We start from the raw sequence: 72,089 nt of genomic DNA on the forward strand, positions 1-72,089 counted from the left end.
CGTGCTCAAGACACACACGTTCGAATATGTACGAGTCCGATATCTTTTGGGGAGTCCCCGCCGTCGATATCGCTGTTTTAGTTGCGAATACATCAGCGGAAGCCGTATTAGCCCCCGATGGAGGAGAGACAACAGGGCGGCGGTACCACCTCTTGTATAGACTGGGATCATCCCAAAGTCAGGAACATGCTCAATGACTGGTACCTGCTCTCAAAGAACCGGTACAACGCTATTCACTACATTTCCCCTGTCCTCATAAGACATAGGAACGTCACCTCCATAATCGGGAAGAGTTTTACAATTGCACTCATAAAAGCACAAGTGGACAAAATGCCTTCTGCACTGTCTTAGCAGTATTAAGCCGTAAGCCTTTGGGTCCAGCTACGCCGATCGTTTGTAACACGAGCATCGGACCTAGTACGGAGATTGCATTTGGTCTACAGTATAAGTACCAGCTTTATTTGGACTTTCTTTTGGACAATTAGAACGAAGTAGCGGATGGACGTTGCTATTGATTTGCAGAAGACTGTGCGCAAGCTTTGCTCCAAGCGTATACGCAAAAAAATGTAGCACGAACGAATATTGAGCTTTTGCCTGCACAAAACACACAGGTTCGGAAGAACCCAGAGTGAACTTGTTTGAGTCCCATATCTTTTGGACAGTCCCCGTATGGGAAGGCGTCGAAATCGTGTTTTTTGCGAGTTCGTCGGGGAAGCCGTATCGTCCCCGTCGGCGGTACGGGAAGGCGTCGAAATCGTGTTTTTTGCGAGTTCGTCGGGGAAGCCGTATCGTCCCCGTCGGCGGGGGGAGTATACCGACGTCAAGAACCAGCTCGTTAACCGATAATGGGTTGCAGCTAACCGGTGCAATCCTATTCCTTATACTTACTCTCTCCTCGTCAGAAATTGAAACGTCATCCTCATAATCGGGAAGAGTTTTCACAATTGCGCTCTTACACTTAGAAATATGACCATCGAAAGCAGATTTCAGGTCTTTAGACTAAATAAAGTATTAGCATTCTGTTTAAGCGAATACAACTTCACAGATCTGAGCTACATCAGCTCCAAGCAGGTTGCTCGTACCTCTAAAGAGGAAAGCAGATTGCAACCAACAGAGCCGAAGATGCCTAATGTACTGGGATGCCTAAAAGAACAATCTGAGACGATATATTTGAGAACAGAGAAGGGCTCAACACTTTTAGCAGCATTGAAAGTACATTCGAGATTTCCTGATTACGGAAAGTATTAGCATTCATTATCAGGTTAGGATCACACTTAAACATCGAAGGGCCACTGGACAACGTCTAGTGATGAGAACAATTTAGCAGAATATTATTGAGAAGTGGGAAAGGCTTAACACAACCTACCATTATTACCATTCATTTCCAGCTCATGGTCGCTGTAAAACAACTTTGAGGACAACGTCCAAGGACGAGGCAAGCATGGTATTAATATTCATTCTCAGCTCAGGGTCACAATAAAACATTCACCCACAGGACAACAGTGAATGACGAAGCAATATCCTGGATTCATTTTTCTTCAGCGAATTAACGATTTACGAAACCACAGCCTGCGGATTATACTCGGCATGGCTTCTGGGTGGAAGAAAGAAGACACATTTTATTGGAGTAAATGTTAATTAAGGCGGAATTATACCTGACGAAGTAGAGTATCAAGAAATAATTTTGAGGTAACGCAAATAACTTTGAGGTAACGCAATGCACCATGATGGCCAGAATGGGAAATCTGGATTTTTAATTTCAGGAAGATAGGATGGCGCCATCTCGTGGATTTGAAAAGCAGGAATCATTGGGACAGTCAGCGGTCTACTGCAACAATGCCGTGGGGTAATGGTTAGCATGCCCGCCTTGTATACACAAGCTCGTGGGTTTGATTCCTTCTTCGACCGAACACCAAAAAGCTTTTCAGCGATGGATTATGCCACCTCAGTAATGATGGTGACATTTCTGAGGGTTTCAAAGCTTCTCTAAGTGGTTTCACTGCAATGTGGAACGCCGTTCGGACTCGGCTATAAAAAGGAGGGCCCTTGTCATTGAGTTTAACAAGGAATCGAGCAGCACTCAGCGATAGGAGCGAAGTTCACCACTGGTATCACAATGGACTGAATAGTCTAAGTTAGCCTGATACATCAGGCTGCCACTTAACATAACCTAACAGCGCCGTAATAGGTGCGTGGGCGACCAAACGACTATAACAGGAGTAGCGAGACAACGCAACTTGGCAGTTGGTTGGCGATCGCCAAAGATTTTTTTTCGTCTGACAGGCCTCTCCTCTACTTTCCACAGCGAAGTATAATCTTCGTTTGACCCCTGCCTCCTTCCCATCCATCAGCGAAATATAATGTTCATCTGACACCTTCCTCCTCCCGCTTCAACAGCGAAGTATAATCTTTTTCTGACACCTCTTTCCACGCCCTTCATAGGCGAAGTATAATCTTCGTCTGATACTCTTCTCCACTCCATTTTCGTCAGCGAAGTATTATCTTCGTCTGACACCATCCTTCTCACGCTTCAGCAGCGAAATATAATCTTCGTCTGACAACTTACTCCTCCCGCTTCATCACCGAAGTATAATCTTCTTCTGACACCTTCCTCCTCCCGCTTCATCGGCGGAGCATAATCTTTGTCCGTCACCTCCCTCCAGCACCTTCATCAGCGGAGTATAATCTTCGGCTGATACTCTTCTCCACTCCCTCTTCGTCGGCGAAGTATACTCTTCGTCTGATACTATTTTCCGCTCCATCAGCGAACACCCCTCTTCGTCCCCCTTGATCTCTCCGGAATCCGATATTCCCTGGGTCGCCAACCAAAGGAGACGTACTCCGAGTTCCGTCCTTCCATCCCCAGCGCCGTGAAAAGTCACTTTCGGAGGGTGCCAACTGAACTATTGATTTTATTTACCATTGTAATGTGATTGTTTTATAAAACGTGTGTCAATAAAGAACTATAGTTGTGTATAAGAATAAATAAACAGCATCTCTCTCTGGAAGTCTAAAAATTAAATCGTTTATAACGACCCCGGAACCCACTGTGTCTATCCTGGCTACTAGTGATGAAAACATTTTGTTACAAAGTGTCCAGAATTTTCATTTAGAAGAAACATGACTGCGGTTTATCGTTTCTTTCAGAGAATTAGCGATTTACGGGACTTCAGTCGGCGGAATATATTCGGTTTGGTCAAGGATTCGGCGTGTAAGACGTTAACAAATTTAATGGAGTGAATGCTAATTAAGATGAAATTAATCCTGACAGAGTAGAATATCGAAGAAGTCGAAGAGCAAATAACTTTGAGCAATCGCAATGGACTAAGATGATCTGAATTGGAACTCTGGATGTCAGCAAGGCTTCTTGGTGGAAGAATGCAGACAAGTTTCATTAGAATGAAGGCTAATTAGGTTGGAATTATTTCTGATGGAGTTGAATATCAAGCATATAACTTTGAGGAATCGCAATGGACCAAGATGACCTGCATTTGAACTCTGGATTTTTAATGGCACTGAAGCATCGTCCAGCATTATCATTTAAAAGATAAGATTCCAGATTCCCTTTTCTTGCAGAGAAGTAACGAGTGGAAGAATACAGACAAACTTCATTGGAGGTAATTCTAATTAGGATGGATATAAGCCTGAAGCAGTAGAATATCAAGAAGACAAAGAACAAACAACTCGATCGCAATGGATCAACATGGTCTGAGGGGAACACTGAATTTTTAGATGTTAATTTTTCCATGTCATTATGGATTAGAAGAAATCCACAATCATGGGCTTCCTTGACGATTTAGGGACTTCAGTCCGCAGTAAAGGGTGATACGGTCAAAATTTGGTCAAGGGGAAACGCGTGTAAATCGGTGAAATCGTTTATTTAAAAAATCAAATTAAATTTCTTTTTCAAGTTCAATTAGTATAAAATTCAGGAAAAATATTCAGTTAGGCTTTCGCTTTTCCAAATCCGAATTGACGGGCCTCACGCTTGACACCTGCCATCAGATTTTGTACAGCCACCTTGTCCACCTTCTTCGCCGCTGAAAGCCAGTTTGCCTTGAACTGCTACTCGTCCTTAGCAGTTTTTTTTGGTCTTCTTTAGGTTCCGCTTGACAATAGCCCAGTATTTCTCAATTGGGCGGAGCTCTGGCGTGTTGGGAGGGTTCTTGTCCTTGGGAATCACCTGCACGTTGTTGGCGGCGTACCACTCCATGGCCTTTTTACCGTAATGGCAAGATGCCAAATCCGGCCAAAACAGTACGGAACAACCGTGTTTCTTCAGGAAAGGCAGCAGACGTTTATTCAAACATTCTTTCACGTAAATTTCTTGGTTGACAGTCCCGGAAGCTATGAAAATGCTGCTTTTCAAGCCACAGGTACAGATGGCTTGCCAAACCAGATATTTCTTTGCGAACTTTGACAGTTTTATGTGCTTGAAAATATCTGCTACCTTTCCCCTTCCTTTTGCCGTATAAAACTCCTGTCCCGGAAGCTGCTTGTAGTCGGCTTTGACGTAGGTTTCGTCGTCCATTACCACGCAGTCAAACTTCGCCAGTATCGTCGTGTACAGCCTCCGGGATCGCGCTTTGGCCGTCGTATTTTGTTTATCATCGCGATTTGGAGTCACTACCTTCTTGTAAGTCGATAGTCCGGCTCGTTTTTTTGGCTCGATGCACGGTTGTAGACGATACACCCAGCTTATTTGCGGCATCTCGGAGAGAGAGATTAGGGTTTCGCTTGAAACTACCGCCAACTCTCTTTGTCGTCTCAGCGGCTTCCGGTTTTCGATTTCCCCCCGATCCAGACTTCCTGGCTGTCGACAAACGTTCCCCAAACACTTTAATTACATTTGTAACGTTTGATTTGGCAACTTTTAGCGATTTTGCCAGCTTTGCGTGCGAGTAGCTCGGATTTTCGCGAAATTTTGATACGCTGCTCTTCTTGCTTGGACGGCATTTTGACAACTGAAGAGTGAATTCCAAAATCAAAATAGGAGCAACATTCTACACACACACACATCTTCTTAATGAGGGGTGTTCAGGTTTTTTAAATGCAAAATTGAAAGAAATACGTCAAGTTTATATTGACCAAATTTTGACCGTATCACCCTGTATATACTCCATCAAGGCTTCCAGGTGGAAGAATCGAGTTATTAGAGGGAATGCTAATTAGAGTGGAAATTAATCTAGATAGAGTAGGATATCAAGAAGGCGAATATCAAATAACAGAGGCTACGCATGATTCCTATCAATTTTCTGTGTCAGTGGTCGTAGAGGTAAGTTCCTAGACTTCGTTTGCTTTCAGCGAATTAACGATTTACGAGACTACATACTCGGGTTCGTTAAGGCTTCTGAGTGGAGTTGTCTACGTACTCCAGCCAGAAGCCTCAGAAGCCACAGAACATTCTTGATGGATGTACAATCCTCAAGTGGAAATTAAAATTTAGAGTTACTACCAGTCACTTATGAATTCAACAAAACTTCGGACGACAGTATAAAACTCCTGGAGATAGGAAGATATAAACAAAATTTTTCAAATTCAGGATTCAGTTCATTTAATTGTAATTTCGATTTTATAATAATACAGCTATTTACAACACCATTAACTTATTTCGATGTTCTTCCTTGCATTCGTTCTACATTTTTCTTGTGTTCCTCGGGATGTACTCTTTTGCGATGTGCAGCCAAATTCGAACTGTATTTGTAGACCTTTGAACAAAGATTACATGAATACTTGAGTTTTCCTTCATGGACGGCTTGATGTTCTTGCCAAGCAAATATGGTCTGGTAAACATTTTCACAATTGCTGCATTTGTACACCTTTTTCAAATGGCGTTGTGTGGCCTGCTCCTTCTTCTCACGATCCCACTCTTCAGGATGCAATTTGGTCAAATGGGCATACAAGGCCCTCTTTACTTGAAATTTTCTCGAACAAAAGTGACAATCGTATGAGAAATTTCCCGTATGGGTATTCATGTGATCTCTGAAACTATGAGGAGTTGTAAAGACTTTATCACAAGTCTTACAGACAAATTGTTTCTTATTATGTCTATAACACTTGTGTGCTCTCAACGAAAGTTTATTTTTAAAACGGCATCCACAGTATTCACAGGAAAGGGATGTATTCGTTAATTTGCAAGTTTTTTCCATATGCTTTTCTAAAGAGCTTTGTTTTCCAAATTCTCTTTGACATCTGGGACATTTGACTGGCTTCTCAGCTTTTCGTGTATGAGTCAAGAGATGCATTTGCAAGCAAGGCTTGGACGTATAACATTTAAAACAAATTTCACATTTGTATTTGAATGGTTCCTTGTGATAATGAATATGCTTTTCGATTTCATGGCGTGTATATAAATTAAGTTGGCAACATTGAATGTGACATTTTTCACTGGGATGTTGCTGTTGGAAGTGTTGCTGTAATAGTGAAAAAGTTGATTGGGTGGCATGGCATACCAAGCATTCGAGATTAGGTCTCCATGAAGCTATATAATCATCATATTCTTCGGTAGTGTTGAGACGTTTTAAAAGTCTACGGAAAAATTCTTTTTTCTGACCGGTTGCCACTTGGCCATTGTGTGAAGGCAATTCATTCGGAGTTTCTAGATTACTGTCTGGAATCGTGGAATTGAGATTTTTTTGTTGCATATTTGCTTGAAGGGATGAAGATGGAACTGTGGCTTCTTGCTCTTCATCTCTTTCTAATTCTATGGAGTTTGTATCACCTTCAAATTCTCCACCAGCAAAGAGGCCCACAGGTTCATCAAAATCTTCATATTCCGTATCTGAATGGGAATCTGAGGATCCGGATGAAATATAAGTTGCAGATCTATTGGAGTTCATGGAATTGTTTTGTGGGCTAAAGCTATACTCTTGGGGGTTGCTGGATTCTTGAGATTGATCATCAACGTAAGTTCGTTCAGAGCTATCGTAATAGGTTCTTGGGATACATCGATTTTCTTGATCTTTGTTAGATGCTTGGGATTGATTATGTGCTTGTATGTTGACTGGATTTTCTGTATTTCTTCCGGGAACATAAGTCGAAAAGTTTTCGCAGTTAAAACGAGACTGCTGATCTCTTCTGGATGTAGTCGCTTTTGATATTTGAGATTGTTCTGTAATTTCTGTATCTCTGGCTGGAATAAAAGTTGAAGATCTTTCGGAGTTACTAGAATTGCTTCGTAGGTTGAAGCCAGGCTCTTGATCTCTGGATGCTTGAGATTGATATATATTAGGAGCTTGTGCGGCGGATGGATTTCCTATAATTTCTTTATTTCTTGCTGAAACATACACTGAAGAGCTTGCGGAGTTACCAGGATTGTCTCGTAGGATAAAATTAGACTGTTGATTTCTTCTGGGTGGAATCACATTTGACCGATCTATATTAAATCCTTCCAAATTACCAGGGTTTTCGGTAATTTCTGCATCCCTGGCTGGAATATAAGTTGAAGATCTTTCGGAGTTACTAGAATTGCTTCGTAGGTTGAAGCCAGGCTCTTGATCTCTGGATGCTTGAGATTGATATATATTAGGAGCTTGTGTGGCGGATGGATTTCCTATAATTTCTTTATTTCTTGCTGAAACATACAGTGAAGAGCTTGCGGAGTTAGCAGGATTTTCTCGTAGGATAAAATTAGACTGTTGATCTCCTCTGGATGGAATCACATTTGACCGATCTATATTAAATCCTTCCAAATTACCGGGGTTTTCGGTAATTTCTGCATCCCTGGGTGGAATATAAGTTGAAGATCTTTCGGAGTTACCAGAATTGATACGTAAGTTGAAGCCAGACTCTTGATCTTTGCCAAATGCTTGAGATTGATTTATGTTAGTTGCTAACATCTCGGTTGGATTTCCTATAACTTCTGCATTTCTTGCTGAAACATACGTTGAAGATCTTTCGGAGTTACCAGGATTGCTTCGCAAGTTGAAGCCAGACCCTTGATCTTTGCCAAATGCTTGAGATTGATTTATATTAGGTGCTAATATCTCGGCTGGATTTCCTATAACTTCTGCATTTCTTGCTGAAACATAAGTTGAAGATCTTTCGGAGTTACCAGGATTGCTTCGTAAGTTGAAGCCAGGCTCTTGATCTCTGGATGCTTGAGATTGATATATATTAGGAGCTTGTGTGGCGGATGGATTTCCTATAAATTCTGTACTTCTTATTGAAACATAACTTGAAGAGCTTTCGGAGTTATCAGGATTGCCTCGTAGGTTCAACCCAGACTGTTGATCTCCTCTGGATGGAATCACATTTGATGTTGGGGACCGATCTATATTAAATCCTTCCAAATTACCAGGATTTACTTCTGTATCTCTGGCTTGAAGATAAGTTGAAAATCTTTCGGAATTACCAGAATTGCTTTGTAGATTAAAGCCAGACTCTTGATCGTTGATAGATGTTTGATATTGATTTATATTAAGTGGTAGCATCTCGGATGGATTTCCTATAATTTCTGTGTTTCTTATTGAAACATAAGTTGAAGAACTTTCGGAGTTACCAGAATTTCCCCGTAGGTTTAACCTCGACTGTTGATCTCTTCTGGATGGAATTGCATTTAATGTTGGAGATTGATCTTCAATAATAAATCCTTCCAAATTACCAGGATTTGTTGTAACTTCTGTATCTCTTGTTCGAACACAAGTAGAAGATCTTTCGGAGTTACCAGGATTACCTCGTAGGTTGAATCCAGACCCTGGATCATTACTGAATGTTTCTAAATGAACAGTAACTTCGGTTTCTCTGGTTTGAACATAAGTTGAAGAACTTTTGAATGTAATCGAATTGCTTCGTAGGTTAAATCCCGAATCTTGGACTTTTCTAGATATAGTGGCATGGGATCTTGGAGAATGATATATATTAAATGATTCTGAATTAAATGGATTTCTTGCTACTTCTGTATCTCTGGCTGGGATATAAGTTGAAGAACCTGCAGAGTTTTCAGAATTACTTCGTAGGTTAAGTCCATAACCTTGGTTCTTTCGAGATCGTCTTAAATTTGATATCTGAGATTGATGTGTATTGGATGCTTGAAAGTTAACGGCGTTCCCTGAAAATATGAAGATTTATTTCTTTTATCAGTAAGAAGTAAATGTTAAATATGTTTGGTATGATGCGACCATTGCTTCCAATAAAGGTCTGATATATTAAGGGATTCATGTAAGGGATATACATAATTCAAGAATTCAATGGACGATGATCCAGAGAGCAATCGCCATACAATTTAGATGCAGTGGGTTCAACAGAAATGTAATCTAGAATCTAGAGATTCATCAATGCTGTTTACATGGGGAATTGCTATTACTAACAAGACGATATCTGCTCCTAAAAATAGAGATGATCATAGAGGATATGTTAATGCCAATAATCAAGAACTTGTGACTCAAAACTAAGCAGATAGAATAGTTTATAGGGAAAGCAGCAATGATAACAGCATGACCGAGCGGGTTAATGGGTAACATTGGGTGTAAAATTTGGACATCGATCCATAAAAGTTAACGAGACCGAACAAACTGCTTTCAATGCAAAGAACTGGTTTCCAACAGTTTTAAAGAAAATTGGAGGAGGGCCTTCAATTTTCCATTATCATGAAGCAATTACAACACGAAACAATAGCTCTGAGAGTCACCTCGACGTACTGCACAGTATCGGACGAAAGGATTTTTTTTTTTTTTTAAGGACGAAAGGAATAATTGTAATAATATGAAGAGGCTCAATGCAAACTGCGTCAATCCAAGATACATGCGAAAGTTTGGTTAGACACGCGTGACAATGCAGAAGACCGAACTGCTAGTACTAATAAGACGGCATCTGTATCTAGAAACAGAGATGCACAAAGACGATATGGTAATCCCAAGAAGGCGTCGACCCTACAGAGAAGAATTAGTGAGAACAAGTTTCTTCCAGTTCAGAGAACAGAAGCTCTGAGTTTCTCAAGGTTAGGTTCAGCAGGACTGAACCCAATAGGCCCCTCCAATAGGCAAAAAGTATTCCGAGCTAAACAACATGGTGCGAAAAACTTTATAGCTGCATTTCAGGAAGAGACCAAGGCAAAGAACTATGATGGCAAGACAAAGGGGGCAGAAGGACACACCGACTTAGGTTAGGTTAGGTGGCAGCCCAATGTATTAGGCTCACTTAGACTATTCAGTCCATTGTTATACCACATTGGTGAACTTCTCTCTTATCACTGAGTGCTGCCCGATTCCATGTTAAGCTCAATGACAAGGGACCTCCTTTTTAAAGCCGAGTCCGAACGACGTTCCACATTGCAGTGAAACCACTTAGAGAAGCTTTGAAACCCTCAGAAATGTCACCAGCATTACTGAGGTGGGATCGGTCAAAGCAGGAATCGAACCCACGACCTTGTGTATGCAAGGCGGACATGCTAACCATTGCACCACGGTGGCTCCGACCTATAACTGATAGAAAATTCTGGCAATACAGAAAACTCTACGGACCACAAATACTTTTTTAGAATGTCTCCTTCGCATGGGGAAATGCATCTCAGAAACCTGCATTTATGAAGAAGAATAAATCACACATGGTACCGGACATATCTTCTTTGGATGTAGCTGCAAGTCAAAATGAGAGCTTGAAAATAAAATTGGACGTGACTCTCTGAAATCTGTAGTCAGCCAATTTATACGAATCCTGAGAAACTGGGAGGCTGTATGGTGAGTTGTTGAACATGTTCTTCGTAGAAACAAATTGACATGGATGCGTCGTCATGGGAAATAAAATCTTGACTCATATATGCAGGATATGGTCACGAACACCAAAAGGATTCCCTTCTAAATAATTCGGCAAGAACGATGGAGGAACGACGAAGTGGTCAAATGGATACATCGATCGGGAAAGAAGATATGGCGAAGTAACATAAGGTATGATTCAGATGCTCTCTGACCACGGATACTTGTGGAAGTACCATTGAGGAGATCGACGGAAGGAAAGCTTGAAAACGAAATTTGGCGTGACACAAACAATAACAAGTACATACGGCCGCAAGTTCGGCCAGGCCGAATCTTATGTACCCACCACCATGGATTGCGTAGAAACTTCTACGAAAGACTGTGATTTAGTCCATACATGGTATATATTAGACAAAAAAGTTATGTATAGTTAAGTCTACAAATAATTACGAATCGACTTTTTGTACGTAGAGAGCCAGAAATGAAATATGGGGGTCGCTTATATGGGGGCTATATACAATTATGAACTTGATATGGACCAATTTTTGTGTGATTGGGGATCGATTTATCTGAGGGCCATATATAACTATAGACCGATATGGACCTAGTTAGGCATGGTTGTTAACGACCATATACTAGCACAATGTACCAAATTTCAACTCACTCGGATGAAACTTGCTCCTCCAAGAGGTTCCAAAACCAAATCTCGGGATCGGTTTATATGGGGCTATGTACGATTATGGACTGATATGTACCACTTTTGGCATGGTTGTTAAATATCATATACTACCACCACGTACCAAATTTCAAGCAGATCGGATGAATTTTGCTTATCGAAAAGGCACCGGAGGTCAAATCTGGGGATCGGTTTATATGGGAGCTATATAAAATTATGGACTGATAGGAACCAATTCCTGCATGGTTGTTGGATACCCTATACTCACATCACGTACCAAATTTCAACCGAATGTGAAGAATTTTGCTCTTCCAAGGTGCTCCGGAGGTCAAATCTGGGGATCGGTTTATATGGGGCCTATATATAATTATGGACCGATATCGACCAATTTTTGCATGGGTGTTTGAGGCCATATATTAACACCACATTCCAAATTTCAACTGAATCAGATGAATTTTGGTCTTCCAAGAGGTTCCGGAGGTCAAATCTGGTGATCGGTTTATATGGGGGCTATATATAATTATGAACCGATGTGGACCAATTTTTGCATGGTTGCTATAGACCATATACTAACATCACGTACAAAATTTCAGCCGGATCGGATGAAATTTGCTTCTCATAGCGGCCTCGCAAGCCAAATCGGGGGATCGGTTTATATGGGGGCTATATATAATTATGGACCGATGTCGACCAATTTTTGCATGGTTGTTAGAGACCATATACTAACACCATGTACCAAAATTCAGCCGGATCGGATGAAATTTGCTTCTCTTAGAGGCCTCGCAAGCCAAATCGGGGGATCGGTTTATATGGGGGCTATATATAATTATGGACCGATGTGGACCAATTTTTGCATGGTTGTTAGAGACCATATACTAACACCATGTACCAAATTTCAGCCGGATCGGATGAAATTTGCTTCTCTTAAGGGCCTCGCAAGCCAAATCGGGGGATCGGTTTATATGGGGGCTATATATAATTTTGGACCGATGTGGACCAATTTTTGCATGGTTGTTAGAGACCATACACTGACACCATGTACCAAATTTCAGCCGGATCGGATGAAATTTGCTTCTCTTAAGGGCCTCGCAAACCAAATCGGGGGATCGGTTTATATGGGGGCTATATATAATTATGGACCGATGTGGACCAATTTTTGCATGGTTGTTAGAGACCATATACTAACACCATGTACCAAAATTCAGCCGGATCGGATGAAATTTGCTTCTCTTAGAGGCCTCGCAAGCCAAATCGGGGGATCGGTTTATATGGGGGCTATATATAATTATGGACCGATGTGGACCAATTTCTGCATGGTTGTTAGAGACCATATACTGACACCACGTACCAAATTTCAGTCGGATCGGATGAAATTTGCTTCTCTTAGGGGCCTCGCAAGCCAAATCGGGGGATCGGTTTATATGGGGGCTATATATAATTATGGACCGATGTGGACCAATTTTTGCATGGTTGTTAGAGACCATATACTAACACCATGTACCAAATTTCAGCCGGATCGGATGAAATTTGCTTCTCTTAGAGGCCTCGCAAGCCAAATCGGGGGATCGGTTTATATGGGGGCTATATATAATTTTGGACCGATGTGGACCAATTTTTGCATGGTTGTTAGAGACCATACACTGACACCATGTACCAAATTTCAGCCGGATCGGATGAAATTTGCTTCTCTTAAGGGCCTCGCAAACCAAATCGGGGGATCGGTTTATATGGGGGCTATATATAATTATGGACCGATGTGGACCAATTTTTGCATGGTTGTTAGAGACCATATACTAACACCATGTACCAAAATTCAGCCGGATCGGATGAAATTTGCTTCTCTTAGAGGCCTCGCAAGCCAAATTTTGGGGTCCGTTTATATGGGGGCTATACGTAAAAGTGGACCGATATGGCCCATTTGCAATACCATCCGACCTACAGCAATAACAACTACTTGTGCCAAGTTTCAAGTCGATAGCTTGTTTCGTTCGGAAGTTAGCGTGATTTCAACAGACGGACGGACGGACGGACGGGCGGACATGCTCAGATCGACTCAGAATTTCACCACGACCCAGAATATATATACTTTATGGGGTCTTAGAGCAATATTTCGATGTGTTACAAACGGAATGACAAAGTTAATATACCCCCATCCTATGGTGGTGGGTATAAAAACTGTAGTTTGAATTCAGACTTACAGGAAGTGGCCACGAACCCCAAAGGGATGCTCTTCAAAGTGATGCATCAAGAACGATGGAGGGCAGAACGAAAGATTGATAATAAAATTTAAGGTGACTCCCTGAGATATATAGTCCACAATATGGTATGAATTTAACGTCACGACTTACAGGAAATGGTGGCGAACAAAGGGATCGTAAGTACTCGTATAGGGCAAGAACGATGGAGGAACGGCAAAGTGGTTAAATGGATATGGTGAAGTAACATACTGTGTGACTCAGATGCTCTTTGGCCACTACTACTTGTGGAAGTACCTTTACCGAATGGGGGAATAGATTTACGAAGAAGATGAAATCACAGGTCATGCTGAGCATGCCTTCTTTAGATGTAATCGCTGGGTAGAACGACGAAACGAAAGATTGATAATGAAATTTAAGATGTCTCTCAGAGATCTATAGTCCGCAAGATGATAAGCAGCGAGAGAATCTTGGAGGCTGTGAGGCGATTTCTTGAACATAGAGGCATCGTCATGATAAAAAAAGTTTGAGTCTGGACACAAACTTTCGGGAGAAAAACACGAACCCCGATGGGTACCACATCTAAATAATGCGGCACGAGTGTTGGAGGAACTACAAAGAGGTCAAATGGACACATGGACCGATATACAACTTTGGCGAAAATAAAACGTGGCGAAGTAACATACTACATAACTCAGATGCTCTCTGGCCACGGCTACTTGTGGAAATACCTTATGGGGGACTGTAGCTCAGACAACTGGCTTTACAGAGAAATAAAAATTGCCGATGATGCGGAAAATATCTTCTTTAGATGTAGCCACCGGCCTGAACGGAGGAACGAAAGCTTGAAAAAAATTGAGCGTGCCTTCCTGAGATCTATAGTCTGCAAGATGATAAGAAGCGGCACAATCTGGGAGGATGTGAAGCGATTTTTTGAACATGCTCTTCGAAAGAAAAATGACGACATGGATGCATCGTCATGAGAAATGAAAGTTTGAGTCTGGACATTGACTTTCAGGAAATAGTCCTGAACTTCAAAGGGATTCACGACGATGAGGTTAAATGGACATATCGACCTATAGCCGATATACAATTCTGGCGAGACAGAACAAAGGGCGAAGTAACATATTATATAATTCAAATGCTCTCTGACCACGAACGACGCAATGGAAGTTTGAAACTGAAATTGAGAGAGCCTTAGATCTGTAGCCCATAAAATGAGCGAGAAAATTTGGGAAGCTTTAAGGTAATTTGTTGAACATATTCTTCGTAGGAAAAAGGTTGACACGGATGCATTGTCATGAGAAATTAAGGTTGGAGTCTGGACGCAGACTTACAGGAGATAGTCACGAAACCCGAAGGGTACCATTTCGAAATAATTTATTACGAATGATGGAGGAACGGTGGAAACATCGGCTTATAACATGGGCATGGGTATGGTCTCTCCCAGAGATATAATTCACAAGTGAGTAGATCTAGGAGATTTTAAGACGATTTGTTGAACATCTTCTAAGCAAGAAAAATGGTGACATGGATATATTCTTCTGAGAAATGGAAGCTGGAGCCTGGAAGCCGACATATAGGAGATGGGCACACATCCCAATTGCGGTACGACAAAGAGGGTAGATTGACACACCGACTTATAACCGATATACAATTACGGCGAGACAGAAGACATGACCAAGTAACATACTACATAACTCGGATGCTCTCTGGCCACGGATAACCGATATAAAATTTTTGGAGTCTCTACGCAGACTTATAGGAGCTGGCCACGAACACCGAAAAGATGCCGCTAGAATGTAGGACGCCGATTTATAGGATATGGGCACAAATCCCAATTGCGGTACGACAAAGAGTTTAGATTGACACACAGACTTATAACCGATATACAATTATGGCGAGACAGAAGACATGGCCAAGTAACATACTACATAACTCAGATGCTCTCTGGCCACGGATAACCGATATACAATTTTGCAGTCTCTACGCGGACCTATAGGAGCTGGTCACGAACACCGAAAAGATGCCGCTAGAATGTAGGAGGAATGAGGTCAAATGGACACATCCCTTAAAATCTAGAGTCTGCACCCAGACCTACAGGAGATGGTCATGAAGAAGTCGACTTCGAAGTAATGCGAAAACGGTTCCCAGGTGGGATGAAATTTTAACCGGTATCGTCGATTGCGATACAGTTCGGCGGCAGATCGATTTCCACGACAGAATATGCAATAACATGTAGCTCTGACGACTGATCTAACATATATTCCAAAAAATTATAGAAAGCTAGAGAAAATGGGACACTGTAAGGCGATCTGTTGATAAAGTTCTACGCAAGAAAACTGTCAACATGGATGCATCGTTATGGGAAGTAAAAGCTGGGTTCTGTACACAGACTTATACTGGGTATGGTCACAAACCCCGAAGAGGCCCACTACGAATTAATGTAGTACGAAATATGGAAGAACGGTAAAGAGGACAAGACGGACAAACCGATATATAAGCGATATTTAATTCAGACGAGACAGAGGACGCAATCTGAGAATGTGGAATATTGTTAGGTTAGGTTAGGTGGCAGCCCGATGTATCAGGCTCACTTAGACTATTCAGTCCATTGTGATACCACATTGGTGAACTTCTCTCTTATCACTGAGTGCTGTCCGATTCCATGTTAAGCTCAATGACAAGGGATCTCCTTTTTATAGCCGAGTCCGAACGGCGTTCCACATTGCAGTGAAACTACTTAGAGAAGCTTTGAAACCCTCAGAAATGTCACCAGCATTACTGAGGTGGGATAATCCACCGCCGAAAAACTTTTTGGTGTTCGGTCGAAGCTGGAATCGAACCCACGACCTTGTGTATGCAAGGCGGGCATGCTAACCATTGAACCACGGTGGCTCCCAATATTGTGTGTTGAACATGTTCTTCTCAAGAAAAACGGATGTTCCGGTTGTGGAAATACAGCTCAGACTCTGGTATTTACGAAGAAGAATATATCACAGATGAAGCTGAGCATACATTCTTTAGATGTAACCCCTGATCAGAACTATGGAACGAGAGTTTGAAGATGGTCTCACAAGATTGTACAAAGTGAGAGGAACCGTATGATGGAATGGAACCGTACGATGGATGGAAAATTTAATTGATTCAACAAATCTTTTAATTGAAACAAAAATCAGTCACAACAAGTATATACGGCCGTAAGTTCGGCCAGGCCGAATCTTATGTACCCTCCATCATGGATTGCGTAGAAACTTCTACGAAAGACTGTCATCCACAAATTTCAACTCACATGGTTGTTAAATATCATATACTACCACCACGTACCGAATTTCAACCAGATCGGATGAATTTTGCTTCTCGAAAAGGCACCGGAGGTCAAATCTGGGGATCGGTTTATATGGGAGCTATATATTATAATGGACTGATAGGAACCAATTCCTGCATGGTTGTTGGATACCCTATACTCACATCACGTACCAAATTTCAACCGAATGTGAAGAATTTTGCTCTTCCAAGGTGCTCCGGAGGTCAGGGCTGTGGAGTCGAGCCAATTTTGCTCGACTCCGACTCCGACTCCAGCATTTTTCATCAGCTCGACTCCGACTCCGACTGCGGAGTCGACTCCGGGTAATATAACTAAATCTCATTTTAATACCACTAATTTGTAGTTCTATTGTGGGGGTACCGTAAGTGGATCGATATAAAGTATCGTATTTATTTATGTGTTCAAAAAAAGGTCTTAATTTCACATTATATGCCAATTGAACTCTATATTTCAAATTTAGGGCAATGTTTAATAAATAAAATAATGATATAAATACCCATCATAATATGAGAAGATACCAACCGTATATTTATTTGTGGACTTTAAATTTGTTGCGAGCTATATAAAGGTTTATATTCCCATATGCATGAATTTGAATTTGAATCGATTTAGACGAAATTGTATATACTTCTACAAAACCTATGTACTTTAAATTTAAATCTAACGTTATGGAACGTAACACAATTTTAACAAAAAATAAAAAAGCAAAAAAAGTCTAAAGTCGGGCGGGCCGATAATAATATACTCTGCACAACTTTGTATTTAGATCTACATTTTGATACAATCTCAAATCAGACTTCTACAAAATCTCAGGCAATATTTGGGAAATATTTATAATTGTTTAGACAATTTCGCAAAAATGCATTTATTATTCATTCATTGAAAAATTTGAAAATTTGAGTCATTTGTACAAGTTTTCGACTTAGCAGTGAGCCTACAATTTTGGAAAAAATTTTGTCTAGTAAATAAAATTTTGCAAAATTTTCTCTAGAAATAAACTTTTGGCAAAATTTTCTATAGAAATCAAATTTTGACCAAATATATAGAAATAAAATTTTGAATAAAATTTTTATAGAAATAAAATTTGGCAAAATTTTTTATAGAAATAAAAGTTTGAAAAAATTATCAATAGAAATAAAATTTAAAAAAAAAATGTGTAGCAACGAAAATTTTGCAAAAATTTCTATAGAAATAAAATTTTGCAAAATATTCTATAGAAACAAAATTTTGACTAAATTTTCTATGGAAATAAAATTTTGACTAAATATTATATAGAAAATAATATTTCTATAGTAATAAAATTTTGAATATATTTTTTTATAGCAGTGAGTATCAGTGAGCATCAGTAAGAAAAAAAATTTTGAGAAAATTTGCTATAGATAAATGAAATGAAATAAAATTTTGAAAAAATTATCAATAAAAATACAATTTAAGAAACATTTTTGTGTAGTAAATAAAATTCTGCAAAATATTCTACAGAAACAAAATTTTGACTGAATTTTCTGTAGAAATAAAATTTTGACCAAATTTTCTAATGAAAAAATCTATTACTATAAAATTTTTGCAAAATTTTCTATAGAAATAAAATTTTGACTTAAATTTTTATAGAAATAAAATTATCAATAGAAATAAAATTTTGAAAAAAAATTATGTAACAAACAAAATTTTGCAAAATTTTCTATAGAAATAAAATTTTGCAAAATATCCTATAGAAACAAAATTTTGACTCAATTTTCTACAGAAAAAAATATTTCTATAGTAATAACATTTTGAATAAATTTTTTATAGAAATAAAATTTTGACAAAATTTGCTATAGAAATAAAAATAAAACTCTTTATAGAAATAATATTTTGACAAAATTTTCTTTGAAAAAACAGCTTTGAAAAAATTTTCTGTCAATATTCCACATATGTATATGGCCTATATTACCTGTTTATTTTCACAATTCATTATGATTGTAAATATATAAATAAATAAATAAATTAAATTAAAAATAAATAATTTCGATTGTTCGAAATATTTCAAATAAATTGATATGGGCATTAAAATGGATTGATCCAGCCCATCTGCTAGTCTAACATTCTAGGAAACATAAAAAAATAGCCGTAATTGGAAGTTGATTTTCAAATGTTAAGTGTTTTAAAAAATTTGGTTTAGCCGGAGTCGGAGTCGAGCAAAATTTTTACGACTCCGACTCCAGCAAAATCTTCAAACTCCGACTCCAAGACTCCGACTCCGGCTCCACAGCCCTGGGACCGATATCGACCAATTTTTTGTATGGGTGTTTGAGGCCATATATGAACATTACGTACCAAATTTCAACTGAATCAGATGAATTTTGGTCTTCCAAGAGGCCCCGGAGGTCAAATCTTGTGATCGGTTTATATGGGGGCTATATATAATTATGGGCCGATGTGGACCAATTTTTGCATGGTTGTTAGAGACCATATACTAACACCATGTACCAAATTTCAGCCGGATCGGATGAAATTTGGTTCTCTTAGAGGCTCCGCAAGCCAAATCGGGGGATCGGTTTATATGGGGGCTATATGTAATTATGGACCGATATGGACCAATTTTTCATTGTTGTTAGAGACCTTATACTAATACCATGTACCAAATTTCAGCCGGATCGGATGAAATTTGCTTCTCTTAGAGGCCTCGCAAGCCAAATTTGGGGGTCCGTTTATATGGGGCTATACGTAAAAGTGGACCGATATGGCCCATTTGCAATACCATCCGACCTACGTCAATAACAACTACTTGTGCCAAGTTTCAAGTCGATATCTTGTTTCGTTCGGAGGTTAGCGTGATTTCAACAGACGGACGGACGGACGGACGGACATGCTCAGATCGACTCAGAATTTCACCACGACCCAGAATATATATACTTTATGGGGTCTTACAGCAATATTTCGATGTGTTACAAACGGAATGACAAAGTTAATATACCCCCCATCCTATGGTGGAGGGTATAAAAATTAATAGTATCAATTATTTTTTTAATTTGATCAATTAAATTTTAAATAGTTTCCGGCCCTTACACGACAAAAAAGTACAAGGCATCTAATAGATCCAAATCATTTGCAATACACGTAATATTTCCTGGAAATATCGCCTACCGCCTATCGCTATAGTTATATTATATACTATATACTTATTAACTGGAAATATATTCATAATACGCAATATTGTAAAAAAAATTATCTTAAATCTTGGTCTATCTTTGCTGAGTATAGCTACAAGTTTTGATGTGGATTTTTTTTTAGATTTTTACCTTGTAGTTCCTTTGTAGGAATGGGACTGGAACAGGACTGATCCGTATCTGAATCCGATATGTGAATAAAATCAATTACTCTACAATCTTCATTTCGATTTTTTGATGTATTAGAATTTGGTGTTATTCCTTGAGCATCCCGTGCTTCTTGACATTTTTGTCGATTTTCCATCAGAGTAGGGTCTTCATTTTCTTTAGCTGTCTCCAAATTTACAATCTCTGGAACATTTTGGTAATTTCTTAGCTCCCTGTTTGAAGCTGCTGAGGCTTCCAAATTTACTGGATTTTTATTTTTCCATAATTCAAGTTTTTCCTTAAGTCTCCTCTGAGCTTCCATGATGGAATCTTGAAAAATATTAAATTCGGCCATTTTATTCCAACATGTTATACATATATTCTTTAAAGTATCAATCTCTTTTATCTGCAATAGCTAAATAAATAAAGAATATAATTGTGATAAAATTCCAATACAAAATGTGATCATTTTATTTCGAGAAACTTACCACATTAGTAAAATATTTTCTAGTCAAATTATAAACCTCCGTAACCTCGTTATTACCACCGTAAAGATTTTTGATGTAATCAGAAGGACGTAAACATAGACAACAACAATTTGGGGGAAACATTTTTGTTTACTATATTTCAAAAACAAAAATATAGGAAAAAAATATATTTGCAAAGAAAAAAAATGCTACAACTATTACGACGGTTTATAGATGTACATTCTCTTGACTTCTATTTCGTTCTAAGCTAAGATTTTTAATCCCTTTCTTCACGATAACTTATTTTGGTGGACTAATTGGAACAGGTAGAATAATCGAAAACAGGTACCGTCATAAATATAAACGACATAGGTTCCTATAGGATACACGATTGCCCTAGTTGTTAGAATTCACCAAAAATGGTAGATTTTTATGTATGGTAGATTGGTAGAATTCTAGATATTTTGGTAGATTTTTCAAAATATTCCTCTTCACAAATTTTCACAAAAATTTCTATAGGAATAACATTTTCACAAAATTATCTATAGTAATAAAAATTTGGCAAAATTTTCTATAGAAATACAATTTTGCCAAAATTTTCTATAGGAATAAAATTTTCACAAAAATTTCTAGAGAATTTTCTATAGAAATAAAATTTTCACAAAAAATTCTAGAGAAATAAAATTTTGAATAAGATTTTCACAAAAATTTCTATAGCAATAAAATATTCACAAAATTTTCTATAGTAATAACATTTTGACAACATTTTTTATAGGAATAAAATTTTTGCAGCATTTTTTATAGGAATAAAAATTTTCGCAAAACTTTCTACAGGAATAAAATTATGACAAAATTTTCAATAGAAATAAAATTTTGACAAAATTTTCGATTGAAATAAAACTTTAACAAAATTTTCTATAAAAATAAAATTTTCTACAGTAATAAAATTTTCTATAGTTATAAATCTTTCATATAATTTTCTATAGAAATAAAATTTTGACAAAATTTTCTACAGAAATAAAATATTGACAAAATTTCCTATAGAAATAAAATGTTGACAAAATTTTCTATAGACATAAAATTTTCACAAAATTTCCTATATAGATAAGATGTTCACAAAATTTTCTATAGGAATAAAATTCACAACATTTTCTAGAGAAATAAAATTTTGACAAAATTTTCTATAGAAATAAAATTTTGCCATAATTTTCTATAGAAATAAATTATGACAAAATTTTCTATAAAATTGTGACAAAATTTTCTATAGAAATAAAATTTTGGCAAAATTTGCTATAGAAATAAAATGTTGACAAAATTTTCTATAGACATAAAATTTTCAATAGTAATAAATTTTCACAAAATTTGCTATAGAAATAAAATGTTGACAAAATTTTCTATAGAAATAAAATTTGGAGAAAATTTTCTTTTGAAATAAAATGTTGACAAAATTTTCTATAGACATAAAATTTTCACAAAATTTTCAACAGTAATAAATTTTCACAAAATTTTCTATACAAATAAAATGTTGACAAAATTTTCTACTGAAATAAAATTTCTATAGTATTAACAAAATTTTCTATGGAAATAAAATTTTTGCAAAAATTTCTTTAGAAATAATTTTTGTGCAAAATTTTCTAGAGAAATACTCGTAAAATTTTGAAACATTTTTTATAGTAATAAAATTTTCACAAAATTTTCTATAGAAATAAAATTTTCACAAACATTTCTATAGGAATTAAATTTTCACACAAATATCTATAAAAATAAAATGTTCACGAAATTTTCTTTAGGAATAAAATGTTCTATAGGAATAATATTTTAGAAAGTTTGATTTTATTCGACACGGAAAGCACGGAATAAAATGTGCACAAAATTTTAATAGAAATAAAATTTTCACAATTTTTTTTTTTAAATTCGATTGTTTGTTTGATAGTTTTTTGGTAATTTTTTTCTAAATTTTTGCTAGATTTTTTTTTGGCTCGTGTGGCAACCGTGATAGGATAGCAGATAGATAATGTTACCAAAACAAGTGCTTGAATTTTTTTTGGGTGAAAATTTTCACGAAAATGTCTACACGAATAACATTTTGACAGAATTTTCTATAGAAATAAAACTTTGACAAAATTTTCTATAAAAATAAAAGTTTGACAAAATTTTCTATAAAAATAAAAGTTTGACAAAATTTTCTATGGTAATAAAATTTTCACAAAATTTTCTATAGAAATAAAATTTTCACAAAATTTTCTACAGAAATAAAATGTTGACAAAATTGTCTATAGAAACAAAATTTTGGCAAATTTTTTTATAGGAATGAAATGTTGACAACATTTTTTATAGGAATAAAAATTTTCACAAATTTTTCTATAGATATAAAATTTTCACAAAATTTTTCTAGAGAAATTTTGACAACATTTTTTATAGGAATAAAATTTTGACAAAATTGTTTATGGAAATAAAATTTTCACAAAAATTTCTATATGAATAAAATTTTTACAAAATTTTGTGAAAAGAGAAATAAAATTTTGACAACTCTTTCTAGTAAAATAAAATTTTCACAAGATTTTCCATAAAAATAAAATTTTCACAAAAATTTCTATAGAAATAAAATTTTGCCAACATTTTTTATAGGAATAAAATTTTTGCAGTATTTTTTATAGAAATACAACTTTTCACAAAATTTTCTATTTCTTTAGTTTATTTCTAATTTTGTGCAAAATTTTCTAGAAAAATACTCGTAAAATTTTTAAACATTTTCTATAGTAATAAAATTTTCACAAAATTTTCTATAGAAATAAAATGTTCACACAAATATCTATAAAAATAAAATGTTCACAAAATTTTCTTTAGGAATAAAATATTCTATAGGAATAAAATTTTAGAAAGTTTGATTCTATTCGACACGGGAAGCACGGAATAAAATTTTCACCAAATTTTTATAGAAATAAAATTTTCACAATTTTTTTAAAAATTCGATTTTTTGTTTGGTAGTTTTTTTGGTAATTTTTTTTCTAAATTTTTGTTAGTTTTTTTTTGGCTCGAGTGGCAACCGTGATAGAATAGCTGATAGAAAATGTTACCAAAACAAGCGCTCATATTTTTGTGGGTGAAAATAGTTCAGATGACAAACGATGCAGTCTTAATGAGTGTCTTTTAGGACTAAAATCAAAACCTCCATAACAATAATCTGATATGCGCAGGTATATGAACATATTTCTTAAAGCAGCCCATTTCTTGCCAATAGCATAATTATCAAATTTTAAAATATTTTTCGATTTGTTCGGATTGGCAGTTTTAACTCTTTAAAATTTTCTAGTCGCAAAAATCCAACAAATTGAGAATCCGAAATTTTGGGGAACCTCTTTTAAAGCCATTCTAGGGAGAAATATTTGTCTGTCCAGGGCTTCAATACTGTCTTTATTTTATTTTGGGGCAAATTTTCAAGCCTCAGTTACATTTTGTTAGGGCCCATTTCCATGGGACTAATAATCATACTAATGAAACGGCGCACCACATTTGGGGCCTTATTTCATTAAGATTGTGGGGCTTATTTTCAGGGGTAGATTTTCATACCACCTTATAAAATTATTTCAAACCAAAAACAATGGTCGTTTGAATTGGACACATTTCGTGTCATGTGCCCTGTTTAATGTCACGTTCCTCATATGTGTGAAATCATCACTTTATAATTGAAAATAAATCATTTAGATATTCTCGAATTTTGAAAATAAAATTTTATTACGCATGCCTGCCTTAATAACATAGTGATGATAATCTTATTTGGCAAAACACACACACACACTTCCCAGAAGAGATAAGATATCCTTTTTTATCTCATCTTCGAAAATCAGGTAAATTTTCCCGATATACATGGATAGTTGTCACGTACATATGAGGTAATCTTAACTATGTTCATATCGTCTTGATTTAAATACCTGTGTAGTTTTAAAAATAATTTCAATTATGGTACCTGTAAATAATGTTGTTTATTCAATGTGTATGACGTTGGGAGAAAATTTTATCAGTTTGAAATAAACACTCGAGTTAATAACTTCATTTTCTTAAATTTTAAATAAAAGTTTAAATACAAATTAAAATCATAATTTTTGTAAAATAAAAGTTAAATTTTTAAATAATTATTAAAAAAAACATTAAAATCGTTAATTTTTTAAATAAAAATTGAGGCATTTAATTTTTTAATTAAACTTTAAAATATTTAAATATCCAAATAAAATTGTTTTTTTTTAATTCAATTTAAAAATTTAATAAATTACACTTTTACATAAATATTACTATAATTACAAATTTAGATAAAAATTAAAATAAGTAAATTGTTATATAAAGACTAAAATAATTAATTTTTTAATAAAAAAATAAAATAATTAAAATTGTAAAAATATAAATTAAATAAAAAAAAATAAATTTTTAGAATATTTATTTTTTTTAATGAAATAATAAAATAATTAATTTTTTTAATTAAAAATTAAAATAATTAAATTTTTGAATAAAAATTGAAGCAATTATTTTTTTTTATTAAAAATTAAATTATTTTTAAATAAAAATAAAATTATTTAAATTTAATTTTATTATTTAAAAATTACATTTTTAAATAAAAATTTAGACAATTATTTTTTTAATTAAAAATTTAAATAATTAAATATTTACATAAAAATCAAAATAATTATTTTTTTAATAAAAATCAAAATAATTAATTTTTTAATAAAAAATTAAAATAATTAAAATTGTAAAAATATAAATTAAATAATTAAATAAAAAAATAAATTTTTAGAATATTTAATTTTTTTAATGAAATATTAAAATAATTAATTTTTTAATTAAAAATTAAAATAATTAAATTTTTGAATAAAAATTGAAGCAATTAATTTTTTTTATTAAAAATTAAATTATTTTTAAATAAAAATAAAACTATTTAAATTTAATTTTATTATTTAAAAATTAAATTTTTAAATAAAAATTTAGACAATTAATTTTTTAATTAAAATTTTAAATAATTAAATAAAAATCTAAATAATTATTTTTTTTTTTAATAAAAGTCAAAATAATTATTTTTTTTAATAAAAATACAAAATAATTAATTTTTTTTAAATTGAATGTTACAATAATTTTAGACTTTTAAAGAAATGTTACAATCGAACGAATCGAAATGCCGCCTATGTTTAAATCAATGTCCATATCCTCAAAATCTCTATGATGCAACTGGACAGGCGAATGAAGTTTATGTATTGGCCAGAAAATATTTTTCAACAAAGGTGAGTGAATGTAGCCAAAAAATTTAATAGGGAAGATTTTTATTTTTTTTTCTATTTATTTTTAGTTATTAAATTCCGTATGGGGTAAACATTTAAAGAATATTTGCATGGATTGTTGGAGTCGAATGTATGAATTTCATGCATATCAACAATCTGTACTAGTTGCCCAATGGAAACTCTCAGAGGCATATCAGTCATCAATACCTCCATTGTATAAAAGTAAGGCAAATGGGAGCGAAACCATAGATTTAACAGAAGAATCACCAAAGAAGAATTCAGTAAATATTCCAAGAAATTCAAGAATTGAAGCTCAATTACCAAATAATATTGATCAAAGGAATATAAACTCTATGCAAATATCGTCTATATCAAATACCAATGAAAGGAGGTCTAATCAACATAACCATCAAAGTGAAGTCTCCCAAACTGTCCCTAATTCAACTACGACTCAAACATGTGCTGGAAAACTCACCCCATCATCACAAACCCTGCATACCGTAGCTGCTACGAGTCAAACATGTGCTGGAAAACTCACCCCATCATCACAAACCCTGAATACCGTAGCTGCTATAAATATCGACACCTCTCCCAGCTCTCAAGATCAAAGTTCTAATACACCAAACAAACGAGCCCGATTAATGGAACTTTCAAACGAACAAGATTCCTTAAATACCAACATTTCTCAAGATCAAACCTCCACTCCATCAGCTAAAAGGCCAAAATTAAATGAATCCTGCATAGAACAAGACATCATTGGTAAAAATAAGGACATTTCAGTAAACCTTCAAACTTCTAGCTCCTCATCTAATACTCCATTTCCGAATAAAATATTTGAACCACAACAGCAACAAAAAGAATCGAATCTCTCTAAAGATTCAACATTGCAGATTTCCAATATTAAGTCAATCTCTGCTAGTCAGGTTGTGAAAAAGGAAGAAGATAATTCATGTGACGAAATGGATGAATTCGATGAACCTGTTGGAATTTTTAATGGAGGAGATTTTTAAATGTTTCATAATATTAACGAAATCATTGTCATTAAAAGTGAACCAATTAAACAATTTCGTAAATACAATGAAATGTTTCATTATTAGTTTTTTATTTAATTACGAAAGATTTCATACTAATATTGAACATCGTCAAAGTCTTAATGATAAATATCAGTGTAAAATAAAATTTTGATAATGTTTCCTATAGAAGTGAAATTTTGAAAAAAAAAATCGAGAACATTTTTTATAGAAATAATATGTTATCAAAATTTTTTATAAAATAAGATCTTTGAAAAAAAAATCTTATGAAAATGAAGCAAAATTTTCTGTAGAAATAAAATTTTCAGAACATTTTCCGTTGAAATAAAATTTTCAGAAAATTTTATATAAAAATAAAAATTTCAGAAAATTTTCTATAAAAATAAAATTGTCAGAAAAAACTAAAATTTTCAGACAATTTTCTATACAAATAAAAATTTCAGAAAATTTTCTATAGAAATATAATTTTTAGAAAATGGGCTGTAGAAATAAAATATTCAGAAAATTTTCTGTAGGAATACAATTTTCAGAAAATTTTCTATAGAAATACAATTTTTAGAAAATTTTCTGTAGAAATAAAATTTTCAGAAAATTTTCTGTAGGAATACAATTTTCAGAAAATTTTCTATAGAAATAACATTTTCGGAAAATTTTCTATAGAAATTAATATTTCTATAGAAATAAATTTTTGATAGAAATAAAATTTTCATAAAAAATTCTATAGATATAAAATTTTTTAAAAAATTATATAGAAATAAAATTTTGCAGAGTATTTGTTAAAGAAATAAAATTTTCAGAAAATTTTCTAAAGAAATTATATTTTTCAAACATTTTGTAGAGAAATCATTTTTTTAGAATTTTCTTACAGAAATGACATTTTGTAAACTTGCTTATAGAAATAATTTTTTAAAATAAAATTTTGACAGAATTTTCTTTAAAAAAATAGAGATATGGCAAAATTTTCTATAAAAATAAAGATTTCCTATTCTTATGAAAATGAAATGAAGCAAAATTTTCTGTAGAAATAAAATTTTCAGAACATTTTCTGTTGAAATAAAATTTTCAGAACATTTTCTGTTGAAATATAATTTTCAGAAAATTTTCTATAAAAATAAAATTGTCAGAAAAAACTAAAATTATCAGACAGTTTTCTATACAAATAAAATGTTCAGAAAATTTTCTATACAAATAAAATTTTCAGAAAATTTTCTGTAGAAATAAAATTTTCAGAAAATTTTCTACAGAAATACAATTTTTGAAAAATTTTCTATAGAAATTAATATTTTCTATAGAAATAAATTTTTGATAGAAATAAAATTTTCATAAAAAATTCTATAGATATAAAATTTTTTAAAAAAATTATATAGAAATAAAATTTGCAGAGTATTTGTTAAAGATATAAAATTTTCAGAAAATTTTCTAAATAAATAATATTTTTCAAACATTTTGTAGAGAAATCATTTTTTTAGAATTTTCTTATAGCAATGACATTTTGTAAACTTGCTTATAGAAATAATTTTTTAAAATAAAATTTTGACAGAATTTTCTTTAAAAAAATAGAGATATTGCAAAATGTTCTATAAAAATAAAGATTTCCTATGGTAATAAAATTTTGACAACATTTTAACATAACATAACATATTATCAAAATTTCTTATAAAATAAGATCTTTGAACAAAAAAAAAATCTTATGAAAATGAAATGAAGCAAAATTTTCTGTAGAAATAAAATGTTCAGAACATTTTCCGTTGAAATAAATTTTTCAGAAAATTTTATATAAAAATATAATTTTCAGAAAATTTTCTATAAAAATAAAATTGTCAGAAAAAACTAACATTTTCTGACAATTTTCTATACAAATAAAAATTTCAGAAAATGTTCTATAGAAATATAATTTTTAGAAAATGGGCTGTAGAAATAAAATTTTCTGTAGGAATACAATTTTCAGAAAATTTTCTATAGAAATAAAATTTTCGGAAAATATTCTATAGAAATAATAAATAATAAATTTTTGATAGAAATAAAATTTTCATAAAAAATTCTATAGATATACAATTTTTTAAAAAAATATATAGAAATAAAATTTGCAGATAATTTTTTAAAGAAATAAGATTTTCAGAAAATTTTGTGCAGAAATAATATTTTTCAAACATTTTGTAGAGAAATCATTTTTTTAGAATTTTCTTACAGAAATGACATTTTGTAAACTTGCTTATAGAAATATTTTTTTTAAATAAAATTTTGACAGAATTTACTTTAAAAAATAGAGATATGGAAAGATAGAGAAATTTTCTACAAAAATAAAGATTTCCTATGGAAATAAAATTTAAAAAAAAAATTTAAAATAACATAACATATTATCAAAATTTCTTATAAAATAAGATCTTTGAAAAAAAAAAATCTTATGAAAATGAAATGAAGCAACATTTTCTGTTGAAATAAAATTTTCAGAAAATTTTCTATAAAAATAAAATTTTCATTTTCATTTTGTAAACTTGCTTATAGAAATAATTTTTTTAAATAAAATTTTGAAAGAATTTTCTTTAAAAAATGGAGATATGGCAAAATTTTCTATAAAAATAAAGATTTCCTATGGAAATAAAATTTTAAAAAAATTTTAACATAACATAACATATTATCAAAATTTCTTATAAAATAAGATCTTTGAAAAAAAATTCTTATGAAAATGAAATGAAGCAAAATTTTCTGTAGAAATAAAATTTTCAGAACATTTTCTGTTGAAATGCAATTTTCAGAAAATTTTCTATATAAATAAAATTTTCAGAAAATTTTCTATAAAAATAAAATTTTCAGGCAATTTTCTATACAAATAAAATTATCAGAAAATTTTCTATAGAAATACAATTTTTAGAAAAATTGTATTGTATTTGTATTGTATAGAAATAATTTTTTTAAATAAAATTTTGACAGAATTTTCTTTAAAAAATGGAGATATGGCAAAATTTTCTATAAAAATAAAGATTTCCTATGGAAATAAAATTTTAAAAAAATTTTAGCATAACATAACATATTATCAAAATTTCTTATAAAATAAGATCTTTGCAAAAAAAAAATCTTATGAAAATGAAATGAAGCAAAATTTTCTGTTGAAATAAAATTTTCAGAAAATTTTCTATAAAAATAAAATTTTTATTTTCAGTTTGTAAACTTGCTTATAGAAATAATTTTTTTAAATAAAATTTTGACAGAATTTTCTTTAAAAAATGGAGATATGGCAAAATTTTCTATAAAAATAAAGATTTCCTATGGAAATAAAATTAAAAAAAAATTTTAACATAATTATCAAATATTTAACATATTATCAAAATTTCTTATAAAATAAGATCTTTGAAAAAAAAAATTCTTATGAAAATGAAATGAAGCAAAATTTTCTGTAGAAATAAAATTTTCAGAACATTTTCTGTTGAAATAAAATTTTCAGAAAATTTTCTATATATATAAAATTTTGAGAAAATTTTCTATAAAAATAAAATTTTCAGAAAAAAATAAAATTTTCAGGCAATTTTCTATACAAATAAAATTTTTTTTTTTTTTTTTTTTTTTTTTTTTTAACTTTATTAACAAATAATATGAAATTATTAGTTAATTAATGTTAGCTATAGCTACATAGGCCTTAAGCTTAACATATAGTTAGGTACATAGTTGGTAAGTTAGATTTTAGTTTTGGTTATGTCTTAGATGTATCTATACAGGTTTGATTCTTTTAAAAATTTTAATAAAATGGATACGTTATGTGTAGTAGGATTGGATATAAATGAAATAGGGTTTTCCCCTTTAAATGCATTATGTTGTATGGTTCGCGTGTCATTGCATTCACGCATAATATGATCAAGAGTTCTATTAGGCACATTACAATTACAACTTGGGAGGTTTGGGGCATTGATGAGGTGACCGTGTGAAAGTAAAGTATGGCCTAATCTTAATCTAAAAATCTTTATTAGGTCTAATCTTGAAAGTTTTGATAGGTCAGAGTTTAGATAATCCTTGATTGAAATTCTGCTAGGATTTATTGATCTATACCAAGGACTCGGATGTAAAAAGGGGATATCATTGGCTTTTAAATGCTCTTGAACGAACCTGTATGAATCTCTTAAATTAAAATTCTCTGTTCCTATCAAAGGAGATTTTAAGCCCTGCTTTGCTACATTATCTGCGAATTCATTACCTGTTATATTGCAGTGACCAGGGGTCCAAATAAGTACAATTTTAGGATGTTTATCTATCAATTTACTTCTTATGTAATCTGTGTAGAAGTCGTTCGCAGTAATATTCCTGATCCTTTTAAGGGCGGACAGTGAATCAGAACAAATTGCAAATTTCCCTCTCTTGGTGGAGACTATCTTAATTGCTTCGAATATTGCTATTAATTCAGCGGTAAATGTTGAAGTGTGGTTAGGAAGAATTGATGTTTTCCAAATACTTTGGTTCCCTACTACGCTGTATGACACACAATCCTGTGATTTCGAAGCATCTGTGTAAAGAAATTCGTGGCTAGGCATATCCTCTTGGCTTTTCTTATGTAAAGTTTCAAATAAAATTGGATTATGTTGAAGTTTGTTATATCTACTAAGGGTCAAATCTACGCATCCTGACATTAGAAACCATGGAGGGAAGCGTTTCAGACGGTTAGTTTTGGGTAGTACTGAAAATAGACCTAGTTTTTTACATTCTTCAGTAACCCTATAAATCACTGATGGTATTCTAGGTACTTTTTTCCTATTAAGGCATTTCCGAAGAACTATTCTTAAAGGATCATTGGGTTCATATAAGTAGATTCTGGCTTGCTTATATAACGATAATCTAAATTGTGCAGTCAAAGGCAATATATTGGACTCAATATATAGATTACTAGTAGGAGTTGTTCTAAACGCTCCGAAGCAGAGTCTAAGAGCAGAATTAATTACTGTGTTGATTTTATTAAGATAAGACTTAGGGGAGGAACCGTAGAAGGGAAGCGTAAACCGTATACGAGATAGAATCAATGCATTCACAATGGATATGAGTGTGTCTGTACTGCAATTGTAGGACTTGCAAGCTAAACACTTTATAATGTTCAAATGTTTTTGAAGGGAGCCAATGAGTTTGTCAATATGAGTACTCCAAGAGTACCTCTTATTTATGTGCAAGCCAAGAATCCGTAAGGAATTTGCTTCATTTAGTATGTAATCGGAAGATTCTAGTAGGCATACGCAAGATTGTTTGCGGCAGATGTGAATAAATTTACATTTTGTAGAGGATAAGGAAGCTCCCGAAGTAACACTCCACCGTTGGATATTATTGAACGTTTCGTTTAGGTTAATCCGCGGATTTTTCTGTTTATTGGAAGAAACAATAATGTTAAAGTCGTCAGCAAAAGCGGTAAAATCAATTGATTTGTTCATGCGGAAGATTTTGCAAAGTTTATCATATGCAATAAGGAATAAAATAACTGATATCGGAGATCCCTGTGGTATTCCGTTATAAATTGAGTGAACATGAGAGTAGAACTTATGGATCCTTACGGTAAATCTTCTGTTCGACATAAAGCTGATGATATAGTTAATTATCTTAGGCCCAATTTTCCAATCTACCAGCTGTTGAATTATTGCATGTATGCCTATCTTATCGAAAGCTTTCTCGAAATCCAAGGATATTATAGTAGTATGCTTCCTCTGTGAAAGATTTTGGGAGACAATACTGTCAATGTATAGCAAGTTATCGATTGTAGATTTCCCCTTCTTGAATCCAAATTGTCTGTTATCGATTAAATTCTGGGTGGAAACAAACCACCAGAGGCGATTGGCAATCATTTTGTCCAGGGTTTTAGCAATAGTAGAATTTAAAGAAATTGGTCTATATGAATTTAGGGAAGTCTTATTTGAATTGGGTTTTAATATTGGAACGACAATACTGGTCTTGTATTGTTGTGGAATATAAGTTTCGAAAATATTGTTAAAAAATTTAAGCATTCGATCCTTCATAGAATGGGGTAAGTTCTTCAGCATGGGGTATGAGATCCTGTCTAGACCAGGAGTTTTACCTTTAGCTTTTTTCAAAACTGAACAAAGTTCATTTTCGTTAAAATTATCCTCCATTATCATTGCTTGAGGGCTAGGAGTGTAGGTAACCTTGTATTGTAACATATTCTGTTTCGATTGCTGAAAAGCCTGGGAGAATTTGGAATCTGTGGAGTTCTCGGACCAAAATCGCGCAAATTCGTTTGCGATATCAACGGCTTCCGTAAGATTGTTCAGAGGATCAGTATGGGAAGCAATGCAGTGTATGGAATGGCTGGTTTTATAACCAGTAAATTTTCGAATATTGTCCCAGATCGTTTGGGGATTAGTGGTCGGTGTTATTCTTGATGTAAAGTTATAAATTGATTGGCGTTTTGAATTTTTTATTGCTCTTTTTAGTTTTGAATTAGCTTTCTTATAATTCAATAAATTATCTGTAGACATGTTTCTCCTAAAGCAATACCAAAGTCTGTTTTTATCTTTTTTGAGAGATTCAAGTTCCTTGTTCCACCAAGGTACTTTATGGTGACCTCGAATGTGAACTTGGGGAATTGAATTATTAGCTGCCTCAACTATGATTTTCTTTATATTTGCCGCCTCCTTGTTAATATTGGAGCTGTGGATATGCTTTCGTTCATATTTAGCACATAGTTCCTTAAAATTGGGCCAGTTAGCTTTCATAGTTAGAAAATGGGGTTTGGCTCTCTTTGAATTTGGAATAGTATGATTTGAGTCTTGGCAAAACAAATTCATGACGATGGGGAAGTGGTCACTACCGTAGAGGGTATCTTCCACTCTCCAGACTATATGAGGTAAAAGGAGCGGTGTACAAAGTGAAAGATCGACTGCAGATAATGTGGAATGAGAGTTTAAGAGGGTTGGAGAGCGGTCATTCAAGAGTATGAAGTTGGATTTGTTAACAAATTTTGCAATGATATCTCCTTTTTTGTTGCTCTTTAACGAGCCCCATGACGTATGCCAACTATTAAAATCACCGGTGACTAATGTATGGGAATAGGAAGTGTTCAAAACATTCGATAAGTTATTTTCCGAGAACATGTATTGGGGGGGTAAATAGGTAGATATTACCCTAAATTTAACTTTTGAATTGATTTCAACACAAATAGCATCAAAATCATTGGCTAAATGTATTTGGGAATGCTGTAGAGAGTTATGAATTAATAATGCAACTCCCCCATACCGTGTCAAAGACGAGTTTAACGCGTATAGAGAGAAGTTAATTGGTATTGGAAACACTGAGTTATCGTGTATGTGGGTTTCTTGGAGAGATATAATCTTAGGGTTGTATTTTTTAATTAGTATTTGTAGTTCATTGTAGTTGTTGTTGTATCCATTAATATTCCATTGAATGATATTTAAAGACATATTAGAGTAAATGGTTAGTATGGGTTAGCTTAAATTCTTGTATATAAATACTGTGTTTAACTGTTCTACTTTTTAATTTTCTTATTAGTAATAGCTTTGTAGTTTCTTTCTATAGTTTTCCTTATTCTCTTAGAAGTGTTCCTGGGTAATATTTTTGGGCCATTTTTTGTAGGAGCCTGGGCTGATGCTTCTGTTTCGGACATATCATGCTCACTTATAATATCAGAGTATTCTGTTAGAGAGCGAGAAGAATGAGGTTGTTGCGATGTTGTTGGGTGGTGAGATATGATTGAGCTAGAAGGTTGACATGGATTGTTATTGTTATGAGATTGGCTGTTTTTTGTAGTTGTAGATGAGGTGTTTTGTGATTTTGCTACATTGGCATAAGATGTTGAAGGGTGACGATCATTATACTTTTTAATTGCAATTTTTCTACTGACTTTTTCGAGCGTAATGATGGTTTGAATTTCTTTTTCTTTTAAAAATATTGGACATATTTTGCTTGAAGGAGGGTGGTTGGTACTCTCATTATTGTTCTCAATACAATTTATGCATGAAGCCGATGCATCGCAGCTTGCGTTTCCTTCTGTGTGAGATGTCTTAGAACAAGTTGTGCAGAGTTGTACGTTGTTACAGTTGTTGAAGTGATGACCAAAGCGAAGACATTTTTTGCATTTAAGTGGGAGGGGAATGTATGGGTTGACAAAAGTGTTTTCATATCCAACTTTAATTTCTTCTGGTATAGAACTTGTGTTGAACGTTAATACAATTAATCCTGTTTCCCTTAAGTTTTCGCCTTCTTTCTTTTTTATTTTGTCAACTTTACATACTTGTTTTGGTTTTAGCTCGTTGAGAATCTCGTCTTCGGGAGTTCCGAAGAGGTCGCGAGCATATATAACACCACGAGAGTAATTTAGAGTTGTATGCTCAGTGACTTCCACGTCAATATCGTGGCTGAGTGAGCATAATTGAATAAGCTTGGTAGCTTGCGTATAATTCTTTGTTTTTATTAGAATTGTACCGTTTAACAATTTCTTGCACATTTCAACCTCTCCCCCGCAGGTTCCGTCTATTACCCTCTTTATTAAGAAGGGGGATACATTTGAGAGAGTAGATTCACTATTTACTCTTTTCATCATTAAGTATTTGGCGCCTGGGGAAATGATTGACATTCTTTTATTTTTGTCATATTTTATTGGCTGATTATTTTCGTCTGGAGGGTCTTTCATTTTTCGTTTTTGATATTTCAATTTGATAATAGGAAAACAATAATATTTAACAGATTTTTATTTGTCTAAAGGAAACTTTTATAATTTGGATTTTTTAATGCTTATGGTAATATGCACAACAAAACTTCTTTAAGTCTCAACGATTTTAAACGTGTTTACTCTTTGGGAGAAAACCTCAGACTGCAAAATAAATAAAATAAAATAAAATTATCAGAAAATTTTCTATAGAAAAACAATTTTTAGAAAATTTTCTGTAGGAATACGATTTTGAGAAAATTTTCTATAGAAATAAAAATTTCGGAAAATTTTCTATAGAAATTAATATTTTCTATAGAAATAAATTTTTGATAGAAATAAAATTTTCATAAAAAATTCTATAGATATACAATTTTTTAAAAAATTATATAGAAATAAAATTTGCAGATAATATTTCAAACATATTTTTCAAACATTTTGTAGAGGAGTCATTTTTTAGAATTTTCTTACAGAAATGACATTTTGTAAACTTGCTTATAGAAATATTTTTTTTTAAATAAAATTTTGACACAATTTTCTTAAAAAAAATAGAGTTATGGCAAAATTTTCTATAAAAATAAAAATTTCCTACGGAAAGAAAATTTTGACAAAATTTTCTGTAAAAATAAATCTACTTACAAAATTTTTTATAAAAATACATTTTTCTGCAGCAATGGTTAGCATGCCTGCTTTGCATACCTTGCATAGGGTTGTGGGTTGAACCCCAGTTTCGACCGAACACCAAAAAGTTTTTCAGTGGTGGATTATCCCCTCTCAGCAATGCTGCTGACACTTCTGAGTGTTTCATAGCTTCTCTAAGTGGTTTCACCTCAATGTGGAATGCCGTTCGGACTCGGCTATAAAAAGTGGGTCATTCGACTAAATATTGAATCGGGTAGCACTCACTGATAAAAGAGAAGTTCACCACTGTGGTGTCGCAATGGAATGAATAGTCTTAGTGGGCCTGAACATCGGCCCACTAAGACTATACCTAACCTACAGCAATAAAATTTTCAAAAATATTTCTATTTTCTATAGAAATAAAATTTTCTATAGTAATAAAATTTTGGGAAAATATTCTTTAGAAATAAAATTTTCAAAAAATTTCAAAAGTATTTCTATAGAAATAAAATAAGCAGAAAATTTTCTATAGAAATAAAATTAGCAGAAAATTTTCTATAGAAATAAAATTGTGAGAAAATTTCCTATAGAAATAACATTTTTTTGAAAATTTTTTTAAGAAATAGAATTTCCAGAAAAAAATTTAAATAGAAAGAAAATTTTGAGAAAAATTTTCTGTAGAAAGAAAATTTTTAAAAAAAATGTATATAGGAATAAAATTTTCAGAAATTTTTCTGCAGAAAATTTTCTATAGAAATAAAACTTTCGGAAAATTTTCAATAGCTCGACATTCTAGTAAGGGGAATAACTCTTCTCGTGGGTATCAACTACCAACATGGCATTATTTAGACGATGCGAATGTCGCACACAGTGTTGTCAGTATTTTTCTGGCTCTTATCCCCAAATTATGATGTTTTCGTCTCCAAAAACTCCCAATTTAAATTTAAATTCCTCACAAAAATCCCCAATACATTTTCGTCATTTTTTTTTTTTTTGAAAAAAGAAAGAAAAAAACTCTGCGGTAAGAAATCAGTAATTATTTAAAAATTAAAATTTTGTCAAATCCAGCAAGCTGCAATAAGATCAAGATTTCGAACCACAACACCAAGAGACTGGTGATCGTCTTCCAAATGCTGTAGATATGAAATTGTGAGTTCGGTCACCTTTTATTTATACACGAAAATTTACTTTTAAATATTCAAATAGTAAAATTGGGTGGTAGACATGTTGCTAAAATTGGTAGGATTCTACCAGAAATTGTAGATTTTTTATTGTTTTGTAAATGGGTAGAATTTTAGATTGAGAAATAAATTTTTGACAAAATTTACTATGGAAATACATTTTTGACAAAATTTTCATAGAAATAAAATTTTGATAAAATTTTCTATAGAAATAAAATTTTTACAAACTTTCCTACAGAAATGAAATTTTCACAAAAAATTCTATAGAATTAAAATTTTCACAAAATTTTCTATAGAAATAAAATTTTGTTAAAAAATATTAAACCGATTTTTTGAAAAAAAACCCACAAAAATTCCCAAATTTATGGAAATTCCCCACCAAATCTCCAAGTCCCCAACTCAGAAATCGTCCCCATTCACGAAAAAATATATCCAATTTGGGGGAAAACCCCCAATAGTGGCAACACTGGTCGCACACAAACGCTTTTGTACCTGAGTTACACGGAGGACTGTTGCATGCAACAGATGCTTCACGAGTAGAGCTAGAATTAGGGAATGAGGGTATAAAAATTTACTGTATTTTTATACCCTCCATGGGGGGTATATTAACTTTGTCATTCCGTTTGTAACACATCGAAATATTGATCTAAGACCCCATAAAGTATATATATTCTGGGTCGTGGTGAAATTCTGAGTCGATCTGAGCATGTCCGTCCGTCCGTCTGTTGAAATCACGCTAACTTCCTAACGAAACAAGCTATCGACTTGAAACTTGGCACAAGTAGTTGTTATTGAAGTAGGTCGGACGATATTGCAAATGGGCCATATCGGTCCACTTTTACGTATAGCCCCCATATAAAAGGACCCCCCAAATTTGGCTTGCCGATCCTCTAAGAGAAGCAAATTCCATCCGAACCGACTGAAATTTTGTACATGGTGTTAGTATATGGTCTCTAATAACCATGCAAAAACTGGTCCACATCGGTCCATAATTATATATAGCCCCCATATAAACCGATCCCCCGATTTGGCTTGCGGAGCCTCTAAGAGAAGCAAATTTCATCCGATCCGGGTGAAATTTTGTACATGGTGTTAGTATATGGTCTCTAACAACCGTGCAAAAAATTGGTCCACATCGGTCCATAATTATATATAGCCCCCATATAAAAACCGATCCCCCGAATTGGCTTGCGAAGCCTCTAAGAGAACCAAATTTCATCCGATCCGTCTGAAATTAGGTACATGGTGTCGGCATATGATCTATAACAAGCATGCAAAAATTGGTCCACATCGGTCCATAATTATATATAGCCCCCATATAAACCGATCCCCCGATTTGGCTTGCGGAGCCCCTTGGAAGAGCAAAATTCATCCGATTCGGTTGAAATTTGGTACGTGATGTTAGTATATGGTATCCAACAACCATGCAGGAATTGGTTCATATCAGTCCATAATTATATATAACCCCCATATAAACCGATCCCCAGATTTGACCTTCGGTGCCTTTCGGAGAAGCAAAATTCATCCGATCTGGTTGAAAATTGGTACGTGGTGGTAGTATACGATATTTAACAACCATGCAAAAACCATGTTGAAGTTATAGAAACAAATTTCGGATTTCTGCAAAAGCTCATTCCACTGATTTGGAATGATGAGAGTGCATAGAAAAATTGGAAATTACTCATATATGGGCATAAATATGTAAATTTTTCGAGAATTACTCATTTCTAAAACTGGACGTATTAAAGAAAAAATCGAAATTTTGTAAAAGTTTCAGAAAAAAATTTGGGACTTCTGCAAAAAATCACGCCAACGATTTGGAAAAGCGATGTCTAATGGTTTTGAAGTTCGAAATCTATGCCAAAATCATTAAACCAGGGACAGGGTCTTTATTTTTAATATTATAATTTGACTGTTTTAACATTGAAAATAACTACAATGTAAAAATGGAAAAATAAAATAACAATTAATCGAAAAATATAACCTTGTACTTGTATTAAAATGTCCAAAAAATAGACAAAACAAAAGGAAGTCATGTAAGGAAGTTGTAACTCTTTTCCAACAAAAATCAGCATCCCTCCTCAAGTGATATAAGGGGATGAAGATGAGCACCCATAAAAAATACAAAAAAAAGAAAAAAAATAAATAAATGAAATTCCAAGAATCACCCTTGAAATGGAATTTTACTTAGAAAGTTTAATTTCGCCGAGAAATTAAGCTGACCAGTGGATACTTATGGTACACACGCACACTAATACAAGTCTACGTATATATGTACCAAAAATACATACAGACATACTTACACATATACACTTTATATTTCAAAGCAGAAAATAAAATAAAAGGCTTAAGCTGGGAAAAAATGCTTGTGCACCCACAATAAGGACTCGACCGTATGCCACCATCTCTCTTTACTCTTCCCCTGCATTGGTGTTTTTTTTATCAAAAAAAGTTCTTGTCGTGTCCTCCTTATTCAATTCCTGGTCCATTCTTTAACATTTTGGTACTCTCAACAACTTTTTTATAAAAGTTTTTTTTTTTATTTTATTTTGTTCTTTCGTTTTTTGGCAACGATTTCTCTTAACATGGCCATGTTTTTGCACAATAACAAGAATAACAGCCTTGGAAAAAAATATCAAAAAAAAAATGTATAGAAAAAGTGGTAAAAAGGGTTACAATGACGATAGGCCAGCGATGAGAAAATACAACGAGAAAAATTTTTTTCTTTGTGGATGGAAGCTAGAGACAGTTAAATTGAAATAGATTAGATTTTGGAAAATATTCCTCTCCAACTAAGAGGTATTTACTTTTTTTCTCTAGAAATAAAATTTTGACAAAATTTTCTATAGAAATAAAATTTTGACAAAATTTTCTAAAGAAATAAAAAAATGAGAAAATTTTCTATAGAAATACAATTTTGACAAAATTTTCTGGAGAAATAAAATTTTGACAAAATTTTCTATAGAAATAAAATTTTGACAAAATTTTCTATTGAAATAAAATTTTGACAAAATTTTCTATAGAAATAAAATTTTGACAAAATTTTCTATAGAAATAAAATTTTGACAAAATTTTCTATAGAAATAAAATTTTGACAAAATTTTCTAACCATCTTGCAGTCTATAGGGCTTTGCCCAAATAAATTTGACAAACATTCTTTTCCTCTGTTGGTTAAGCTACAATTGTGGTTTAGTCAATGTATGGTTTTAAGCTGAAATAAAAAACAACAACAATGCTTAAAGAACAAAACCAACAATAACAAAACAAAACAAATGGAAAAAGAAGAGGAGGCACGCTCAAAATAAACCCAGCCATGTGAATTCAAATCGATGATTTGACAGTGGCATAGGAAAAGAGATATGTTTGTTTCGAATTTATTTCGGCATAAGCCGGCTATCAATGTAAAACCTTTTTTCGGAGGGTTCAAGAGTAGTTTTTGTTGGGTTTAATAAACTGCCTGAATTTATTCTGATAATTGGTTGATAGTTTTGCTGCAAGTAGAGGATGCTGATGAGGAATGTGGTAATTCCGAAACGTGCGTCCATCCAACCATCTTGCAGTCTATAGGGCTTTGCCCAAATAAATTTGACAAACATTCTTTTCCTCTGTTGGTTAAGCTACAATTGTGGTTTAGTCAATGTATGGTTTTAAGCTGAAATAAAAAACAACAACAATGCTTAAAGAACAAAACCAACAATAACAAAACAAAACAGAAATAAAATTTTGACAAAATTTTCTAAAGAAATAATATGTTCACAAAATTTTCTATAGAAATAAAATTTTGACAAAAATGTCTAAAGGAATAAGATTTCGACAAAATTTTCTATAGAAATAAAATTGTGGCAAAATTTTCTATAGAAATAAAATTTTGACAAAATTTTCTATAGAAATAAAATTTTGACAACATTTTCTATAGAAATAAAATTTTGATAAAATTTTCTATAGAAATAAAATTTTGACAAAATTTTCTATAGAAATAAAATTTTGACAAAATTTTTTATAGAAATAAATTTTTGACAAAATTTTCTAAAGAAATAAAATTTTGACAAAATTTTCTATAGAAATAAAATTTTGACAAAATATTTTAGAGAAATAAAATTTTGACAAAATTTTCTATAGAAATAATATGTTGACAAAATTTTCTATTGAAATAAAATTTTGACAAAATATTTTAGAGAAATAAAATTTTGACAAAATTTTCTATAGAAATAAATCGTTGAAACAATTTTCTATTGAAATAACATTTTGACAAAAATTTTCTATAGAAATAAAATTTTGACAAAATATTCTAGAGAAATAAAATTTTGACAAATTTTCTATAGTAATAAAATTTTGACAAAATTTTCTAAAGAAATAAAAAATGAGAAATTTTTTATAGAAATAAAATTTTGACAAAATTTTCTATAGAAAAAAAATGTCGGCAAAATGTACTATAGAAATAAAATTTTGACAAAATTTTCTATACAAATAAAATTTTGACAAAATTTTCTATACAAATAAAATTTTGACAAAATTTTCTATAGAAATAAAATTTTGACAAAATTTTCTATAGAAATAAAATTTTGACACAATTTTCTATAGAAATAAAATTTTGACAAAATTTTCTATGGAAATAATATGTTGACAAAATTTTCTATAGAAATAAAATTTTGACAAAATTTTCTATGGAAATAAAATTTTGACAAAAATTTCTAAAGAAATAAGATTTTTACAAAATTTTCTATAGAAATAAAATTTTACCAAAATTTTCTAGAGAAAATTTTTCTGAAAAAAATTTCTATAGATATAGAATTGTGAGAAAATCTTCTATAGAATAAAAAAAAAAAATAAAATTTTGACAAAATATTTAATTTAATTTCTATTGAAATTTTTAATATTATGAATAAAAGTTTTAGTAGTTTTTATTAAAAAAAATTGAATAAATTTTCTATGGAATGAAAATTTTTAGAAGTGTTTCTATAGAAATAAAATTTTGAGAAAATTTTGGTAAAATTTTCTACACAAATAAAAATTTCGGAAAATTATGTAGAAATAAAATTTTGAGAAAAATTTCTATAGAAGTAGAATTTTGAGTAAATTTTCTACAGAAATAAAATTTTGGAAAATTTTAAAATTTAAAAATTAAAAAAAATGTATAGAAATAAAATTTGAAGAAAATTTTCTATAGAAATAAAATCTTGACAAAGTTTTCGATAGAAGTAAAATTTTTAAAAAATCTTCTCTAGATAAAAATTTCAGAAAATTTATTGTGAGAAAATTTTCTATAAATTTTTATTTTTGTGCATACTTCAAAACATTACTAACCAAAAAATGTGATCAAACACATCAAAATAAGATTTTGGTGTAAATTTGGTAGATTTGTGGTAAAATTGTCTTTAAAGTTTGGTATATTATTTTTGGCACAAGTGGCAACCGGTGTCCACAGCAAGGCTCTGCAAGAGGAGCACTTTCGAAATGTGTGAGTTCTTGTTCACCCGATTTATTTGAGAAAATTAGTATGAGTTGGGACAAGGAAGAAGACAAACCGTCAGAACCATATGGGTGATCATTCTGAATGGCCAGATATCCGAGAAAACTTTAATTGTCCAGTTTAATTTACTAACACGTGATAAAAAGTCCAGAGCAGAGATTTTATTAAGTTTGAAAAAATGTTTGCAATACATTGTCCATTTTAAAACCAAATTTATCGGTCAACACCACGTTGCTACAACAATTAAAAAAAATTAAATTAAAAAAAAATCAAAAAGTTTGCTCACCAAATATGAATAAAATATAAATTCAGTTGCATGATTTGTTGCATCATTAATCTTATATCCATTCTAATATCCTTAATTTGATTTTTAATGAATAATTTCAATAAAAGGACTCATGAGATTTCATTCAAATTTTGATGTTCAGACTAAACTGAGATAAAATTCATAATTTTTATTTGTGATCCATTGTATAGATAATATTGAATAAAAGTTATTCCCATGGATCCATTGTATAGATAAAATTAAATAAAAATTATTCCCACAGCTGACTTTGTAACAATTGATCTGAAAAATTTTCTTAGTGCATTTGGCCAACAACATCGATGCCATCAGCATCTCATAGACCAAACAAACGCTCAAGTTTACATTTTTTAAATGGACCAAAGAAAAGCAGCATCATTAATTCGCCAACATACACTCACACTCACCAGAAGGCCAGAACACACGCACACCAATCAAGCATACGCACTTTCCAAAGGACACACACAGCAACGGCTATTGTTGTCGAAGGACGAGTGTGGTTAAATAATGAATGGACAAAAAAGAAAAACAAACTGGAATAGGAAGGAGTTGCAATAAATCTTCCAGTTATAACCTTAGATGGCTGGTCAAGATTTTTTTATAGAAACAATTTTGTTTCTATAAAAAAATTGGTCAAAATTTATTTCTTTAGAAAATTTCGTCAAAATGTTATTTCTAAAAAAAATTTTGTAGAAATTTTTTTTCTATAGAAAATTTTGTAAAAATTTTATTTCTATAGAAAATTTTGTAAAAATTTTATTTCTATAGAAAATTTTGTCAAAATTTTATTTCTATGGAAAATTTTGTCAAAATTTTATTTCTATAGAAAATTTTGTCAACATTTTTCCTACATTTCATTTCATTCCCTTAGAGTACCTCGTTTTGCAAACATTTCATAAGATGTTATACCTTAAGCCCCTAAAAGTATGTGTCGATGGTAAACATTAGAATCGTGTAAATGTGTGCGTGTGTATGTGTGTTTGGTGTTCCCATCAAGCCCATGAAAGTGCGTAGTATATGGGTGTATTTGTATAGATGGCAGCAGACTTTTAAATTGGCTTCGTTTTGCTGTTGATGGTCGTTTGCAAAAAAAAAAACTACTACTCCCACCATTAGCAATGTGAGTGAGTGGCGGGTGCAAAATACCCCCATGCCACTTTATCCTTTCCTTCTGCATGCAGTCTTGGTAACTATGTGTGTTGATTTTGCTTAAGTTACGCAAAAAAAATTGCTATGTGCGTAACTCTTTCCCATAGCATGTAGAAAATCAAAATCTCACACCATTGTGAAGCAAAGACTTTCACTGTCGAAGACACACACACGTAGCTCTACATATACTCTCTCTCATATAAGTTGAGAGATTCTAACAAATGTAACTGCTTTTTTTATATTACTGTCCAGTTTCATTTGCTGTTTAAATTTGATGTTATTCTCTCTCTCATCAAAAGGCTGTGTGTTGAGCGAGAGAGTCCAAGAGTATAATTTATACATGTTTTTCCCCCCAAAAAAAGGGTTCAATTCAAATGCCCGGTTTTTTGTTGGTCTGCTACCACTTTCCTAACCAAAAAACGAAGAGAATTAAAATCGAGTATGGGTAGGAATGCTTTTTACAGAGGGTGGCTAGTAGATCTTGCTTACACTCTATTTTTTTTTTGTCCAGCAATGGTGTTTTGTTCTGATTGTTGTTGCTTAATATTATCAGAAGACCCCTTTCTCATTGTTGTTGTTTTTGGCAAGTGTACATTGTCCTCTGAGGTTCTGTGTGTGATGAGTGACAATGGCAAATATTGTCCACCACCACCACCAGCATCATCACAAAGGCTGCTGTTGCAATTTCACCTTATTCCCTTCATGTTGTTGTTGTTGTTTTAGTATTCTTTGACTTGTTGTTGTATAATATTTAATTTATATTGTATTTCTTTTGACAATTTCTCTGTTTTTAACATTTTGTTTCGCATTATTTGTGATTCAAAGTGTTTTCCATGTGTGCGTGCCTGTGTGTGTATCTTTGTGTGAGGGCGAGTGCGTATGTTTTATGAAAAAGTTGTCTTTTAATTGAATTTTTTATTGAAAATGTTTTAGGTCTTTGTTATTGTTCGTGTTTTTCTCGAATATCAACAAAACATTTGACCAAAGGAGAACCAACAAAAAAGGGTTACATGTTCTCTAAAAACAAATTTATGTTTAAAAATCCAACAACAATGGAATACCCTAAAAAAATCGCTAATTGAAATGTTAGGTACCATGTCCATTGCCATCGGCCCAGTTCAACCCTTTTTAATTGTAACTTTTGAACAAGACAAAAATCAAATGTTTTTAATTAGTTGACAATCTAAATAAGTCATTAAGCAGTTTTGTTTTTTTGCTCAACTCATTAGAAAGTGATCAAGAGGAAAAATACATAATTTTAGGATTTTTCTAAGATTTTTTTTGGGAGATTTATTATCTCGCACTTAGAGGAAATGTAATTATCCTGCATATGAGAATTATATGTTTTTATATCCTCCACCATAGGATTGGGGTATACTACTAGCATTGTCATCTCAGATTTCAAATCCCATGGTCGTGGGGAAATTCTGTCGATTTATTGATGTCCCTCCGTCCGAAGTAAATTTCATAAGATCCGCTTGAAATTTTGTACGTGATGGCAGTGTTGTATCGCGCCCAAAAAGTGGACGAAAACAAATAACAATACTAACAATACCCGAATTGATCGGAAAATTGAAGCTCTAGATCCAAATCCAAGCCGTAGGTATAGAAAACTTGCTCATGAGCTGAACATTTCGGGACAGCGGATATTGAAAAATGGGATTGGTAAATTCATCGCTTCTCCGCCAATTTTGCATCACTTCTGGGGGGGGGGGGGGGGGGGGTATAAGCCCCCTCCCCAGAGGCCTTCCTACGCTTATGCTTGGTTTTGATATAGCCCTCATATACCACCATCTCCTGGGAGGGAGACATCACAATTATCCAATTTGTCTGAAATTATATAGACATATACATTATTAATTTATACATTAAAATCAAATGTCTTAGTATTTAGTCCATATTCCTTCATTTCTTTTGGAATATCCGACTAATTGTGCTGAACTTGGCTCTAGATCTCATCGCTATTTTTTGGTTCTCGTTGGTGTAATCTCAAACACCTGTTAGCCAGAGACCAGAAATTCTCAATGGGATTGAAATCGGGTAGCCTTTGGACATTTGAGAACTGTGCTCCGATAACCATTTCCTTACTATTTTGTAAGTATACTTGGGTTTTTAGGGTAGGCACATTTTTTTGGCTGATAAAAGTTATTATACCCTGACCACTATGTGGTTTAGGGTATAATTAATTTCGTGATTGAATTAAAAAAAATCTGTGCAGGTCCATAAATAGGTGTCCCGAATATGGTGTGTCTATGTTTTGATATAGTCCCTATATAAATCAATTTCCCAATTTGAATTTTTTTTCCAAAATTCGAGTAATGAAGATAACAATCTATATAATTTAGTCTATGAATTCATTTCATCCCAATGCCCAATACTTTAGGCGGGCTTCATTAAATCAGCAAGCTTTTAGTAAAGCTTGGGTAAACTAAAAAAAATAACAAGTATATACGGCCGTAAGTTCGGCCAGGCCGAAGCTTATGTACCCTCCATCATGGATTGCTTTGAAACTTCTTCTAAACACTGCCATCCACAATCGAATGACCTAAGTTGCGGTAACGCTTGCCGATGGCAAGGTATCTTAAAAACTCCTAACACCATCTTCTAAATTGTATGTAAGTCCATACGTGGTATATATTAAATCAAAAAAGATCGATCCAATACGTATATAATTCAGTTTGAAAAAGTAGAAATAAAATTTTAACAAAATTTTCTATAGAAATAAAATTTTTACAAAATTTTCTATAGAAATAAAAATTTGGACAAAATTTTTTATAGAAAGAAAATTTTGACAAAAATTTCTACAGAAATAAAATTAAAAAAAAAAAAAAAATCTATAGAAATAAAATCTTGGTAGATTATTTTTGGCTCGAGTGGCAACCATGATTATGAACCGAATAAAATTTGAACAAAATTTTCTATAGAAATAAAATTTTGACAAAATTTTCTATAGAAATAAAATTCTGACAATGATGAACATTTTATTATGAACCGAATAAAATTTTAACAAAATTTTCTCTAGAAATAAAATTTTGACAAAATTTTCTATAGAAATAAAATTTTGGTAGATTATTTTTGGCTCTAGTGGCAACCATGATTATGAACAGATATGGACCAATTGTTGTGTGATTGGACCAATTTTGGTATGGTTGTTAGCGACCATATACTAACACCACGTTCCTAATTTGAACCGGATCGGATGAATTTTGCTCCTCCAAGAGGCTCCGGAGGTCAAATTTGGAGAACGTTTTATATGGGGGCTATATATAATTATGGACCGATATAGACCAATTGTGGCACGGTTGTTAAAGATCATATACTAACACCATGTTCCAAATAACAACCGGATTGGATGAAATTTGCTTCTCTTGGAGACTTCGCAAGCCAAATCTGGGGATCGGTTTATATGGGGGCTATATATAATTATGAACCGATGTGGACCATTTTTTGCATGGTTGTTAGAGACCATATACCAATATAATGTACCAAATTTCAGGCGGATCGGATGAAATTTGCTTCTCTTTGAGGCTCCGCAAGCCAAATCTGGGGATCGGTTTATATGGGCGCTATATATAATTATGGACCGATGTGGACCAATTTTTGCATGGTTGTTATAGACCATATACCAACATCATGTACCAAATTTCAGCCGGATGGGATGAAATTTGCTTCTCTTTCAGGCTCCGCAAGCCAAATCTGGGGATCGGTTTATATGGGGGCTATATATAATTATGGACCGATGTGGACCAATTTTTGCATGATTGTTAGAGACCATATACCAACATCATGTACCAAATTTCAGCCGGATCGGATGAAATATGCTTCTCTTAGAGGCTCCACAAGCCAAATCTGGGGATCGGTTTATATGGAGGCTATATATAATTAAGGACCGATATGGACCAATTTTTGCATGGTTGTTAGAGACCATATACCAACACCATGTACCAAATTTCAGCCGGATCGGATGAAATTTGCTTCTGTTTTAGGCTCCGCAAGCCAAATCTGGGGATCGGTTTATATGGGCGCTATATATAATTATGGACCGATGTGGACCAATTTTTGCATGGTTGTTAGAGACCATATACCAACACCATGTACCAAATTTCAGCCGGATCGGATGAAATTTGCTTCTCTTTTAGGCTCCGCAAGCCAAATCTGGGGATCGGTTTATATGGGGGCTATATATAATTATGGACCGATGTGGACCAATTTTTGCATGGTTGTTAGAGACCATATACCAAATTTCAGCCGGATCGGATGAAATATGCTTCTTTTAGAGGCTCCACAAGCCAAATCTGAGGGTCCCTTTATATGGGCGCTATACGTAAAAGTGGACCGATATGGCCCATTTTCAATACCATCCGACCTACATCGATAACAACTACTTGTGCCAAGTTTCAAGTCGATAGCTTGTTTCGTTCGGAAGTTAGCGTGATTTCAACAGACGGACGGACGGACATGCTTAGATCGACTCAGAATTTCACCACGACCCAGAATATACATACTTTATGGGGTCTTAGAGCAATATTTCGATGTGTTACAAACGGAATGACAAAGTTAATATACCCCCATCCTACACTGAAAAAACAATGAACCCACCAGGAAAGATAACTTTCGATTAATTTTAGAAAATTTTGAACTTTTTTAGAAAATTTTAACTAAACGGTATTACAAGCGCTGGCATCACTCCGATATGGCAAAAATAAGTAAATATTTTTCGACAAATTCAAGAAAATTTATTAGACATAACTAAATTTTTTCAGTAGTTAAAGAAAATTTTGTAGTTTTAAGAGAAATCTTGGAGTTCAAAATTGCAAGAATGTCTTTAGTGACATACGAAGTTCATGATGGACACATTTTTGGTAAAATGTACAAATTTAAAGAAATAATGAACTATTTTGTAAGAAATACGAAATTAGGAAATGTTTATGCTTTATTTGTGTATAACTTTTTCCCGTTTTTTAGTTCATTTAACTAACATACGCAAAAAATTATCTGACTAAAATAAACTTTTTCCAAACATAATGATTCTATGAACTAATATAAAGTTAATATGGCTTTAGTGAAATAGAGAGTTCACTTTTTTTGAGTGTATGATGGAGGGTATAAAAAGAAAACTTAGGCTTTACAGCATATACTGAATTTTACCGTACAATTTTTATACCCTCCACCATAGGATAGGTAACACATCGATATATTGCTCTATGACCCTATAAAGTATATATATTCTAGGTCGTGGTGAAATTCTGAGTCGATCTAAGCATGTCCGTCCGTCTGTCTGTTGAAATCACGCTAACTTCCGAACGAAACAAGCTATTGCCTTCAAACTTGGCACAAGTAGTTCTTATTGATGTAGGTCGGATGTTATTGAAAATGGCCCATACCGGTCCACTTTTACGTATAGCCCCCATATAAACGGACCTCCAAATTTGGATTGCAGACCCTCTAAGAGAAGCAAATTTCATCCGATCCAGCTGAAATTTGGTACATGGTCTCTAACAACCATGAAAAAATTGGTCCATATCGGTCCATAATTATATATAGCCCCCATATAAACCGATCTCCAGATTTGACCTCCGGAGCCTCTTAAAGGAGCACAATTCATCCGATCCGGTTTAAATTTGGTACGTGGTATTAGTATATAGTTTCTAACAACCATGCAAGAATTGGTCCATATCGGTCCATAATTATATATAGCCCCCATATAAATCGAGCCCCAGATTTGACCTCCGGAACCTCATGGAGGAGCAAAATTCATCCGATTCGGTTGAAATTTGGTACATGGTGTTACATGGCCTCTAACAACCATACCAAAATTGGTCAATATCGGTCCGTAATTATATATAGCCCCCATATAAACTGTTCCCAAATTTGATCGTCGGAGCGTTTTGGAGGAGCAAAATTCATCCGATTCGGTTGAAATTTGGTACATGGTGTTACATGGCCTCTAACAACCATACCAAAATTGGTCCATATCGGCCTATAGTTCTATACAGCCGATTTCCAATCACACAAAAATTGGTCCATATCGGTTCATAATCATGGTTGCCACTCGAGCCAAATATAATCTACCAACATTTTATTTGTATAGAAAATTTTGTCAAAATGTTATTTCTTTAGAAAATTTTGTTAAAATTTTATTTCTATAGAAAATTTTGTCAAAATTTTATTTCTATAGAAAATTTTTTCCAAATTTAACTTCTGTAGAAAATGTTGTCAAAATTTTATTTAGTCAAAATTTTATTTCTATAGAAACTTTAAACTTAATTATATACGTATTTAATCGGCCTTTTTATACCCACCACCATAGAATGGTGACGGGGGTATAATAAGTTTGTCATTCCGTTTGTAACACATCGAAATATCGATTTCGGACTATATAAATTATATATATTCTTGATCAGGGAGAAATTCTAAGACGATATAACGATGTCCGTCTGTCTGTCTGTCTGTCTGTCTGTCTGTTGTAATCACGCTACAGTCTTCAATAATGAAGCAATCGTGCTGAAATTTTGCACAAACACGTATTTTGTCTGCAGGCAGGTCAAGTTCGAAGATGGGCTATATCGGTCAAGGTTTTGATATAGTCCCCATATAAACCGAACTCCCGATTTGGGGTCTTGGGCTTATAGAAATCGTAGATTTTATCCAATTTGCCTGAAATTTGAAATCGAGAGGTATTTTATGACCGTAAAGAGGTGTGCCAAAAATGGTGAGTATCAGTCCATGTTTTGGTTAGAGGTGTGCGCGTGAGGGATTTTTCACGCACGCTCACGCACGCTCACAAATTCAAAATGTCATTCACGCACGATCACGCACGCCTTTTTTAGAATTGCTCACGCTCACGCACGCTCACGAACGAATTCGTAACATTCACGCACGATCACGCACGCCCGTTTTTTAATTGCTCACACTCACGCACGCTCACGAATGAATTCGTAATATTCACGCACGATCACGCACGCCCGTTTTTGAATTGCTCACACTCACGCACGCTCACGAATAAATTCTTAACATTCACGCACGAAGGTTTTTATTGATTCACGCTCACGCACGTTCACGAACCAAAAACCTGCAAAGATAAACACTCACGATTGCAGAATAGTGACTACCGCACGCTCACGACGGGAAATATCAACTCACGAACAACAAACTTATTCACGCACACTCACGATTCGAAAAAACTACTCACGCACGTTCACGAACAACAAACTTATTCACGCACACTCACGATTCGAAAAAAAACTACTCACGCACGTTCACGAACAATGAAACGTACTTCCACACACCCACGATTCATAAAAAAAACTATTCACGCACGCTCACGATGTAAAATACAACTCACGCACGTTCACGACATACGAAACTTACTCACGCATACCCACGATTCATAAAAACTATTCACGCACGCTCACGATGTAAAATGCAACTCACGCACATTCACGATTCATAAAAACTATTCACGCACGCTCACGATGTAAAATCAACTCACGCTCGTTCACGACTATTATACTTACAAAACTTAACAACTTACTCACTCTCGCTTGTGATACAAATGACCTACCCACACAAATTCGCCAAAATATTTCTAATTAAAAATCTGAAGTTGAAAACGTACTCAATTAAAAAATTAACAGATACAATTAACATTTTAATCAAATCAAAATATAAACTCAATTAAAATTTGAATTGATTTTGTCCGAAAAACTTAATTAATTTTTAATTGAGGCAATCAATGATTTATAGTGTTATTGTTTACTTATTTTATTTTTTATTATATTATAATTACATATATTGTAATTATACTATATAGAATTATTTTTTCAGATCTAAGCCAAAATTTAATGAACCAATGAAACCAATTATTTCCGAAAATTGTTAATTTTATATTTGGAAGTATGTTTTCAATTTAAAAATGTAAAAATGTTCAATCATTATCTTAGTTGGCTTTATTATTTATTTTGATTAACAAGTTAATTTTATAAGTTAATTAATTAATTGATTACGTTTTCAATTCCAATCAACTTTTCAATTGGAAATATTTTACTGATATTTTTTCGTGTAAAGAAAAAATCCAACTATAATATAATCAGAAAGCACATAAGAAAGTGTAAACTCTTGTAAAGTTACCTTCATCGAAGAAACCAATAATTATAAATAAATAAAAATACAATAAATAATTATTGCCTCAATTAAAAAATTAAGTTTCGACCACAACCAATTAAGTAATTCATTGAAAGTGCTGGAAGAAATCAATTATTGTTTAATCAAATAAGGCTTCTTGTTTCTTATTAATTCTGTTATTGATATCTAATCTGTGGCAATATCTAAAAATAAAATGCTGCTTATGTTTAAAAATGTAGTCAAAGATCATATAATACATGAAATTATAATACTATGAAACAATTGACTTCGTTATAAAGAATAGCGATAGATATGGCTTTTTTTGCTGCAGAAAATGTCTTGAATGCATAGAAAACTATCTTTCGTCCGAATGGTTGTCCTCGACATATCTAGCAAGTAAACCAGGCCCAAAATTACGTTAAATTGTGTGTGTTGTTGTATTTTCCCTAAATCATACCATTCAAAGAAGATCATATTACTAGTGCGGTTAAAATGGGAGCTATATATAACTAAGGACCCATATGGAAATTTGCTCTTCCGGAAGCCAAATATGGGGGACCATTTGTAATACCATCCACCTACATAAATAACAACTACTTATACCAAGTTTTATATCGATAGCTTGTTTCGTTCGGAAATTTGGTTTCAACATGCGGACCGGCATCGCTAGATCAAGTTTCACCACGACCCAGAATATTATTCTGTATGAGAGCAGTATTTCAATGTGTTACTACCGGAATGACGACGTCCGTTATACCCCAACACATTATTCAGAATTTTTTTAGTGTGGTTTATAAAAAACAACAAGAAAGATGTTTGGTTAGTAGGTTAAAAACTCAGGGGTATGTAAACTTGTGTAAGACTGTACATGTTTAAAAATTTTAGTAAAATATACTTGAGTAAATCTTACTTTTTAAAGCTAATTATTAAAAAATAAATGTTAGCTGCGAAACATGAATAATGAAAATGTTGTTTTTAATAAAATCTAGTATGAAGTCCAATACAATTTCTAATTTTTAGTATTTCAGATATTCCATACATACTTTTTATCGTGAGCAAGACATTTTTGTAAATATAAAATTTGTCGTGAGCTTAAATAGGTTCGTGAACGTGTCATTTCTCGTGAGGCTGAATTAATTCGTGAATGTGAATTTTTTCGTGAACGTGAATTTCATCGTGAGCGTGAATTTTTCGTGAATGTGAGTTTCTTCGTGAACGTGAATTTTCTCGTGAGAGTGAATTTTTCGTGAACGTGAATGTCATCGTGAGTGTGAAGTTTTCGTGAATGTGAATTTCTTCGTGAACGTGAATTTCTTCGTGAGCGTGAATTTTGTCGTGAGCGTGAATTTTTCGTGAATGTGAATTTTTTCGTGAACGTGAATTTTGTCGTGAGCGTGATTTTGAAAAAAATTTACTCACGCACATTCACGAACAGAATTTGATGTTCACGCACGATCACGCACGACACATTTTTGTTCAGTCCCATTCACGCACATTCACGAGATTTGGTCAAAATTTCATTCACGAATCACGTGACTCACGCGTTAATCACGCGTGTCACGAAAACTTCGTGTCACGCGCACACCTCTAGTTTTGGTATAGCCCCCATATAGACCGATCTCCCAAATTTACTTCTTGGGCTTATAGAAACCGCAGTTTTTATTCAATTTACCTGAAATTGGAAATCTAGAGGTATTGTAGGGCCACAAATACGTCTGCCAAAAATTGTGAGTATCAGACCATGTTTTGGTATAGCCCCCATATAGACCGATCTCCCGATTTTACTTCTTGGGCTTATAGAAACCGCAGTTTTTATTCAATTCACCTGAATTTGGAAATCTAGAGGTATTGTAGGACCACAAATACGTGTGCCTAAAATTGTGAGTATCGGTCCATGTTTTGGTATGGTCCCCATATAAAACGACCTCCCGATTAGGGGTCTTGGTCTTATAGAAACTGTAGTTTTTATCCAATTTGTCTGAAATTGGAAATCTAGAGGTATTTGAGAACCATAAAGAGATGTGCCGAAAATGGTGAGTATCGGTCCATATTTTGGTATAGCCCCCATATAGACAGATTTCCCGATTTTACTTCTTGCGCTTCTAGAATCCGAAGTTTTTATCCTATTTGCCTGAAATTGGAAATCTAGAGGTATTTTCGGGTCATAAAGAGGTGTGCCGAAAACGGTGAGTATCGGTCCATATTTTAGTATAGCCCCCATAAGAACGATCTCCCGATTTAACTCCTTAGGTTTCTAGAAACCGTAGTTTTTATCTGATTTGCCTGAAATATTCTGGTATATCTGGTATTATCGGTTCATTTGGTAATGCCTCCATATAGACCGACTTCACTTCTTGAGGGTATAGAAGGCGCACTGATCATGAAAATTGTTTGAAACTCAATGTAAAATTTCCAGATTTTACTTCTACAGATTTAAGATTTCAAATCAAGACGTTATTTTATAATTTTCTTGCACACTTACAAGAGATGTTAATGATTCCTCTAAAACTCAAACAAAAATGGTTCTTATAAATCCAGAATCTGATATAGTCCTCATAGGTGAAATCTTTAAATTTATCTTCGGGAAGTGTCCTCAAGCCCTCCTGAAATTTCAAAGGAAACCCTAGTATTTGGTTCATGGTGGTGGGTATTTAAGATTCGGCCCGACCGAACTTAGTGCTGTATATACTTGTTTAAGTTTTTATTTCCTCTTCTTTTGTTTGTATTATTTTCATATGAAATAATTCAAAACAAATCAACTAAAAGTATCTTAAACCACAATATTTACATTTGTAAATAGTGGCAGATTTTGAAGAGAAATACAAAAATGTATTGCAAAATTGCTATATTGTAAAAAATAATTTTTAATCTGTACATATTATGAAAGAGCACGGAAAATTAGCCACTGAGTCCAAATTTCATAAAAATCGGATAAATATTGCTGAAATGGCAAGAGTGTCAAAAATGAAATATTTACATGTGTATATAGTGCCAAAGCTAGGGATATACCACGTATGAACTATGTGGTATATATTACGGTGTTTGGAAGTGTTCAGATACCTTGCCATAATTCGATTGTGAATGACAGTCTTCAGTAGAAGTTTCTACACAATCCATGGTGGAGGGTACATAAGCTTCGGCCTGGCCGAACTTACGGCCGTATATACTTGTTTCTTGTTTAGTTTTCTTCTTTTTATGTTGTTAACATTGAATATTTGATACGCTGGCAAAAAAAAGTGGGGCATTAGATTGTTAAAAGAAAATTTTATGATCCTTCTAAAACCCAAATAAACATGGTTCTTTTAAATTCAGAATCTGATGTAGTCGCCACATGTAGAAATTTTAAATTTAATTTCGAGAACCGTATCATTTGAATTGATCTTCTTGAGGGAGTATGTTACACCAAATCTATTTGTAATTATTTATATTATCAAGTGACTTGCCGCTTGGCCTGACCAAATTTACAGACGTATTTACATATTCCTCATTTAAATTGCTCTTTATGCGGTTTCTCTTATAATTTTTTTCTCTAAATATTTCCTTTGCTCTTCTCTTTTAAAAATGCATTGAAAAATAAAACAAATTCTACAACAGTCATTAAACTATCCTTTAAATTTTTTTTTAGTTTTTCCATTGATAAATAAAATTTATTCTCTTTTTCATATAGACATTTAAAATTTATAAATCCCACAACATCTTTGTATGTTATTTACCTCTATGCTTCCTCTTCTTCTATAGTTGACTGATTGTGATATATCCAAAAGGAAGGGGAGTAAACTTATCATCATTATCTTGTCATTGTTTGCATATTTCTAGGCGGTCCTATGATGTTTTCACTTTCATTAGATTGAACAACATGGCTTATATGCGAGAGAAGGAGTGGGAGAGAAAGAGAGAGAGAGAGTGGGTGAGTGTGAGTGAGTGAGTATAACATAACTTTCTAGTTTTCAAATGACAATTATGTTGATCACCAACAACATGTGAGGATGTGTTGTAAGCTATTGTTTGTCTTCAGCATGCTATGGCTGTATTTTTAACTACATCGTCCTAGTCAAAAACTATGTATGTCCTGAGTCCTTTGGTATTTTTGAAAATATCTAAGATATTCACATGCACACAGCCATATATACACATATCTATCTACAAAATGTTCATCTATCTACAAAATACTGTACAATACATTTTACAGAAAGGACATTAATGGTGTTGTGCTGCCAATGCCAATGTATTTTGCCCAAATCCCCAACTGCCTTTATGCCTTTTTGGCCCTAACGGTAAGGAGTTGTTTGCCTGATTGCTGCTGTGTATAGAGCGAGAGAGAGTAAACTTGTGTGTGTCCATGTTTGCTGTGAGTAGGGGGGAGACTGTTTAGAAATAATGTGGTCGGGGGTATTGTTAGCGGCCAATACACATATGCAAATTTTCGTTAAGACCATCATTCTCACCATTCTGTTTAAGTTTTTATTGAATGGGTGGTTGTGTTAGTGTTGTTGGCATATGTGTGTTTATGTGCAAGAGGGTTTGTGTTGTTCATGTGGAGCAGGCCACTAATGGTCATGAGTTAGCATATCGTATGGGTATATGTGAGTGCGTTTGAATGTTTACATACATACATCACCACACACACACACCCATACATAATTGTTGTTTGGGTTGTTTTGTTAGTGCCGGAGTATTTATTATTGTTGTCGTTGTTGTTGTTGTTGCCTTTAGCTGGACTCTTATTTTGGAGCTTATATTTTACACTCCTGTCTCTGAGTGTTCACGTTTTGCTATTTGCCTATGTCCGGGTGTATGTTTGTAACTCTTAACTAACTGTATTGTTATTTATGTTGGTCCTTTTTCTACACTACATTTGTGTATATAGTGATGTGTGTGTGTTTGTGTATTTTTGACTATAGTATAGGTGTAGCTATAAACATACATTCATTGACATTAGTTATGCAAAATACTTTTCGAATACTTGAAAAAAGAGTTGCCAATTAAAGAAAAATTAAAACGCAACAACTTCAGGAAAAACTACCTAAAGATCTTGGGTATGGAGAAAATTCTCCCTTAACTTAAGACTTTTTGGGCAAAGGAAAATTAAAATTAAATTTAATATACTTCAAAGCTTTCTTGGACTTGAACATAAGAAAGGCTCAACACAAATCCAAGAGGCAGAATTAGGAAATGGTTAGCATGCTCGCCTTGCATGCAAATGGTCGTGGGTTCAATCCCAGTTTTTACCAAACACCAGAAAGTTTTTCATTTCTGAGTGTTTTAAAGCTTCTCTAAGTGGTTTCACTGCGATGTGTAATGTCGTTTGGGCTATAAAAAAGAGATTCGTTGTCAATGAATAGCCTAAGTGAGACTAAAATGACGGGCTGCCACTAAACCTAACCTTTTTTCCATGACCTTCAAATGTTACCTCTTTAAAAAATGTGATATTTTTGGTGGGTTAATTTAAAAATACAAATGAAGATTTCAGGTTTTCAAAAGCAATTTTTATATCCTACTCGAATACGTGAATTTGGTGTAAAACATTGAAATTTAATGGTCTAGGACATAGACATTTTTTCAAGGCAACTGAAGCCCATGTTTTGGGCTTCGACAGTACATAATGGGTTAATTGAAAAAAAAAAAATAGAAGATTTTAGGTTTCCAAAACCAAATTTGTTTTTATTTTAATCGAATACGTGAATATGGACGAGGACATTGAACATTTTTCAAGACCACTGACCATATTTTGGGGCTTCCACCTTAGTCCACCATGGGTTAATTTAAAAATACAAAATTAAGATTTGAAATTTTCAAAAGGAACTTTTTGTCCTAATTGAATACCTGAATATGGTCTAGGACATTGAACAATTTTCTAGACTACTGACCCTGTTTCGTAGCTTCGACCTTAGTCCACCATGGGTTAATTTAAAAATTCAAAATGAAGATTTTAGATTTTCACAAGGAAATTTTTTTATCTTATTGAATACGTGAATATCGTCGAGGACATTGACAATTTTTCCAGATCAATGACCATGAAGATTTTAGATTTTCAAAAGCAAGTTTTATATCCTAATCGTATAACTGAATATGGTCTTGGGCATTGACAATTTTTCCATAACAATGACCATGTTGTGGGGCTTCGACCCTAGTCCATCATGGGTTAATTTAAAAATACAAAATGAAGATTTGAAATTTTCAAAAGGAACTTTTTGTCCTAATTGAATACCTGAATATGGTCTAGGACATTGAACAATTTTCTAGACTACTGACCCTGTTTCGTAGCTTCGACCTTAGTCCACCATGGGCTAATTTAAAAATTCAAAATGAAGATTTTAGATTTTCATAAGGATTTTTTTATCTTATTGAATACGTGAATATGGTCTAGCACGTTATCAATTTTTTCAGACCAATGACCATGTTTTGGGTCTTCCAACTTAGTCCACCATGGGTTAATTTAAAAATACAAAATGAAGATTTTAGATTTTCAAAAGGAAATATTTTATCCTAATCAAATACGTGAATATGGTCCAGGACATTGACAATTTTTCCAGAATAATGACCATGTTTTGAGTCTTCCAACTTAGTCCACTATGGGTTAATTTAAAAATACAAAATGAAGGTTTTAGATTTTCCAAAGCAAATCGAAACATTTTCACCATCGAGAATTTTTCAAGACCAATGGTTATGTTTTGGGTCTTCCACCTTAGCCCACCATGGGTTAATTTAAAAATTCTAAATGAAGATTTTAGATTTTCATAAGGATTTTTTTTTATCTTATTGAATACGTGAATATGGTCTAGGACGTTAACAATTTTTCCAGACCAATGACTATGTTTTGGGTCTTCCAACTTAGTCCACCATGGGTTAATTTAAAAATACAAAATGAAAATTTTCGATTTTCAAAAGCAAATTTTTTTATCCTAATCAAATACGTGAATATGGTCCATGACATTGACAATTTTTCCAGACCAACGACCATGTTTTGGGTCTTCCACCTTAGCCCACTATGGGTTAATTTAAAAATACAAACTGAAGGTTTTAGATTTTCGAAGGCAAATCGACAATTTTTCAACATCGACAATTTTTCATGACCAATGGCCATGTTTTGGGTCTTCCACCTTAGCCTACCATGGGTTAATTTAAAAATTCAAAATGAAGATTTTAGATTTTCATAAGGAATTTTTTTATCTTATTGAATACGGGAATATTGTCTAGGACGTTAACAATTTTTCCAGACCAATGACCATGTTTTGGGTCTTCCACCTTAGTTCGCCATGGGTTAATTTAAAAATACAAAATGAAGATTTTAGATTTTCAAAAGCAATTTTTATATCCTAATCGTATAACTGAATATGGTCTTGGGCATTGACAATTTTTCCATAACAATGACCATGTTGTGGGGCTTCGACCCTAGTCCATCATGGGTTAATTTAAAAATACAAAATGAAGATTTGAAATTTTCAAAAGGAACTTTTTGTCCTAATTGAATACCTGAATATGGTCTAGGACATTGAACAATTTTCTAGACTACTGACCCTGTTTCGTAGCTTCGACCTTAGTCCACCATGGGTTAATTTAAAAATTCAAAATGAAGATTTTAGATATTCATAAGGAACTTTTTTATCTTATTGAATACGAGAATATGGTCTAGGACGTTAACAATTTTTCCAGACCAATGACCATGTTTTGGGTCTTCCAACTTAGTCCACCATGGGTTAATTTAAAAATACAAAATGAAGATTTTAGATTTTCAAAAGGAAATATTTTATCCTAATCAAATACGTGAATATGGTCTAGGACATTGACAATTTTTCCAGACCAATGACCATGTTTTTGGTCTTCCACCTTAGCCCACTATGGGTTAATTTAAAAATACAAAATGAAGATTTGAAATTTTCAAAGGAACTTTTTGTCCTAATTGAATACCTGAATATGGTCTAGGACATTGAACAATTTTCTAGACTACTGACCCTGTTTCGTAGCTTCGACCTTAGTCCACCATGGGTTAATTTAAAAATTCAAAATGAAGATTTTAGATTTTCATAAGGAATTTTTTTATCTTATTGAATACGTGAATATGGTCTAGGACGTTAACAATTTTTCCAGACCAATGACCATGTTTTGGGTCTTCCAACTTAGTCCACCATGGGTTAATTTAAAAATACAAAATGAAGATTTTAGATTTTCAAAAGGAAATATTTTATCCTAATCAAATACGTGAATATGGTCGAGGACATTGACAATTTTTCCAGATCAATGACCATGTTTTGGGTCTTTCACCTTATCCCACTATGGGTTAATTTAAAAATACAAAAATTAAGATTTTCGATTTTCAAAAGCAAATTTTTTATCCTAATCGTAAACTGAATATGGTCTTGGGCATTGACAATTTTTCCATAACAATGACCATGTTGTGGGGCTTCGACCCTAGTCCATCATGGGTTAATTTAAAAATACAAAATGAAGATTTGAAATTTTCAAAAGGAACTTTTTGTCCTAATTGAATAACTGAATATGGTCTAGGACATTGAACAATTTTCTAGACTACTGACCCTGTTTCGTAGCTTCGACCTTAGTCCACCATGGGTTAATTTAAAAATTCAAAATGAAGATTTTAGATTTTCATAAGTAACTTTTTTATCTTATTGAATACGAGAATATGGTCTAGGACGTTAACAATTTTTCCTGACCAATGACCATGTTTTGGGTCTTCCAACTTAGTCCACCAAGGGTTAATTTAAAAATACAAAATGAAGATTTTAGATTTTCAAAAGGAAATATTTTATCCTAATCAAATACGTGAATATGGTCCAGGACATTGACAATTTTTCCAGACCAATGACCATGTTTTGGGTCTTCCACCTTAGCCCACTATGGGTTAATTTAAAAATACAAAATGAAGGTTTTAGATTTTCCAAAGCAAATCGAAAAATTTTCACCATCGAGAATTTTTCAAGACCAATGGTTATGGTTTGGGTCTTCCACCTTAGCCCACCATGGGTTAATTTAAAAATTCTAAATGAAGATTTTAGATTTTCATAAGGAATTTTTTTTATCTTATTGAATCCGAGAATATGGTCTAGGACGTTAACAATTTTTCCAGACCAATGACTATGTTTTGGGTCTTCCAACTTAGTCCACCATGGGTTAATTTAAAAATACAAAATGAAAATTTTCGATTTTCAAAAGGAAATATTTCATCCTAATCAAATACGTGAATATGGTCCATGACATTGACAATTTTTCCAGGCCAACGACCATGTTTTGGGTCTTCCACCTTAGCCCACTATGGGTTAATTTAAAAATACAAACTGAAGGTTTTAGATTTTCGAAGGCAAATCGACAATTTTTCAACATCGACAATTTTTCATGACCAATGGCCATGTTTTGGGTCTTCCACCTTAGCCTACCATGGGTTAATTTAAAAATTCAAAATGAAGATTTTAGATTTTCATAAGGAATTTTTTTTATCTTATTGAATACGGGAATATTGTCTAGGACGTTAACAATTTTTCCAGACCAATGACCATGTTTTCGGTCTTCCACCTTAGTTCGCCATGGGTTAATTTAAAAATACAAAATGAAGATTTTAGATTTTCAAAAGGAAATATTTTATCCTAATGAATATGGTCTAGGACATTGAACATTTTTCAAAGCCACTGATAATGTTTTGGAGCTTCGACCTTAGTCCACCATGGGTTAATTTAAAAACACAAAATGAAGATTTTAGATTTTCAAAGGCAAATATTTTTTCCCAATCGAATACGTGAATTTGGTCTAAAACATTGAAATGTAATGGTCTATAACATAGACATTTTTTTAAGGCAACATTGACAATTGGCTAGAACATTGGCAATTTCTCCAGACCAATGACCATGTTTTGGGGCTTCCACCTTAATCCATGCATTAATTTAAAAAATTCAAAATTAAGATTTAAGATTTTCAACGGCAAATATTTTATTCTAATCGAATATGTGAATATTGTCTAGGACATTGGAAAATTTTCCAGAACAATGGACTATATTTTGGGACATTGACCGTATTTTAAGTCCACCATGGATTAATTTCTAAACGAAAGTGAATATTTTAAATTTTCAAAAGCAATATTTATATCCTAATCGAATACGTGAATATGATCTAGGACATTAAAAAATTTTTCCAGACCAATGACCATGTTTGGGCTTCAACCACCATGTCCACCATGGGTTAATTGAAAAAAAGAGAAGATTTTAGTTTTTCAAAAGCAATTTTATATAGTAATCGAACATGTTAATGGCCAAGGACTTTAAAAGTTTTTCAAGACCACTAACCATATTTTGGGGCTTCCACCTTAGTCCACCATGGGTTAATTTAAAAATACAAAATGAAGATTTTAGATTTTCAAAAGCAAATATTTTATTCTAATCGAATACGTGAATATGGTCTAGGACATTGACAATTTTTCCAGAACAATGACTATGTTTTGGGACTTCCACCTTAGTCCAACATGGGTTAATTTTTTAATTTAAAATTGAAAATGTTAGATTTTCACAAGGAAATTGTTTATCTTCATGAATACGTAAATATGGTCGAGGATATTGAAACTTTTCAAGACCATTGACCATGTTTTAGGGCTTTGACCTTAGTCCACCATGGGTTAATTTAAAATACAAAATAAGGATTCTAGATTTTAACAAGTATATACGGCCGTAAGTTCGGCCAGGCCGAAGCTTATGTACCCTCCATCATGGATTGCGTAGAAACTTCTTCTAAACACTGCCACCCACAAGTGGCAGTTAAGTTGCGGTAACGCTTGCCGATGGCAAGGTATCTTAAAACCTCCTAACACCATCTTCTAAATTGTATGTAAGTCCATACGTGGTATATATTAAATCGAAAAAGATCGATCCAATACGTATATAATTCAGTTTGACAAAGTAGACATAAAATTTTGACAAAATTTTCTACAGAAATAAAATTTTAACAAAATTTTCTATAGAAATAAAATTTTCACAAAATTTTCTATAGAAATAAAAATTTTGACAAAATTTTCTATAGAAAGAAAATTTTGACAAAAATTTCTACAGAAATAAAATTTTAACAAAATTTTCTATAGAAATAAACTTTTGACTAAATTTTCTATAGAAATAAAATCTTGGTAGATTATTTTTGGCTCGAGTGGCAACCATGATTATGAACCGAATAAAATTTGAACAAAATTTTCTATAGAAATAAAATTTTGACAATGATGAAAATTTTATTATAAACCGAATAAAATTTTAACAAAATTTTCTCTAGAAATAAAATTTTGACAAAATTTTCTATAGAAATAAAATTTTGACAAAATTTTCTATAGAAATAAAATTTTGGTAGATTATTTTTGGCTCTAGTTTAAAGTTTTGTGTGATTGGACCAATTTCGGTATGGTTGCTAGCGACCATATACTAACACCACGTTCCTAATTTGAACCGGATCGGATGAATTTTGCTCCTCCAAGAGGCTCCGGAGGTCAAATCTGGAGAACGTTTTATATGGGGACTATATATAATTATGGACCAATTTTTGCACGGTTGCTAGAGACCATATACCAATACCATGTACCAAATTTCAGCCGGATCGGATGCAATTTGCTTCTCTTTGAGGCTTCGCAAGCCAAATCTGGAGATCGGTTTATATGGGGGCTATATATAATTATGGACCGATGTGGACCAATTTTTGCATGATTGTTACAGACCATATATCAACACCATGTACCAAATTTCAGCCGGATCGGATGCAATTTGCTTCTGTTTGAGGCTCCACAAGCCAAATCTGCGGATCGGTTTATATGGGGGCTATATATAATTATGAACCGATATGGACCAATTTTTGCATGGTTGTTAGAGACCATATACCAACACCATGTACCAAATTTCAGCCGGATCGGATGAAATATGCTTCTCGTAGAGGCTCCACAAGCCAAATCTGGGGATCGGTTTATATGGGGGCAATATATAATTATGGACCGATGTGGACCAATTTTTGCATGGTTGTTAGAGACCATATACCAACACCATGTACCAACTTTCAGCCAGATCGGATGAAATTTGCTTCTCTTTGAGGCTCCGTAAGCCAAATCTGGGGATCGGTTTATATGGGGGCTATATATAATCATGGACCGATGTGGACCAATTTTTCATGATTGTTAGAGACCATATACCAGCATCATGTACCAAATTTCAGCCGGATCGGATGAAATATGCTTCTCTTAGAGGCTCCACAAGCCAAATCTGGGGATCGGTTTATATGGGGGCTATATATAATTATGGACCGATATGGACCAATTTTTGCATGGTTGTTAGAGACCATATACCAACACCATGTACCAAATTTCAGCCGGATCGGATGAAATATGCTTCTGTTAGAGGCTCCACAAGCCAAATCTGAGGGTCCCTTTATATGGGGGCTATACGTAAAAGTGGACCGATATTTTCAATACCATCCGACCTACATCGATAACAACTACTTGTGCCAAGTTTCAAGTCGATAGCTTGTTTCGTTCGGAATTTAGCGTGATTTCAACAGACGGACGGACGGACGGACATGCTTAGATCGACTCAGAATTTCACCACGACCCAGAATATATATACTTTATGGGGTCTTAGAGCAATATTTCGATGTGTTACAAACGGAATGACAAAGTCCTATGATGGAGGGTATAAAAAGAAAATTTTGTATCCTAATCGCATAACTGAATATAGTCTAGGACTTCGATCTTAGTCCACCATGGGTTAATTAAAATAAAGAGAGTATTTTCGATTTTCCACAACATTTTTCTTATTTTAATTGAATCCTTTTTTTCAAATAACTCTCTAATTAAGATACCTTGGTAACTCCTATCCTACCAACAAGTCCTAGTCCTAGCCTAATGCCTCAGGTTCATTCGATAGTTTACCTATACACTAACCCAAGTAGACATTCTCTGTACTATGTTTGTGCGCTATAGACAAAACTTTAAAATTATGTCCCTTGGGGGAAGGCAGAGATGAACGTCTAACTTGCTGAATAATAATAACCCGAAATGGAGGGTGGGTGGGGGGAGTCAAGCGAGTTGTATGTATGGCTGTATGGAGTAAATCAAGGACATCTATGGTAACATGGAAATTGGAATAAGAGAAAATCTCCTTAACTAAGCTGCCAGGCGGGCAGGCTGGCAGGACATCCTTAGGCCACATGACCGGACGCAAAGCATAAAGATCTAAGGTGGAATGGAAGGGGGGGAGAAAACGCGAATAGTATTTTATGTGTTAGTGAAATCTACCCATATGCATATGAGTTTCATATATGTATGTGGGCATTTGTATATGTGGACATTTGAAGAATTGCTATGAGTGGTGTGTGTGTGTGTGAGCGAGTGTCTGTGTAAGCCGGAAACTACCACCTAAAATTTTTCAATGCTGCCATAGTAATTTAAAAAAGCCCCAGAACAAAAGGAAACCACACACGTTTAGATGTTAACGATGACTGGCTCTTGGTCTTGTGCCACAACGTCTGGCAAGGAATGTATGACCATTAAAGTGTTCCACTTGATGGTCTGGTTTGTAGTTCTGTATATGATGTCTGCTCGCAAAGTCCTTTCCTGAATACTCAATTACAAGTGAGTGTATGCATGTGTGGGGGTGTGTGTGTGTATGGGTAAGCATCAAAGTGGACACACATATGGACATTTTGCAAATTTTAGAATTTTATGAAAATTTTCATTTTCGGCCCCCCGGGGTTAAGCAACAAAAAAGAAGAAATGGAAATTTGGCAACGTGGCCAAAAAATTGCCAAAAAAACGGAAGGGAATTTTAAAAAGATGGACATACTCACACTCCTAAATACAAACATACACAAACACACACACACACACTTGCTCTCTCTTACGTGAATCCTTAAAAAAAGAGAATTGAATGGTCAAGCATTTTATTGAATAAGGCAAGACAGCCAGTGCACTGGCAGTGTCTGAATGGATCTGGGTCTATTCCAAAGGTTTGTTAACCAAGGACTTAACAAACGAAGGCCAAGGAAGTCCAAACCAAACCAAGGATGTGGTAGTTAGAGCTAAGGTGTCACTATGGATATTGGCCAACATAGGCAGAATTTTGGCCATATAAGAACATCAACGTCTACCACTACTAGTATGTGACCAGTGTATGTGTTTGTGTGCGAGTGACAGTGTTATTTATGTTACATGCGCACTGCACACATACAAACATATTAAGATTCAAATTTTAAGCCCTTTTTCGTATTTAAAATATGTAAAGGAGCTTTACTCAAGGCTAGCTGTAGTAATGAGGCTGATGGACCTCCAACTCAAAAGGAAATTCGTACAAACCTAGGGTAGGGGGAAGAGAGAGGTTGGGGTGTTGGGCCGAAATTTGTGTACTATGCAGAGCTGCAAATAAGATCAAAATTAAGGACTGAGAATGTAAGCAAAAACTACACACATATATTCTCAAAAACTCTTATATGTAGGTCTATTGTCATGTTAGTGATTAGAGGGGGTGGGGAGGGTTGATGGAGAATGTCTTTGTTCTTGGGGGGGGGGGGGGGAGGGGGGCAGTGGAAACATTCATGGTCCATTCAGCTAACTAAGCCCTAAGAAGGAACTACCACAACTACGTAGGACACATCTGTCCTTGTTGTTTCACTCTAACAATGTAAGCTTTAGCAGAAATTAATTTATTTAAATTTTCCATTCAAAAGGAAGGAAACGGAAACGAAGCATAGAAAACTAATGGGGTAGGAGGAGGAGGAGGAGGGGGGGGGGGGGGGGGTGATATGGTCATAATATGCACACATGATGATAGTCATGAGTTTTCTGGATGGGGGAGGAGGTGGGGTAAAAGTTTAATATTACAAGCCTAGTAATAATGAAAACAGCAAACGTTCCAAATTTTAAACTTTTCATATTCAAAAGGCAACAGGATCCTGTTCACCCACAAATAGTACAAAGTTCAAACAATACTTAATCCTTAGTGAGGTTTGATTGCGCCATACACAAAGTCATAGTAAAAATTCCCAAAAAAATTTTGGCCCCAAAGAACATTGGACTATCTAATTCAAGACAAAATGTTAAGAAGATGCTAAGACTTGGAGGCGAGGATTTTAGAAAATTATCCTTGACAGACGGACACATGCAAAGACATTATGAGACAGACAGACACACAAAGACATTAGTTTGTATACATAGACCACTAAATTATTACTTGAAATATGGGCCATATACCAATAGGATATAATAAGAGTCAATGTGAAAGAGAGAGAGAGAGCGACTAAGAGAGTCTTAATATTGCATATGGTGTATGAATAGTTAAATAAATGAAGTACTCGAAGGACCAAAATTTAGTTAGGATATTCGCATAGGAGTAGGTAAATAGTCCACAAAATAAAGTACTCGAAGGGCGAAATATATTTTACTCGCATAGGAGTATGAATATGTCGATAAATAAAATACTCGAAGGACCAAATTTATTTTAAGTTGATAGAGAGAAATATTTTTAAGCGTAGCAAGTGAATGATATTTTTTTGCATTATAATTATCTACAAAATATGGACTCAAGTGCTTATGAAAATACAAAATAGAATAAGAGTACTGGAATAAAAACAAACACGGAAGAATTTCGATATATATCTTAGAGAGCAGGAATATTTATGTAGGAGTATGAATAGTCAAATAAATGCAGTACTATGTTGAATAATAAAAACGAATTTTGACCAAAAAAATGTTTTTTTTCTTTGTTAGACCGGGGACTTATCAGCCAACCTGTTATATTAGACAAAAAAGGTATGAATAGGTAAGTCTACAAATAATTACGAATCGATATGGACTTTTGCACGGTACGTAGAGAACCAGAATTGAAATATGGGTGTCGCTTATATGTGGGTTATATACAATTATGAACTTGATATGGACCAATTTTTGTGTGATTGGGGATCGATTTATCTGAGGGCTATATATAATTATAGACCGATATGGACCCCTTTCGGCATGGTTGTTAAATATCATATACTACCACCACGTACCAAATTTCAACCAGATCGGATGAATTTTGCTTCTCCATAAGGCACCCGAGGTCAAATCTGGGGATCGGTTTATATGGGGACTATATATAATAATGGACCGATATAGACCAATTTTTGCATGATTGTTAGAGATCGTATGCTGACACCATGTACTTAATTTCAACCGGATCAGATGAAATTTGCTTCCCTTAGAGACTCCGCAAGCCAAATCGGGGGATCGGTTTATATGGAGGCTATATATAATTATCGACCGATGTGGACTAATTTTTGCATAGTCATTAGAGACCATATACTAACACCATATACCAAATTTCAACCGGATCCGATGAAATTTGCTTCTCTTAGAGGCTCGGCAAGCCAAATCGGGGGATCGGTTTATATGGGGGCTATATATAATTATGGACCGATGTAGACCAATTTCTGCATGAATGTTAGAGATCATATGCTGACACCATGTACTTAATTTCAACCGGATCGGATGAAATTTGCTTCTCTCAGATGCTCCGCAAGCCAAATCTGAGGATCGGTTTATATGGAGGCTATATGTAATTATGGCCCGTTGTGGACTAATTTTTGCATAGTCATTAGAGACCATATACTAACACCATATACCAAATTTCAGCCAGATCGGATGAAATTTGCTTCTCTTAGAGGCTTCGTAAGCCAAATCGGGAGATCGGCTTATATGGGGGCTATATCTAATTATGGACCGATGTGATTTGTATGGTTGTTAGAGACCATATACTAACTGCATGTACAAAATTTCAGCCGGATCGGATGAAATTTGCCATACCATCCAACCTACATCACTAACAACTACTTGTGCCAAGTTTCAAGTCGATAGCTTGTTTCGTTCGGAAGTTGGCGTGATTTTAACAGACGGACGGACGGACGGACACACTCAGATCGACTCAGAATTTCACCACGACCCAGAATATATATACTTTATGGGGTCTTAGAGCAATATTTCGATGTGTTACAAACGGAATGACAACGTTAATATACCCCCATCCTATGGTGGAGGGTATAAAAAAATAGAATAAGAGAAAATAGAATAAGAGTATTTAGAGAGCCAGTTATTCACATAGAATTATGAATTGTTAAACAATTTAAGTACTCGAAGGACCAACTATATTTTAGAGAGCCAGTTATTCACATAGAATTATGAATTGTTGAATAATTTAAGTACTCGAAGGACCAAATATTTTTTAGAGAGTAGGTATATTCACATACGTGTAAGTGAATAGTCAAACAAATGATGTACGCGAAGGAACAAATATATTTTCGAGAGCCAGTATATTCGCATAGGAGAATTAATTGTTAAACAAATTAAGGACTCCCCAAGGAGCAATTCTATCACCTCTTCCTTGGAATGTTGCTATAAACAACCTTCCGGTTTTGCTAGAAAAAGAAAGGATAAAAGTGGTGGCATACGCAGACGATGTGGCTCTAGCAGTCAGGGGAAAATTCTCATCCACAATCAGAGATGTTATACAAAGGGCCCTCCGGATGACTGAGAAATGGGCGAAAGAGTATGGTCTTGGAGTAAATCCTACCAAGACAGAATTAGTCATGTACTACAAAGATCGCAAAACTCCCACGGTTAAGCCTATATCCTTAGGGGGGTACTGAAATTCCCTTTGGTGAGTGTGCAAAATACCTTGGCGTTATTCTGGACAGGAAGCTGAACTTTAGGCTTAATATTGAAGAAAGGGCGAGTAAAGCAACGGTAGCTTTGTACTCGTGCAAAAAGGCAATAGGAAAAAAGTGGGGACAAAAACCAAAAATTGTGCATTGGCTATATGCGGCAGTTGTTAGACCTATAATGCTATATGGTGTTGTAGTCTGGTGGACGGCACTTCAGCAACCGACAGGTTTAGATAAAAGTCAGCGTATGGCGTGCTTGTGTATCTCAGGCGCTCTCAGTAAGACAGGAACAGATTCCCTTAATGTCATGCTGCATCTATTGCCTTTAGACATTTTGGCCAAACAGTCAGCGGCAACAACGGCTGTGCGGTTGCACGAGCTATCGCTGTGGTCGGAAAAAAGTTACGGTCATAGTTCGGTCCTCAAAGTAATGCCAGATGTGCCTAACGTAGTGGATTACACCCTGGCAAAACCACTTTTCGACAAAAAGTTTGAAACTCAAATTCCCAACGGTGAGGCGTGGTGTACACAGACCCCGGGGAATGAAAGATATATAGATTTCTATACTGATGGCTCCAAATTGAATGGACAAGTGGGGTTCGGAGTATATTCTAAAGATCTGGAACTTCGAATAGCGAAAAGATTACCTAATCACTGTAGTGTTTTTCAGGCTGAGGTGGCGAATTGGCTGAGAAGTAATGTTCCAAAAATTGTTGGCATTAATATATACTCAGACAGTCAACCTGCAATAAAATCCTTGGACTCTGTGTTCCTTAACTCGAAAACGGCCATCGACTGCCGCAAATCTCTCAACGAGATGGCTGAGCAGTACAATATTCACCTAATATGGGTGCCTGGCCATAGGAACATACCGGGGAACTGCGAAGCAGATGAGCTAGCAAGGCTAGGAACTACCTTACATATCCAGGCGAACTAGAATCTGTTGGTATGCCTCTGGCTACCTGCAAGCTCTTACTACGTGAGAAGGCTGTCATGATAGCAAATGTTCGATGGGAGAATTGCAAGGGTAGTAACGACACCAAACAAATATGGCCCTATTTAAACTTGACCCGCACACTAGATATGCTAGTGTTCTCCAGACGTCAGATATCACTTCTGATATCTGCTATAACGGGTCGCTGCCTGATAGGCGAATTTGCAAAAACTATAGGTGCGAAGTATAATGACTATTGTATAAGCTGTCATGATGTGGAGGAAAAGGAATCAATTAAACACCTCTTGTGTGAGTGTCCTGCATTTTGTGTAAGGCGTAAGCAATTTTTGGGGGCATATAGCTTTAGATTACTGGCGGACCTGGAAAACGTTAACTTAAGCAGTCACAATGGACTGAATAGTCTAAGTGAGCCTACTGCCACTTTAACCTAACCTAACCTTCCGAGGACATCCAATGTCCTCGCGATAGCTCATCATATTTGACATGAATCCTATAAAGTTATGAAATACACATAGAATAAGAGTTCTGGAATAAACAATTCCCAGAAGAACTGGTTATACGATCAATATGATCGAAGAAAGAAGTCAATAACCTATCTTGGGAAGAAACAAACCTAGCAAAATATGTAGAAATGAATTGTAACGATACTTTGGCCCATGTCGAAAAATCAAATGGTGATCGCTTATTTTCCTCCGAATTCAATAATCAACATTTAAAGTGGATTTGAGAACTAAAGCTGAACTTGAATTCAAGTTATCGGATGCCAAATAAATTTGGTCCGTCTGGCCAATCTGAAATGACAGAATGTTGATGGGATATGGGACATGTTCAGACAGCTATTGTCGACAGATAACTCTATATCATTTTTGATGACTTTCATCGGCAAATATACCAAACAATATGGTCTAAATTCTTCTTTCCATCGTACCCTTCTTTTATTCCCCAGACATCTCTAACGAATTCACTAATTGGTTTCCAGTTCCTGTTTACAAGCTGGGTCAGGTCCTGAAACACGAAGCATTCTCTGCTAGGTGTTCT

At 33.6% G+C, this 72,089-nt stretch overlaps 2 protein-coding genes across 2 annotated transcripts; one reads left to right on the forward strand and one right to left on the reverse strand.

The window, feature by feature from the left end:
* Positions 1–5,566: 5,566 nt before the first annotated feature.
* Positions 5,567–20,587, reverse strand: LOC142229548 (uncharacterized). The gene is made up of 2 exons (XM_075300114.1): positions 20,169–20,587; positions 5,567–9,049 (listed from the first exon to the last, which is right to left on the reverse strand). Exons 1-2 carry the CDS (start codon positions 20,536–20,538, stop codon positions 5,607–5,609), a joined length of 3,813 nt encoding a protein of 1,270 aa, XP_075156229.1. The 5' UTR covers positions 20,539–20,587; the 3' UTR covers positions 5,567–5,606.
* A 5,187-nt stretch (positions 20,588–25,774) lies between these two features.
* On the forward strand, positions 25,775–26,997 carry LOC142230434 (uncharacterized). Its single transcript, XM_075301072.1, has 2 exons — positions 25,775–25,917; positions 25,983–26,997. The coding sequence occupies exons 1-2, from the start codon at positions 25,789–25,791 to the stop codon at positions 26,922–26,924; spliced, it is 1,071 nt and encodes a 356-aa protein (XP_075157187.1). The 5' UTR covers positions 25,775–25,788; the 3' UTR covers positions 26,925–26,997.
* The last annotated feature ends 45,092 nt before the right edge of the window (positions 26,998–72,089 follow it).

Source organism: Haematobia irritans, chromosome 3 (genome assembly GCF_050003625.1).
Source record: "Haematobia irritans isolate KBUSLIRL chromosome 3, ASM5000362v1, whole genome shotgun sequence".
NCBI classification, from domain to species: domain Eukaryota; kingdom Metazoa; phylum Arthropoda; class Insecta; order Diptera; family Muscidae; genus Haematobia; species Haematobia irritans.

Coding starts and splice junctions, on each gene's coding strand:
- LOC142230434 (XM_075301072.1), top strand. CDS start 25,789: ATGTTACAATCGAACGAATCGAAATGCCGCCTATGTTTAAATCAATGT. Junction 25,918..25,982: donor GAAAATATTTTTCAACAAAG/GTGAGTGAATGT, acceptor ATTTATTTTTAG/TTATTAAATTCCGTATGGGG.
- LOC142229548 (XM_075300114.1), bottom strand. CDS start 20,538: ATGGCCGAATTTAATATTTTTCAAGATTCCATCATGGAAGCTCAGAGG. Junction 9,050..20,168: donor TCCTACAAAGGAACTACAAG/GTAAAAATCTAA, acceptor TCATATTTTCAG/GGAACGCCGTTAACTTTCAA.